Source organism: Tasmannia lanceolata, unplaced genomic scaffold (genome assembly GCF_043159265.1).
Source record: "Tasmannia lanceolata isolate RefF3 unplaced genomic scaffold, GAP_Taslan_0.1 ptg000015l, whole genome shotgun sequence".
NCBI classification, from domain to species: Eukaryota; Viridiplantae; Streptophyta; class Magnoliopsida; order Canellales; family Winteraceae; genus Tasmannia; species Tasmannia lanceolata.
Window position 1 is genome coordinate 23218916 of NW_027518692.1, and position 62065 is coordinate 23280980.

General features: G+C 38.2%; 3 protein-coding genes across 11 annotated transcripts; 1 reads left to right on the top strand and 2 right to left on the bottom strand.

Annotated features, from left to right (window-relative positions):
• The first annotated feature begins 862 nt into the window (after positions 1-862).
• LOC143845495 (uncharacterized) lies at positions 863-20861 on the top strand. 7 transcript variants are annotated; one of them, XM_077353864.1, is made up of 14 exons: positions 869-1118; positions 5998-6445; positions 6689-6780; positions 6987-7145; positions 8719-9058; positions 12494-12612; positions 12713-12785; positions 13077-13300; positions 13697-13753; positions 13904-14009; positions 18964-19086; positions 19180-19350; positions 20396-20455; positions 20555-20861. In XM_077353864.1, the coding sequence occupies exons 1-14, from the start codon at positions 1066-1068 to the stop codon at positions 20666-20668; spliced, it is 2139 nt and encodes a 712-aa protein (XP_077209979.1). In that variant the 5' UTR covers positions 869-1065; the 3' UTR covers positions 20669-20861. The 7 variants fall into 7 exon arrangements, 4 of the variants coding, with proteins under 4 accessions (XP_077209983.1, XP_077209982.1, XP_077209981.1 ...); XR_013234443.1 differs by lacking the exons at positions 20396-20455; positions 20555-20861 and adding an exon at positions 17742-17941 and having other exon boundaries at positions 864-1118; positions 19180-19195; XM_077353866.1 differs by lacking the exon at positions 13697-13753 and having other exon boundaries at positions 868-1118.
• A 1924-nt stretch (positions 20862-22785) lies between these two features.
• LOC143845477 (protein MODIFIED TRANSPORT TO THE VACUOLE 1-like) lies at positions 22786-38684 on the bottom strand. The gene is made up of 5 exons (XM_077353841.1): positions 38106-38684; positions 36390-37139; positions 26853-27008; positions 24081-25046; positions 22786-23234 (listed from the first exon to the last, which is right to left on the bottom strand). Exons 1-5 carry the CDS (start codon positions 38310-38312, stop codon positions 23193-23195), a joined length of 2121 nt encoding a protein of 706 aa, XP_077209956.1. The 5' UTR covers positions 38313-38684; the 3' UTR covers positions 22786-23192.
• Positions 38685-41625: 2941 nt separating this feature from the next.
• Positions 41626-58539, bottom strand: LOC143845482 (tRNase Z TRZ3, mitochondrial-like). 3 transcript variants are annotated; one of them, XM_077353848.1, is made up of 12 exons: positions 58121-58538; positions 57834-57923; positions 47951-47995; positions 47798-47852; positions 47515-47558; positions 46854-47372; positions 46094-46365; positions 44947-45094; positions 44784-44834; positions 44143-44651; positions 43247-43940; positions 41626-42064 (listed from the first exon to the last, which is right to left on the bottom strand). In XM_077353848.1, exons 1-12 carry the CDS (start codon positions 58448-58450, stop codon positions 41750-41752), a joined length of 3072 nt encoding a protein of 1023 aa, XP_077209963.1. In that variant the 5' UTR covers positions 58451-58538; the 3' UTR covers positions 41626-41749. The 3 variants fall into 3 exon arrangements, with proteins under 3 accessions (XP_077209963.1, XP_077209962.1, XP_077209964.1); XM_077353847.1 differs by having other exon boundaries at positions 44784-44852; XM_077353849.1 differs by lacking the exon at positions 57834-57923 and having other exon boundaries at positions 44784-44852; positions 58121-58539.
• Positions 58540-62065: the final 3526 nt, after the last annotated feature.

A 62065-nucleotide genomic window follows, 5' to 3' on the forward strand; every position in this document is an offset into this window, starting at 1 on the left:
GTGATCAGTTTTGAACTAATAATCAATTCTCAAAATCCAAAGGCCATGTTTGGTTCAGATTATAACAGCCGATTGTAAACTCCCATGCGATTATTGGCTTCAAATTATGTTTAGGCTCTGTTAGTTTGAGATTGTGACCACCGGCTGTAAGCCAACTACAGATTATTGGAGTCAAAATTAGAATAATGCTGAGTCCGATAATCGGTTGCTTACAATCGGTTGTCACAATTTGAAAGGATCAAAGCCTTAATTTTGAGCCAATAATTGGATATGGGGCTCTCAACTGGTTGTTATAATCTGAAACAAACAGGCCAAAACAAACTGAGAGTCATATTGGAGGGGAAATGTTGTCAGCACAACCCTATTTTAATATGAGTAAACAGTTCTTGCGCTCGAGCTCAGGTAGCTTATCTGGGCTCGAGTGCAGGAAACAAGGGTGGACCCACATTTTTTAGCTGATCCTAATCATTCATTTGAAAGGCCCCATCATGGATGGGGTGTGTACCAAAACTATAGACAGATAATGTTTGTCCACAAATCTGCCCATTTTTTCACCCCACAAATGGAAGGGTTAGGTTGATCTAATGGAGTTGATTTTTTGTACACATATACATGATGAGGCCTTCCAAATGAATGCTTAGATCACCCAAAAATGCGCTAGAGTGCGAGAACTGTTTCCTCTTTTAATATTTGCACAACCCCACCTGTCTTTTCTTCTTTAATCGGCTCATGAGAGTTTTTGTGGAAATATAATAATCTTTCGACAGCTCTTTAAATACTAAAAGACAAGATGGTTTGTGAAAATATCAAAATATGGTTGTGCCCATATCATTGACCAATTGTAAATATCGGTTCTCAAAAATCAAAATGCTCTAAATCGGCCGAGTTAAAAAGCATGAGAGACATACAGACAGTCCAGATGTTGAAACAAAATCAATAGGCGGGAGAGAAATCCGAGAGAGAAAAAAAAACACCCTAATTCTCGATGGATTCACTCCCTTTCTTCCTCTTTTCTTCCTCCCTCTCTTCACCCCCATTTCTCTTCCTCTCGATATCTTTCCTCCAATGTCTTCTCATCTTCTCTCCATCTCCACCACCACATCTCTGCAACTGCCAAGGTCCATCCTTTTCTTATTTGATTTACTCTTTTTTTTTTTTTTTCATACTCTTTTCAATGAATTTCATTTCTCATAGATAAATTCTCTACTTTTCATGTCGATCAGTCGTGTTCAATATGTTTTAATTTTATTCTCAGTTGCGTTTCCTGTTAAATTTGCTTAATTTTTTCTGTGCTTTCTAATGTAATTGTTATGTTCTCTTTGAATATGGATGAGATTTAATTGTTTTCTTTTTTAGTCTTTATTTCCTTTCGATTTTTATTTACTATGCTGTGAATTTATCTTTAATATTTTAACCTTATTGTTTTTCTATGCTTTTAATGAAATTGTTGTATTTTATATGCATATCTGTTGGTGCTCAAAACCGGCCAAGCGAACAGGCCGATCTGGTCTTTCACAATAAAGTGATAGATCGAACTGCCATGAAACGACTTATTAGTAGATTAATAGATCACTTCGGAATGGCATATACATCAGACATACTGGATCAAGTAAAGACTATATTCATTTTTTTTTATACGTTAGGTTTTATTTGTATATAATTCTTTTACTATATGAAATCATAAAGAAGAAATGGCTAGAGAAATTATCTCTAGAGATAGGAAATAACGATGTGGAACACAAGACGAGGATTCCCTAACGGCCATGATGGTGATGATCCCGCCCGTTGTCCGAAGCTCGACGTATGACCTACACTCACGTACAATTGGTTAGGGACTAATCGGAGTTGGAACTCCAGGGGAAGGCTCCGACGCTCAACTCAGTTTGGAGATCTACAGAATGAGAGATTAGCGCAAGAATGTAGTGTGTTACCTCTGGGGATTCGGTCCCATGGGGAGCCGATCCCCGGCGTGGAGGGGAGGGTTCCCCTTTGTAGAAGGTGGTTCCGCGCTGGTTAGAATATTGCGGGTCAATGGTGGTGTGGTGAAGTATGGCGCCGATACAATCCTTGATGGTGACAATGCAGGAGTTGGTGATTGACGAGATCTGTTACAGGCATGTATTTAAATTTCAATTTCGGTTTCGGCTGAAATCCGGTAATAAAAAGAATTACTTAATTATTTTGGTAACTTCGGCCGAAAATTTGGAAAATACTTCATTTTTGAAAAAAAAATTGATTTTCTCGAAATTTCGGATTTCAGACGAAATTTAAAACCATGGTTGTAGGTGGTGACAGGGGGTGGCAGTAGATATGGTACGGTCTCCGAGTGGTGCTGTTTCGGCTTTAGGGGCTCTTTATCTTGCCTGGATGCCCCTTGGCCCTCTACCATGCGTCATCATTTTGGTGAAGTGTTCATATTTACCCCCATCATGTAAGCCCCCCGCCACCACCCCCACTTCTTCGAGCCGGTAGGGGTCGTCGGAGTAGTATCAGCTTCTCGATTACCCGCGTATTGAATTTGCGGTGGAGATTTGCCATGGATCGATGAGGCTGAGTGTGATAGCCTAGAATGGAGGGGAGTCCACTGGATATTTCAGTCTTTCCTAATACTAAGGATAGAGTCTTGAATTGAAGTGGCGCAATAACTGCGCACCTCTTCGAGGCAGGGTGAAACGATCAAGGGGTTTAATGCACTAGAAACGATGCTTTGAATTCTTTGGTGGTGGCCAACTGATTAGATGTCTACGTATCGTGAGATGGGGAGGACGCAACCCCTACTATAAATGCGAACTGACATTTCCCAAGCAGTGGAGGAGTCTATAAAGGGGCCGTTTCAGTTTCATGGCTGAGTATTCTTCTTTCTCCTTTGCTTTATCCTTTTCCTCTTACTGGAGTGCTTGTTAGTCGCGGCGAATGATGGAGACGCAACATGAGGTGGGCATGTCAATGGAAGACGGTGATTCGACCCCGCTGGGTGGTGTTTTTAAGCAAAAGGTTGTCTCTGAATTGTGAAGAAGGTCTCGATTGTGGCGTCGAGACAGGGGTAGACTCACAGTATTCTCTGCGTGGGCTTTTGGCAGAACTTGGTGATTCGATGGGGAGAGAGGGCCCATGTTGGGAGGCGCCGGCGGGGTGGCAACCGACAGAGAGCGGCGCTCTCCCTAGAGCTCGCGAGGGCGGTGCGTGTCCTCAAGTGATCAGACTGCTTGGTGACCCTGTGCTAGGCATGGTTTTAAATTTCGACCGAAATTTGAAATTTCAACCGAAATTTGAAATGAAACGACCGAAATTCGAAATTACCGAAACTTACCAAATTTTGGAAATTCCGGTAATTTTGGCTAAATTTTAAAATTTTTTGTTTTATTCCTTTACAAAATTTCAGTCGAAATTACCAAAATTTCGGCCCAAAAAACCAACATTTCGCGCGTTTTTACCGGATTTCGGCTGAAATTTCGGTTTAGGCTAGGTCCGAAATATACTCCGAAACCGAAATTTCAAACCATGGTGCTAGGCACCTCCTTGGCGACCAGATCCGGCTCGGTTATTGATTGAGTGAATAGATCTGCCATTTCTTGAAATCTCTCTTCTGATTCAAAATCGTGGTGGAACGTGTATCCCCCTTTGTTCCGGTCATGGAATAGATGAAATAAATCAAAAAATGGATTTTTGTTCAAGAATTAAATCTTATTGGAACTGTCCATATCCGGTTCATCCTTTGGAACCATAGCACATCCCAGATCTAATGAAATAGGATGAATTGAGACGGTATTTTGTAAATATGTAATTATCTTGAATATATCAACCATTTGTTTATTTTCCGACGAGGCCGCGAAGCTATTCTACTGGCGAAATCCACGAACCCTTTCTTCTAGCGTATGCACTCGGGCCACCTCGCCAGGGCTATGAGTGCCCCGAGGGGGTAGAGTTTTGGATCGTTGGTTGGCAAGAGTTGCGTCTAGACTAGGGAAGGGGCTTTGGGCGCACAGAACGTGGTAAGCAACACGCTTGTCGCACCCCTCAATGCTGCTTCGCCCCATGGCATCGACGAGACCGGTGGGAACATTCCATCGCTGGTACTTGCCGGGCAAGCGCTTCAATATTAGGACCCTGGGGGTAAGATATTGGGGTTGGTCTTCAGGGCTCTTGAATGTCCAACGCTTGGTGCGGCTCAGGTGTATTCTGTCTAGCTCAATTGCGCCTTCTAGAATCAGAAGGCATGGCGCCAAGCTCTCTTTTACCGAAGAGGCTCTGATGGGCCCCATGGTGGGCGCCAATCTGTTGGTGCTCAAATTCGACCAAGCGAATGAACGGCTATGATGGTGATGATCCTGCCTGTCGTTCAAAGCTCAATCTATGACCTGCACTCACAAACAACAGGTTAGGGACCACTCGGAGTTGGTACTCCGGGGGAACCCTCCGATGCTTAAGTCAATTTTGAGATCAACAGAATGAGAGCTTAGCACAAGAATGTAGTGCGCTACCTTTGGAGAAGAGATTTGGTCCCATGGGGAGCCGATCCCCCGGTGTAGAGGGGAGGGTCCCTCTTTGTAGGAGGAGGTTCTGTGTTCCAGGAGCAATGTGACGGCATCCTAGTGCCGTGATTATCACTGGTGAGAATATCGAGACCGTGCAAAGTACTGTGGTTCAATGGTGGTGTGATTGGCGCTGGTATGGTCCTTGATGGAGACAATGTGAGGGTTGGTGATTGACGAGATCTGTTGCATGTGGTGACAAGTGGTGGCAGTAGATATGGTACGGTCTCCAAGCGGCACTGTTTCGTCTTTAGGGGCTCTTTAGCAGCCTGGGTGTCCCTTGGCCCTCTGCCACACGCCATCATCTGCTGAAGTGTTCAGATTTACCCCCATCAATATCGATGAGATTAAATTGTTTTCTTTTTCATCTCTATTTCCTTTCGATTTTTATTTACTATGCTGTGAATTTGTCTTTAATGTTATAATGTCTCTGTTGAATGTATTGATCTAATAAATTAGTGCCCATTCTTTTGCTTTTAGTCTCATTTTGATTTCTTATGAAGTTCAGTTTTACTATGCTGTGAAGTTCTGCTTGACAAGTTTATCTTCAGTTATGAGAACTATATGGTGTAAGCTCTTTTATTTCTACATTGAGTTGGAATCCTTTTTAGGGCCTGTTTGAATTGCAGGAATTTTGTGGGAAAGTTTGGAAAGGAAAAATATTCCCTAAAGTTTCTACGTATTTTACAGAGGAAAAATGATAACTTGAACACACTATTCAATTTTTACTTAGAGGGACCTTCAATTTATGATACTATCCCTCTAAATTAACAATTGTTAAAGTATAAAAGATAACTTTTGGAGAAGTTGGTAAGTTAACATGGTATTAGAGCCAAAGGTCGCGAGTTCAAACCTCCAGGATAGCAAAAATCCACATGCAATGGTTGGCCCAAAGTGGGACCACATTTGCCACGTGTTTGCCAAGTGGGCCACATGTGCGGGGGAGTGTGAAAGTATAAAAGATAAATAACGCCTTTCTCCAACAGCTTAAGCTTTTGGAGAAGTTGGCAAGTTAACAACAATAATCATATGGTTTCCCTCTAAATTATGGAAGCACTAAAATTTTTCCGTCGGGTGTTTTTTCTTGCAATCCAAACAAGGCCTTAGTTCTGTTACCTGTCCATCAATAAGCTAAAGAACTTGGAACTGCAATATGCTGTATTACTGTAGGGCAGTGATATTTTCCCCCCTCTGATGGCTATTCCCCCCCCCCCCCCCCCCCCCCCCCCCCAACAGTTTTCGTTAACTTTTATGAAGGGGTGGAGAAGCAACCGTTAACTCCAAAAGCATAAAAGTTAACAATTTCTGTTAAAGGGGGGAAAATATCCATCAAGGCAGGGGGGGGTGTGTGGAATATCACTGCCCTTACTGTATTTCTTAGTTTTTGACCATTTGACAGAGGAGAATTCATTATTTTTCACCATTAAAAATAATAATAATTCATTATTTTTCTTTTGCATTTCAGAAGCTATTCTGGGACACGGAAGAGAGGATATATTAGGCCCAATTCGATATCCCTTGTGTTAGGGCCTGAATCATATGATTTGAATCTGATGGGAGAATGGAATTATGGGATATCAAGAAGTAACATTTTGTTCAGATTTCTGTTCACTTGTTTTACATCAGTTTCACCAATTTACTCTCGTAGGCAATTATCTTTCAGTGGGTTTTCAACTGCTTCTTTCATAACTTCTGGTCATGCTAAAGATGAGAGAGAGCTTATAGTTGGTAAAGATGATAATTATGAGGCAGGTTTTAATCAGATAGATTATCTAGTTCACATTCTGCATCAATCTGCAAAGACCTTTACTATTGCCATAGAAGGTCAGATATTGGATCAAAATGGACCACAGCTTGCAAAGGCATGGGTTGGTGTGGATGTTCATGCTTGGCACAAGCATATCGCTTATCAGGTACACAGTTTGTAACAGTTTAAGCGAATTATTACTTCTATCTTGCTGTCACTGACAGCTTAGGTTGGTGAACTTATTTTTTCTACTAAATTTACTGGTTTTGTTTAGTTCTTTTAACTATTCTTTTAGTATTCTCTGCCTCTAAAATTTCTGAACAGTTTAAGATAGGCCATCCTTGAAGGGTCCTTAAGAATTTGTCCAAAAAAACTGAGAAGGCAACTGATTTTCAATCTGATTGAGCAGGCAGCCGTCTATGCTTTGTTACAAACAGCTTTAGACCCGATAATTGTGCCCTATGGTGAATGTGGTAATGATCCCGCACCAGTGTACAAAATGTGAGTATACTAGAATACGTTTCTTGAAAATGTTTGGTTTATTAAAGTAACTCTTGTGGCATACTTGAATTGGCAATTTTCCTGCTTTTTCAAGCTGTCACTCTCTCTCTTCAGGATTAAGGGCACTTTCAGGTTTTTCTATTTAAGATGCAAGATTACTATTATATTTTAGTTCGCCATTGACTGATAAGTTCCTTTCGCTTCAGCCTTTCCCCAAAATTAAGCATGCTCTGGGAATATATGGAAAGTCAGATGAGCATGAGGGATGCAAAATTGGTGGAATGGTTTAAAATGGAGCAACTCCCAGTTTTAGTGGGTCTTTTTTCTCCCTTATTGCGAAGGTGGTCTGCAGACTACGCGACCAGGTTTGCAAATATTTCCATCTAGTTCACAGAGCATTGATTTCTACTTTCTAGAGCTGTGTCTATGTTTATAAGCTATATCTATAGTCTTTTTGCCCTGGTGGATCTCTCTCTCATTTAATAAAAGTCCGGAACCTTGGGTTACTCATTGGTGGAATACCTTCACTCTATGTCTCTATGAAGCATGGGTACGGGTACGACACGACATGGGTACGTGGGTACGTGATTTGCCAAAAAAACCGGGTGCGGGTACGCCGAATATAATAATATATATTAATATTTTATTATATATTTATAAAAATTAAAAATAATAATTGTAGAGCAATCAAATAACAATAGCATCACCAAAATGGAAAATTCTACTATTACTCTTCATTTAATAAGTGATTAAGTTCCATATTTCATAACATGAGGCATCAATACATCATTCATTAGAAAAAAAAGTCTGTTGCCAGTGTGTTGATCAATGTATTGACCAGTGCCTCTGACAAAATGAATAATTTTTAGAGACCAAATTATGAGATTTTTTTTACCGGACTTTTGGGATTTAATAATGTTTGGACACGATAGATTTTATGAATTTTTAAAATTTGAAAAATACCCCACCGTTTGGAAGTTAAGAAAGTTAAATTTTTGACCCGACCATTTTTCTTGGAATTTTGTACTAGAATAGGAGAGTTGACTTTTTTTCCTTTTAGATTTGGGTCTTGAAACTATTTTTAATAAATCCAAATGGGCGGTATTCCGTTATTTACATGTAAATCTTAAGTAAATGGACAATAAAATAGTAAAGACATTTAGAGGAAAGAGAAGCAGCAGGAAGAAGCAGGATGTGTCGGGTACGCGTGGGTGCGCACCCGACACGCACCCAACAACCAAAATTGATTTTTTTTTCTTTTTAAAATGGGGTACGTACCCAGGGCGTACCCGGATGTACCCGCACCCCATACGTGTCGGGTACGGGTGCGGGAGCCCCGGGAGAGTATCCGTGCTTCCTTAGCCTTCACTTAATTTTATTTTATTTTTATTTTTTGGATTTTATATCAGGAAAAAATGATAACATAAAATTATTTAAAAATATATAAATTAAGAAAAAAACATAAAATACCATAAAAATATCGTGATATTATCACGATAAATGAAAATATCGCTCTATTTTTTAAATTCTCATGATTATTTTGGGATTTTGTCGTTTTATCAAAATATCATGATAAAATCGCTATATTTTGAAAATATCGGAGATATTTGTGACAGTTCATAAGGTTGCTCCATTGTGAGCCTTGGCATAATGGTAAGGTTGCTCCATTGAGACCCGGTGGTCACAGATTCGAGTCACGGAAACAGCCTCTCTGCAAAGCAGGGGTAAGACTGTGTACATCTAGCCCTCCCCAGACCTCGCAATGGCGGGAGCCTCGTGCACTGGGCTGCCCTTTTTTATTTGTGACAGTTTATAAGGATACGTCATAGTCACGGATATACTCTTCTATGCATATGTGTGCTTCTCTTTTGCATGTTTAGTTCAACTGTGCCAATTATTCTGATATTTGGAAAATAGTCTAAGTAAAACAAAATCCAGTGATATTGCAGGGGTTGTTGTGGCTATCACGTGCTATGTTGCAGCTGGGAAGTTGGGTACCGGGCGTATCTCTTGTCCCTCATTCACGTCATCTGTTCCAGATGTAATAGGGGAGCTTATGAACTTATTACATGGTCTTGTTTCCATGGATAAATCACATAACTTCGCTTCTGAGGCAGGATTTGAACATGAGTTCCTAGCTCATTTTGGTTCAAAAGCACTACATCATAATACAAGCCGAGAGGTAATATTTTGGATTGGTTTCATTCAGAGAAAGCTCATTGTTGCGTTCCACAGAGAGGGTGTAGTTGCAAGCCTGCAGAATTCTCGCAACACCAAGGTCAGTCATACAAATTTCGAAATAATAGTTCTATTTCTGCGTTGAATTTTTAAATTCCGACACTCATTACTATTTTTTTTTTCTTTGCGTGCATCCATAGGGATTAGTCCCGCTCTAAAATGGGGTGGGGATACCCTAAGTCATCAGGGAAAAAAATTACTATGTTTTCTTTGTGACCATTCACTATGTGAAACTTATTTAACAGGAACACAATTAAGACTCCCATTCACGATGTGGAATTATTTAACAGGAACACAATTAAGACTTAATCAGCACCTAAAATACTTTTTAATCAGACCATCTCTATCTAATCCTGTCTTTCTCCTACATCTGAATTTCTTCGCCTTTTCAGTTCTTTGGGAACAGTTTTCTACTACTGAACCTGCTACCGTGGAGGTAGATTGGAAATCCCCAACTGCAGCGATGGAGGTTTTAGACTTATGAGCATTCCCCTTTGCACCCTTGATTTCTCATAGAAATGCCTCCAATACCTTAATTAAAAATTAGCTTATCAATCCGCCTTCTCATTCAAAGGGTCCACACAAGGAAATAACAATGTGGGAAAATATACGATAGATGCAAATGAGAGGATCTTAGTGTTGGGTATGTGTCTTGCTTCCATAGTCACTAATATCTCCAAAATTTTCAAATATTGTGATTTTGTCTCGATTTTTTGATAAAACTACAAAATTCTGAAACAATCCCTATATTTTAAAATCTATCCTTATATTTTCATTTTTATTATTTACCATGAAACTGTCATGATGAAAACATATCCATTGCCTATATCATTTGCTTATGGGACAAGTTGAGATTTTTTGCTAAAGGACACACAGACTCACACAGACTCACAATGTTGATTCCCAAGAGACATTTGCCCTAGTTACCAAAATGAATTCCATCTAAATGCTATTCTTTATTGGAGCAAACCCGGATTGATTTCTTCATAGAGACCTAGAGGAGGAGGTATCTATGAAGATTCCACCAGGTTTTCAGTTTTCATGTGCATAGTGAAAGGTATGCAGGCTAAAGAAAGCACTTTGTAGTCCCAAACAATCCTCAATCCCCGAGAGCTTTGTTGGAGAGATTTAGTAATGCTATAAATAATGTGGGATATTCACAATGCCAAGATGGTCATACCCTGTTTGTTAAAAGAACAATTCGAGGCACAATTGCTCTAATCGTCTATGTTGATGATATTGTGGTAGCTGGTGATGACACGAGGATATTCACAACTTGAAAGGGCATTTAAGGTCTGGATTTGAGACTAAAGATCTAAGAAAATTGTAGTACTTTCTTGGATTCGAAGTGGCCCGTTCAAAAAGGGGTGTCCTTCATATCCAAAGAAAATACATCATAGATCTTTTGAAGGAAACATGCAATCTTGGGGCAAATCCAGGAGCGACACCTATTAAGAAGAATCACAAGCTGGGTGATGAGGATGGCGAGAGGTTGATTGATGCTGCTCAATTCCGACGATCAGTAGGCGGATTGATTTATTATCTCTTGTCCAACCTGTTATTGCATGTCGTGGGTGGCATCAATTAGTTCATGCACGCTCTGAGGACCCCACACATGGATGTTGATCGCATCTTGAGGTATCTAAAGTCTTCACCTAGCAAGGGAATTATGTTTGAAAAGCATGTCCATTTGAAAATTGAGGCATACACAGATGCCGACTGGACTGGATCCATTATAGACGAGCAGTCAATATCGAGTTACTGTTCATTTGTGGGGGGTAATCTTGTTACTTGGCGCAGTAAGAAACAGTCACCAGTTCCCAGATCTAGTGCAGAAGCTGAATACAAATAAATGACTAATGGAGTGTGTGATCAGATGTTACTTCATGACTATTATATGAGTTAGAACTTTCTACATCTGGTCCTATAAACTTTCTGGTTCTATAAACTTGTATTGTTATAATAATGCTACCATTAGTAATGTGCATATTCCCATTTATTGTGATCGATCGAAACATATTGAGGTTGATTGGAACTTCATTCAGGAGAAACACTAGGAACGACTGACTTGTACTCATTATATTCCTACCCAAGCACAAGTTTTTAACATCCTTACGAAGTAACAAGATATCTTCGCAGCAAGGGAGAGATGGAGTGGTTGATTGTTGAACACATCTCTCTAATTCTCTCCCACGTTTCGCCCAACTCTTCCCTCTCATCCTCCACCTTCATTCTCTCTCCATTCATCAATCTCACAATTTCTATTTAATGCCTGGGGTTGGCTGTGGACAAACAAATCTTATGTACATTTCATTCACATGGTTTACAGTTTAAGTAAAAATGCCTCAAATCTTTCCTCACTTCCTTCGAAACAGATCTTCGCACATCTGAAGACAATAGTAAATGTCCATCACATTCCTAATTCTTGCAAAAGATTCCATTTATGTCCCAAAATTTAAAATGGTTGATTATCCCTAGAAGGTTGACAAATACTTCTTATGCATGTTTTTGTTTTGAAATGCATGTGAAGTCATTGATTAATTTTTGAAATAGAAATGCCAACTATTGCTCAAATACATATTATGTCCTGTGCTTTCCCAATAAGTTATTGATTTCATCATTTTTGTTTAACTGGTTGTTTCACATGGTATCAGAGCAAAAGGTCCTGCATTCAAACCTCCTCGATAGTAAAAATCCACATGCAATGGCCAAACCCAAAAGAGGGGCCACATGTGCCACGTGTAGGCCAACCCTAAATAGAGGGGACACACGTGAGGGAGAGTGTTAAAGTGTAAATGATTAAATAACACCATCTCCACCAGCTTAAGCTTTTGGAGGAACTGGTTGTTTCACAGACATTCCTAAAGCATGGGAGATTACCATTTATATCCTTGTTGATTTTCCAACTCTAGTCATCTATGGTGGCCTTTTCAGAAAGGTAAATGATATTAGCACTCCTTTGTTTTGATTGTAGCACCCCTCACTCCTTTAAACACTTTCTAATTGGCTATTGATTGGGAATTATTACTGGTTTTAATAGCTGATTAGAAAAGTATAAAATAAGGAGAGTGCCATTGTTAAGTCATAGAAGTGCGGATATCATTTTGCTTTCAGAAATACCATTTCTGTCCCTGTTAGTTTTAGCATATATGATATTTCCTTGCCTGAACTCTAAATTACAATAATTTAATTCGATAAATTACCAAACTTAAACAATCTTAGATTTTTTGTTTAATTCCACCGTACGGTGTGCTAGTTCATTGACCCATGTTAAAGCTTTTTTGGCCATGACCATTGCATCAATCACGACTCATAGTAGTAAGTCCAAAGTGCTCATTGTTTTGGCATCTCTTGTTCTCATGTTTCTGTGGCATTTTCATCTTGCATTTATCTTGCTTTGCTTCCTAGTTACCGTGGATTTTTGTTATATTTAGAATCTTACAATGGTTTTGTCTATCAATGTCAATGTTGACAGTTTGTTGAGAGCAATCTGGCTACTCTCGGGCTTTTTGCATTTTTAGGGCAAAAGACGAGGTTATTCTTATCATGCATGGGCATAAAGGATCTTGATGAGCCTGTGAAGGATTTCCTTAGGTACCCTTTCTCTTTTAATTGCCTTTTTAGACCATGCAGAAAATTTCAGTAATGTCTGTGATAGCTAGATGCTATATCTGGCTTACCATTTTCATTGCAGCTATTTGGAGTGTGGCAGCCTCTTCGTTTACCCTGAGTTGTCTTCCATATCTGTATATCAACTCTTCATGGAGGTTAGTGTTAGGGTCTTACTTGTGCTATTGTTTGAGGTATGAAATGTGGGTTAGGTTGCTTGGCATAATACCATTCATCTTTAACCTGTTTCTCATGAAGAAATATGTTGAAAAATTATGATAAATCCATGCAATCTGAATCTTATTTTTTCCAATAATGTTTTGTGTGTTACGGGCAATGAGGTGACATCATATTAACTTTTGCAATTTTTTGCATGTTTATTGGAGGCATAGCTATAAAATATCTTTGTAATAACTATGAACTGCTGAAATACAATGCTTGTTTCACAGGTAATAACTGAAGAAATTGGATGGCTTGAATTTTACGCCACAGTTCCTTGTGTAAGTCAAAGGGATAGGAGACGGTCAAAACAGCATGCCATTCAAGCAGAGAAAGAGATTATCCTCTCAACTGTTTTCAGTGTTTGTTCTGACTTATTTGTACGCTTTGGTCACTTTACCAAGTCAACTCGACAATCTCTAGATGCAAATGTGGTATCATTTTTGCTTCGAAGGTAGTGTTAAAGTATAGTAGGTTAAATAATGCCAACTCCAACAGCTTAAGCTTTTGGAGTAACTAGTTGTTTCACATGGTATCAGAGCCAAGGTCCAAGGTTCAAAACTCCTTGATATTGAAGCTCCACATGTAATGGCCAACCCAAAAGTGGGGCCATATGTGCCACGTGCAGGTCAACCCTAAAAAAGAGGGGCCACACGTGAGGGAGAGTGTTAAAGTATAGGAGGTTAAATAATGCCAACTCCAACAGCTTAAGCTTTTGGAGTAATTGGTTGTTTCACCGGTAGCTGCAATAATATGCATGTATTCAGTTTCACATGAACAGAAGTGTATCTATGCAAATTCAAATTCTCACTTGTAATGTACAACTTTTTATGCTGCTTTTATTTTGCAGCCAAAATCTGCTAAATATTTGTGTAGAGGATTACTTGGCTGCTTATGACATATCCTGGTAAATTGGTTACGGTGGATAATAATTTTTATCAGCAATGACAGATTTCTAGCACTAGCTTATTGAAAACGAAAATGATTGTTTTGTTGACTTCACCTAACAGAACCGCAGCGTATAAGTTCGTGTCCCTGAACCAGTATTGTCTTTCAGGAATCCAGACACAGTGAATCCATTTCTGACTTTTGAAAATGTACACCAGAAACCCGGTGATTTAATGGTGACTGGGATTGCAGAATGCATGTCTCTAATGAGTAAGGTAATTGCTACTATATGAATTGGTGCTTTTAAATTAATCTTATTTCTGCTGACTTCTTATTTTGAACTTTGGAGTTTGTTCATGTTTTATTAGATGCGTGTACATTAAGTTATAGTTACATCATTTATCCATTTATTAGATGTGTCCATTTAAGTTATAGTAAAGGCTTTAAATTTTGGTTTTAGTTGCCACGAAAATGGAAACATTTCAATTTCGGTTTGAAATCCTGTAAAATCACGGAAACGTACGGAAACATATGCAAATTGTTAGAAATGGGGATTAGGTGGAGAGGAAGAAGAAGAGGAATGAAGGGATGGAGAGTAACCATTAAGGGAGCTCCTCATGTAAATATAGGCCCAAGATATGGCAACATGATATAATGACTGTAATACCCTCTACACTACAAGTAATGCCTAAACTACCCTTACACATTATTAAACACTCCCCTTCAAGCTGGAGTGTATATAATATGGAACTCCAGTTTGCAGCTTGCTACAAAGAAAACTACAACGAACAACTAAAAAATAACCATACAACAAAAAGGACAATGATCTCATACACACAACTAGCTTGGTACAACACTCCTCTAGCTGGTGTGGTGATTACCATGGTTTTAAATTTCGGCCGAAAAAATATTTTGGTTTCGGCAGAAAATGAAACGAAATGCACATGGTTTCGGAAAAGTACAAAATTTCGGCCGAAACGTTTCGGAGATTTCAGTGAAACGTTTCGGTGAAGTACAAAATTTCGGTGAAATTTTTACTAGATTTCGTTTGAAATTTCATACCGAAACCGAAACGTTTCGGTTTCGCTGATAACCGAAATTGAAACTGAAACCGAGATTTAAAACCTTGGTGATTACATAATGAAAAGCATAACAAAAAGATAGCAACGGCCACAAGAGTACATCAGCGAGATCAATGGCCATCAGAAAAGAATAGCTCCCCTTGAAGTAGCACTATGGCGAGAGCGATCACAACAGTGCCTCCTTCTGAATGAGAACCCAGCTAATAAATCTGCAGACCATGAACAATCGAATGGAGACACCTTGGCAGGGAAATAGTAGCGATCCAACAAGCAAAATAGGCACACCAAAGGCGCGCACACGAGCAACGACGAAGTACCACGAGCAGAGACATCAACTGAGCAGCACAATGCCAATAGAAGAAGAGCAACCACTAGAAAGGTGATCGAAACCAACCAACGATAGGGGACGCCGTCGTCTGGGGATGCAAGGTCGATGCCAGCACATCGCCTGAGGAGATAACCCACCAACAACGGGGAACACCGTCGTCTGGAGCAATGCTACCTGGAACGTAGTTCGTTCTGGGACGCTGTACGGGAACGGGTACGGGGTACGATGTAGCCCGGTACGCGGTACGATGAGGGTATGCTATGTTGGTTCACTATTCGGGGTCGCAGGTTAGTTTGGATCGCTAATTCGGACTCACACACATACACACATATACTTTCATATATTTTTACAAGAATATTATTCCATATTACACACTACATACATTTAATGCACAATATACAAACCTCATGTATGTCATACATATTTTTTCATAAAGAAAGTTCCCGTTGGAATATATGAATATCCTTTCATAGTCCATACTACATCCATCTAATAAACAAAATTAAAAAAAGTCTCATGTATGCCCTACATATTTTTTTCAAAAAGAAAGCTCTAGTTCTAATCCAACCCAAAATATATAAAATTTGTTGCTCTCTCTCCATCTCTCCCTTAGTCTATATGCATCTCTCAATTTCTCTCCCGCGGGTTGCCACGGGTTGTCATTTTTGGCGATCCGGGTCGCTAGCGAACCACGTTTGGGATCGTGCGACTCCGGATCGTGGTCGGAGGGCAGATGACGAATCCGGTAACTATGGTCTGGAGAGACATGGTCGACGGGGACACCGTCACCTGGATTTATAATCGACCAACGACAGGGGACACCGTCGTCCAGAGAGATAAGGTCGACGGGGGACACCGTCACTTGGAGATAACCAACGAACGATGGAGGACACCATTGTCTGGAGACAAGGTTGACGGGGGACACCGTCGTACGGAGATAACCAACCAACGATGGGGACACCATCGTCTAGAGACAAGTTCAACGGGGGACATCGTTGCCTGAAGAGATAAGGCCGAAAGCCACGCTAATGAACAAGCATATAGTCAAACAATGAGTAGTGGATGGCAATGCAAACCACGATAAACGTGTAACACTACGCAAAGGAACTACACATTCGTATAGAAGGAATCAACAAAGAACACGAAGAAGGAACCAACGAACAATGCGGAGAACTGACAATGCAAAGAAGCAATCAAACAACTAGAATGATGAACTACATCAACCAGAGAAGACAACACGACAGACGAGTAAGAACAATGACCAACCAACCACAACAAGAAGGATGAAGAACATAAAGGAATCACCAATGACACTCTCCCTCTTTGGATCTACATGACAACACTCCCCCTCAAGTTGAAGGCCGAAACTTCACCAAACACTTGGTGTGCACCGTTGAGGCCATAGAAGCCAATATATATATAGAAAAGAGAAAATAAAGGGATGGGTGGAGTTTTGGGAATGGAAAAGGGTTTTGGGGAGTAGATCTAAACAAAGATAAAGGCCATAGAAGCCAAAAAAATATAGAAAAAAGAAAACAAGGGATTTGGGATGGGTGGAATTTTGGGAATGGATTCTTTTGGTGATTTACGGCATTTGTGCATTTACGGCAAAGAGCGAGATATTGAGAGATATTACCGAGATTGGGTGAGAGATTTGAGGGATAGGACAAAGATTTTCGAAAAAAGAGGAAATAAATGTGGTTTGAGAGAGAGAGATAAGGAGGGCTTGCGCACAACCACAAATGAAAGGGAGAGATTTGAGGGATCTGACTATTTGAGAGAGAGAGAGAGAGAGAGAGAGAGAGAGAGAGAGAGAGAGAGAGAGAGAAAGAGAGAGAATCTAGGGAGAGATTTTTGGGAAAGAGAGAGATATCAGCGAGAGTGGGAGAGGGATTTGTGAAAAATGAAAAAAAACAAACGTGGATGGGATAGAAAAATGGCATGAAACTCTTCTTTCCTTCTCCCTTGAACCTGACTATCAGACCTGAAGCTCTGATACCATGTTAGAAATGGGGATTAGGTGGAGAGGAAGAAGAAGAGGAATGGAGGGATTGAGTCTTCACTAAGGGAGCTTCTCATGTAAATGATGTATATATAGGTCCAAGATAGCGCAACATGATACAATGACTGTAATACCCACTACAATACAAGTAATGCCTAAACTACCCTTACACATTATTCAACACAAATGATAGAATTTAATATGAAACTTCAGGAAATACAAGAATAAGCACAAAGACACACTTAGAAACTGTGTTGTATGGATTCGGAATTGCATTTCACGATCTGACACAGATTTGAGGTGTTGGATTCAGCAAACCCCAAGAAATAAGATTCGTGGATTCAACAATTTTTATTAAATAAAATAAAAAATTAATATTTAAAATTTAAAAAATTATTTATGTGATGAAGAAATTTAGCAACAATATTTGTCCATGAAATTTCAGCAACAATAATTGTCCACGAATTTGAGGAGCAACATACCTCACAAATCGTAATTAAGTACTTGCTCCGAGCAACATTTAGAGGATGTTAATAACGAAAATTCAAGCCTAAGAAGTCCAACCCATTCGTAATCCATGTAGTATATTCTGTAGGACATGACGTCTCTATCTCACACAGTGTTTAAAAATTCGGATATGACACGCGCGGCTAAGAAAAATCTTTGTCGAGTTGGCGCGGATGCGGCTAAGAATGCGGTTGATGCGGTCATAGCTTGGGAGAGTCAAAGGAGTTTATTGACTCTGTAGGGCAAAACGCGGAATGCGGATGTGGTGCAACGCGGAACACGGCCAAGGTAAAAAGGAGTCGACTTGGGTGAGTTCCCTGTCAAGTCAAAGAGTTTTTAAACACTGATCTCACATATGAATTAGATTATAGCTAAGTTTTACATTGTCCATATTTTGAAGTGCACATTAAGTAAAATGTGGTTTATGGATGGTTGATCCAGAAAAAAGAGGCTTCATTTGAAGTGTTTCTTCCGGTTCTATGATTTGAAATTCTATCATTTAGCCTTTTATGCGAGCATCTGGTTTGCAGAGTTGCGAAAATAAAATGTTTTCTCAGTGTAGAATTTCTTGCTATGGTGGACAATTCACTCAAATAATCGACCTTAAAGTTTGATCAAGACATCCTTTCGCATCAATTTCACTAGCCAAGAGTTTTTGTTCATATTCTTCATTAATTTATAAAGCTCAAGATCCTTTTCATCAATTTCACTAGCCAATGAATTTGATTTTGTTTACTGGATGGCCTTTATTTATTTATTTACATGTACAGATCCCTGCAAATACCCTTCAAATGGCCACTCTATTTATGAATACCTAAGTTTGCATCTTTTTATTGTACATCTTGTGTGTTGCACAATTGCTGCCACTATCGACATAGTTGAAGGGTATTGTGGAGATTAAACTTCTGATGCACAACAGCCAATTGTTCGGTGTAGTTCTGCATGTAAACGTTCATCATGTGAACATTCACTATCTTACTCTTTGGATGATGGATTTGATGTAGTCTATATCACTCCTATATTTTCTCTGCTCTGAAATTCACGGCATACTCCTAAGTAGAACAGCTTCATCAATTGAAATATTCTTGGTTGGAAAAATGTCCAAAATGTTCATCCAGAATCTTAGCTTTGAATTGAGCTTAAAAATCAAAGATCAATTTGGTTTGTCTCTCTTTTCACATCCCCGCATGTTTTAATATACCTCTGTTTTTTTTTTTTTTTTGGAATAATAATATACCTCTGTTATTTGTATAATTGATTATGAAAGATCCCTTCTAAAACAACATTACTGATTTCTCATAATGGCACAGCTTACCAGCTCAGATAGGATGGATGCCATAAATGTAGAGAACCTTCCATATGACCTGGAAACAAGAACTGTGCACCAGGGCTTGTTCAGGAAATCTAGCAACAAGCTGATATCTACAAGCTCTGTAAGGTTAACCATCCCCTTCATTTGATCTAGATGAGCATCTGCTACTGATAAAACACGAGATCTTAATATCTTCATTGAATTATGATTTAAGGACATTTGGATGGGAACTCGTTTGCTCTTCATAGACATTTCAGTTGCTCTGGGTATTTTCCAGAAGCAAATTTGCGGCCACACTCTCACAAAGAGGCAAAGTAATAAGTTGAGGAAAACTATAGTTGATGTTGCTTATGTTATTCCGGTTGCGATCCTTATGCTACTTCCAGTGAGTACACACTTCGATGCCTTTTACTTTGCTTATCTTCTTTATGTTTGCATCATGAAAGGCTTCATTTTTTTTATTTTACCATCTTTGTTAACACATAATGCGTACTCATACTGGTTATCTGCAAATTGATTAACCATATTTTTCTTATTACTATTTATTTCCATTCTCTATGATCATATCTACGTCCTGTTAGTCTTATCCCACAAAATGTTGTACGTATCGGAACATCCATAGCAGTCATTTAAGTATAGAAATTGATCGGAAACTGTGATTTTCAATCTGTGTTGACTTGGTCTTTCCTTAATTCAAACTGTAATATAGTCAATGTGTATTGCTAATTTTAATATGATGAAACAGATATGAAGCGTATTCACTCTGGATTTTTCTTAGCATTTTATCGCTTTTTTCTTTTATTAATTCCATTAATTCAACCCCTTTTCAATTTTCTATTGTTTTGAAGACACCAATGTAATCACTTTTTCTTTTATTAATTACATTAATTCAACCCCTTTTCATTTTTCTATTGTTTTGAAGACAACAATGTAAAGCCCTGCACTTCTCATTGCCATCTCGAGAATATACTCATACATGAGTGAAGTAGTGTATGTACTAAGTACTGTGAAAAAAAAATCAATTATGGATATATGATGAGTATATGTATGTGTGTCATTTTGTGCTATTACCCATTTATCGTAATCTACATTTAGCTCATGTTTGACATCCAAGAAAAATTATTCCATGGAATAATCGTGGGTCCAAGTGCGTGAGTGGGCAGAGGAGGAGGGAGAGGGAGAGACTTTAGTTGGTCGGAGTGAGAGAAAGTATCAGTACGGTGAAAAAAATAATTCCTAATTAAAATTGCCCTTTTTGTTTTCCTGTTTTTATGAGCTTTTCATGCTCTCCATTTTCTCCCTCTTCTGCCCACCTCTCACAACTGGCCCTGCAGATATTTCATGGGATATTTTTTCAAGGTTTCAAACATGGCCTTAATAGTAAAAGTTTTTGAAGAATTTGTTTAGACATTCTTTCACTCCTGTTACAGGTATCTGCTGTAGGCCATGCTGCAATATTGGCGGCGATAAAGAAGTACATCCCTTTCCTGGTAATTCATATCAGCTTCCCTGTTGAATTATACTTTGGATATCTCAGACTGTTTCCATGTTATGCTAACACACCAATGTCACCAATGTCATGGAAACAGATCCCTTCTTTTTTTTCTTCCCAAAGGCTGGATGTTGTAAAGCAACTAAACAGAACTAAGAAGATGGAAGTTCAGTCATGGAGCAACCCAGACTCCACCTCTTCCTTCTTATGAATATTGTATACACAAATGTGCTTGATAAATAAACAATTATAACCTCCTTTTATTTCGAACAATCATACTTTAGGTGATAATATTGTGTACATTGTATGCTAATGTCATTGATAAATAAATAATTATATCCTTTCTTTTATTTGGACAAACATGGTTTAAGACTTTTACATAATAAGATTGTGCTCTTTCTACATTTTTGTATCCCACTTTTTTATGTTGAATGCAGTCCCTCACCCAGAAAATGGTTGGACGGTGGTTGCTTATAAATGTTGATTCTGTTAGATGGAATGCGTTTCTTTTCCTCATAAGGCCATGTTGGGCAACCATGAGAAATTATTCCATGGAATATTCATGAGCCCAATTGTGTGAAGGAGGGTAGGGCTGGCAACGGGGCGGGGCCGGATGTTGCATTCCCCGTCCCCGCTTCATGGATGGCGGGAATCCCCATCCCCGCCCCACACAAAAGTCCTCACCTCAAAAAAGCTTTTTAACACCCCAAAAAAGAAAAAGACAAGCCGTGTTTGTGTAGTTATCAAAATATGGTAGTGCTAATATTACTAGCATAAAAAATATTTACTGGTAACTTAAAAAACACTAAAACAATAATAGAAATAAGAGGATATTGATAATGGCATATTAAAACGGGGCGGGGCGGGTCCATCTCCATCCCCGCCCTGTCCCCGCTTCGGGGAATTTTTTAGACCCCGTCCCCGCTCCAAGTTGGGGAATTCCGGATCCCGGTTTTAACGAGTGAAATTGCCAGCCCTAAAGGAGGGTCTAAGCAATCCCTAAAAACTAGTGAAAACAAAATACCTATTTAGAATTGGTCTTCTGTTTTCCTAGTTTTAGGAGCTTTTAATGCGTCCTTTGTTTTTCTATTCAAGATGGTTGAATTTTAGATTTCTGGGTTTACCACAATTATAATAATTCTTCTGAAAATTTTTCTTGTTATTTCTTGATTTCAAATTATCCTTCCCTTTTCCTGTTCAGAGGTTGTTTTCCAAGGGTTTGGCGTTCGAAGAGGAAGATGGGATGACTGACATAGCTTTTGATCGTTTTCTCTTAATTTCTATTCAACTCATGGCTTTTGATCGTTTTCTCTTACTTTTTATTCAACTTCTACACTAATATCGAGTGTAGGATTTCTCATTTGATTTCTTGATCTGAGAAGTTTGCGAAATTACAACTGAGTATGTGAAATAGGAGTTGGAAAAATATTTTAAGCATGAATTTTGAAGGGGGGAGATGTTTTTTGTGGAAAAAACTCAATTAGTAGAAGCAAAACTCTAATGTAGCCTCCAAATTTTCATATCAGTACTAAATGAAAGTTTACTAACGGGGACTCTACCAATGTCATCACATGGGCACAAAGAAAGAATCAATTGCATGAAAACTTTTAGCCAAATTTGTGAAAACGCTTGGATAATCAAACTTCAGTAAACTGAGCATTCAAGATCCAGAGCAAAAATAACATCAGCAAAGGCCCCACCACAGCAAAGCTTTAGCATAAAAACACTTGGATTCGAGGAGGGCTCTCAAAATGGACAGTTAACAGACTATAGTAAGCCAGATTAAACTGAAAAACTCTTGTGATCATACTTTCAGTATTGTCCAATTGGGGCGGTTTCCAGTTATGAAATCTCCAATGTTCTCAGACAATGCAAAGCCATATATATACCCAGTTTCAAAACTCCCCCATGTCATCATCAACTCACCGAGTCGACTCCACCGAGTTCTTAGCAGTCTATGTTTTGCACTACAATGTCAATCAGAACTCCTTTTACTCAACAGAGTACCTGAGTACTCGACTGCATTGTGCCAAGTAAAGTAGGATTTGCTCTGAGTTACGACATTCCCAATTTTCTCAGTCATCACACGGTATGAGTTACAACAAACCCATGAAATTCCAACTCCCCCATGTCATCGTTGACTTGCCGAGTCAACTAAGCCGAATTCTTATCCGAGTCCTTGTTTTGCCATACAAAGTCAATCAAAACTTCTTTTGACTCTCCCGAGTAGTTGGCCGGGTCAACCAAATACTCGATTGCATTGTGCTGAGTCGACTAGGATTTGCTTTGACTGCACTGTTTCAGTTTCAACACTACAGATACCATATGGCATTTCAAAGGAGTTTATTTATAACCATTTACAACTCGGGAGACTATTTCAATGTCACAAATCTCTCCATAGGAAAAAGTAGATTCAGTCAAGACAGAAAACTCAAATCTTCAAAGAAAATCAGAAAAAAAAAATGGAAAAATATGCTCTGAACACATTGATTTTCTTTCATCTTATGATACAACACCACCATATTCTCTTTCTTTCTGTTATTTTCGTGATCGTGTTTTCTGCCTCTTGCCTAAATGACAAAGGAGTATTTGACAACCATAAAAAGGATTATAAGCTCCCATTTATGGTCTAATTGGAGGTATAGTCTAAAAGAATATTTCAGCGCTTTAGTATGCTCGGCTCAATAACTAAGCAAAATGATTGCCATCACCAGACAGCCAACAGAATAAACCTTTCAAACCACTCTTTTTGTATCACGAGCCGCTGATAAATGATCCTGCAAGACAGAGATGTGGTGTTGGATATTAGTGTGGGAAGTACGTGACATGGATTCATTTTGTAAGAATGTTGTTCGTGTGTCCATGGTCCTGTTTGGTCCGATTTGATACAATTGGTTGGTTGTAACCATAGTCACAAATATTTGTCTCCGGAATTTCTTGGAAAGGGGGTGTATCATGGGATATTTTAATTTTTCTTGTTATTTTAAGATTTATATCGGGAAAAATTGTAAAAAAATTAAAATACATAAAAATATAAATTTAACAAGTCCAACAGAAGTTACATTCCCCACTTTCAAAAAAATAAAAATAAAAAAATTAAGAAAAAAATTATGAAGCCATTCAAAAAAGAAAATGAACAAAACTTGGAATACAAACAATAACGTGAATTTATCTTGATATTATCATGATATTTTTGCTGTAAAAAATATATGAAGATAACTTGATGATTTTTTCAGAATCTTGGGTAATTTGCAGGATTTTGTCCTTTGATAAAAAAAAATCGTGATATTTTCAAAGAGGAAAATGATATGGAAACCAAGAGTAAGACTGATGGGAAAGACCAACAATGAGAATGTGCCATGTGTGGAAAAAAAAAATCTACTTGTTGTTGGTTTTCATAAAGGGCCGGCTTATGTCACTTGTGATGTTGTGGCAAGAACCCATTAGTTTGGTTCCCGGCTCAGTCTTACTCTCGGTTTCACTAGCATTACTCTTTCGAAAACATTGGAGATATTTGTGACTATGATTGGAACTTATTTCTCTGATACCCATCTACATGTTTTGACATTTGCATGACAGGTAAACATGGCAAAGTTCAGCAGTTTATGTGATATTAATCATACCGAGATAAAATCGAATGCCTTTGTCTCCTCTTTCTTTGTGCTGTTTGTTGTACCGAGACTTTGAACGTGATTATTTGTAAGGTGGTAAACGTCCGGAAAGGCAGAAGCATATCCTCCTCCCATATCATTACCTGCAGTGTGCCCGAGTCCACCATTTCCTGGAGCACTAAAATTTCCAAACTGCTGAAAGTTAGACATGGTGGCAAGCAGCTGCTGCTGAGCAGTCAAACTCCCCACTGCACCATAATTGATTGGCTGAGAAGATAAAGCTGAATTAAACATGAGATTGGGAGGTATGTTGTACTGCATAGGCCCCAAAGGAAACAAAGGGTTTGGGTATGAGGGGTTCGGGCTGTGATTTTGCGAACCTAGAACACCATTGAAAGCTTCACTTGAAGCATGATGGCTCGATTGATTGCTTAGATCTAAAAAGGAGGCATCAGAAAAAGCCCCACCTATGGCTCCTTGCTTCTTGTACTCCGGGGCCGTTAAACCAGCCATCAAATCATTCATATCCTTCTTCTCCGGTAAGGGTTCCGGTGGAGGTTGGTCAGAGTTGGAATTGAAAACATCGAACAATTCAGCCCTGTAATTGTTTGTTGGCATATTATACTCATTACTGGGAATCTTATCATCTATGGTTAATCCTGAAAAAAGGTCATCAACACGTTCTCTATCATCGGCAGTGTGAAATGATACATTGGCAAATGGGTCATCTTCCTTTCTATTTTCACTAGTGCTTACACCAGTGACCAAGTTATCTCCAAACAGATCATCAACTACATGAGTGGATGATGTCAAATTGGTAATGCTTGGATCAATTTGCTTTTCGGTAGAATCTTCCCTTCCATAATCATCTGGATCACCAGTGTCTATCAAGTCGGGCATCTGAACAATCGTAGTTGTCTCGGTTTTGGTAATGCTTTTTGCCTTTGTAGCCTGCTCTCCATCCAAAAGGCCTAGGACCTATCAATTAAATGCCAGAAAATAATCATGTTACTCAAATTTGACCAATGAAAGTCAGATAGATATAGGTTCCTTCTGTTGAAAGCTTTCCAACCTAAGCAAAACATAACCATGAGGTGCAATAGAAAACATCTGATTGACCTACGATAGAAAAGGTGCAACAGAAAAACAGAAAAAATGCTAAAAAAATGTTCGATAGAATAGTATGACAATCTGAATAAAATAATGCAGACCTGCAAGTAATTTAATAAAGAAGGATCGCACATGCTTGCCTACAGTGCCATTAGGTGCTGAAGTTATAGCTCAACATTCCAAAAAGAGGGTTACATATGCAGCACAGTAATTCTATAAAACAAATAATGGTTTCAAGAAACCCTGTTGGGAATCGAAGAGAACATCGTATTCACATTAAAATAAAATAAGGACAGGTCAAGAAGTATTAAGATGGAGGAATAAAATCTATTCATATTAAAATAACTTAGATACATCTCAGTATATATCCAGTTGTAACAGGGTACCATATTGGAACGTGCATGCATACATGTACACGCAAATGAGCTTGAGTGCAAACCCGTTTATCACAATGACAAAACCTTGGATCCCTGAAACATCTCAGCTTAAGTTTTTAATGAGAAATCTTGTATGGAGTTTTTATACGATGTCTGCACGTTGATGCACGTAATCAGGGTGCCACCCTTGATATTTGATCCAATGACAGCCTCTGAAAAAGTCGCCTGTCATTGGATCAAATATCAAGGTGGCACCTACTTAGTACCCCCAACCCACCCCAAATAATAATAATAATAATAAATTATGGACAGCAATAGGCGAACACCATATAATTTCACATCTTGTACATAACATATTCTTTTCAGAAGGAAAAAATCCAACTGATTCATTTTGATTACCTTTTATTGACGAGCATAATAGCAGACAAAAAGTAAATAACAGCTTACCAACCTATAAGACAAGTAAATTTACATCCGTAGGAAGTCATCATAATTGAGTAGATAATTATTTATTAAAACTATTTCTAGCCACTGAAGTGAATTGTCTTAAAAATAAGGCATAAGAACAATAACAAGGGGCAAATTTCGGAAACAAATAGGCGAGCCAAAAACAGCAGAAAGATTTGTTAAAATGCATTCACATTGGGATGGAAAGTTTCACAGAAGATATCAAGCATGCCAAGCCTTTTTTTAATCAACTAATACCCTTGTAGGGATTAATATTGAAAGATATGATAATATGAACAGTTCCGCTAAACGAACGTTCATCACCCAATCAAAGTGAACCAAAAACATACAAGCTCAAAATGACTGCTTCTAATACTTATCAAGGAAAATTGATGAAACTGGTCCTTCTTAGACTCTAATAGAATTTTTTTCACTGTTTTTTGTCAACCCTTCATAAACCAAGACGTTGTTTAAAGATTCATATGAATGATTTGGAAATTCTGTAAATTGCCCTCCCACAGCAATTGGTTAACTGTGAAACTAACTGCCCTCAGGCAGGCAGAGGTATAAACAGGATACATCATTATTATTGTTTACGCCCACGTGGCAGCTGAAATTAACTGAGGTTGGGCACATGCACAAGAGCATGTTTATAGGTTGTAAACCAAACATAAGTATTATAAATGTTTACCTACTTGTTTTATTGACTTAATTAACATCCTAGATACAAAATGTGTATAATAATGGCAATTCAGATGTACTATGATTGCTGAAACCAAAGAAATCAGACATAGGCATCCAAAACATCAAGTTTAATGTATCTAGCAAAGTGACTAACAAAGATTCATACCTTGTTTGCCTTTTCCCTCAAAGAAGCTTGGGGTGACTCAGAACATTTGACTACAGCATCTCTGTTCTCACTAAAATAAGATCCTATAGTAGCAAAATGTGCATGATCTTTTTTTCTCAAAATTGACTCAAGTACACACACAGCCTTCATGCGGACCTGAAAAGAGAAATTAAACCCAAAACAAGCCTTATTAGATCATTGTGTGAAATGAGCTGGTTGATATGCAGGCATAAAGATGGGCTGTCCATAGTTGAATAGACCATCAAGTAGACAGTTACCAGTGATTGTGCCAACAGAACTCGAGAGCGAAAACGGACCCAAGGGATAATGCAAAATTCCTCCCAAAATGGGTACTATCGGGTCGGGTGAATTAGATAATAGACTTTTGGCATCCAGCCTTGCTTAAACTGTTGTACGTAGTAGAAAAAATGTTCAATAAATATATAATTAGACTAGCAGCTCCAATCTAATCATAACAAACTAGGATCTCCATTCTCAAGCTGCACAGCACGAAATCAAGCCACAAGAAGAGGCAAAGCCGAATGAGAGCCATTTTATATGCCCATCACCGTCATCTAATCATGAACGGACAGTGGTCAAGTGTATGTGTAATCACCTACTTGAGTAGGCCTCAATTTTCTCCCATTTTTTCTTTTCTTTTTGCTTTGAGATGGGAAGGAGTGTCTGTGGATAGCCATGTTATTAAGAAAACCATCAAATATATATTTCAAATTCCTCGTTTGGATAATATGTTGGATCTTTTTAGGCTACTGATATTGGCACTACCATGTTTTAATAATTGCACAAACACAACTTGTCTTTTCTTCTTTAATTGGCTTTTGTGAGCCTTTTGGGACCTGTAATAACCCTTTACAGTTGTTTAAAAATTAAAAGACAGTATGAGTTGTTGCAATTAGCAAAACATGGTAGTGCCAACAGCAGTAGCCTCTTTTTATAGTAAATTTGTTTAGTCTATTTTGTTTATATTCTTGTTCATAGCCAAAGTTCGTAACATATTCATAATCTCCATCAAGTGATGGAGATTCTTCAAAAGGAAAAAGTTTAAATAGACTTGAAAAGTCTAAATTCATGTGACCAAAATTATCTTCCTTGGCGATGTAGTGTCTTCCGATGGGGTGAAGGTTGATCAAGAAAAGGTGAGCAATTCTAGAGTAGCCTACGCCTACAAAAGTGTCTGATGTACATAGTTTCCATAGGAAGCCAACATTCTATCAATGCTCATAAGAAATTTCTTTGAATTTTTTTTTTTTTTGCTCATAAGAAATTTCAGCATCACATTGACTGAATGCATGAAGAAGGGACCAATTATTTGGTCTAAGACAACAGATAGGAGTTTTCAACCACTGAAGAAGCAGATCACCGAGGCACCTATACTTGCACTTCCCAACTTTGAAAAGATATTCGAACTGGACTATGATGCATCACAAGTAAGAATCAGAGCTGCTTTTAGCCTAAGGGGCGCCCAATAGCTTTCTATAGTGAAAGATTAAACGATGCACAAGAGCAATATTCAACACATGAAGTTGAGTTCTATGCTATCGAACAAGCTTTGAAGCATTGTAGAAAAGAACTTACTAATTGTGAGTTCGTTTTTATTTTAACCATAAATAACTAAGGTACTTGAATTCTCAAAAATAAAAATCGATAGTTGGCATACCAAGTGGAGTGTTTTCCTTCAAGAATACAATTTTTGGCTCAAACACAAATCGAGAGCACAAAACATGGTGGCCGATTCTTTGTAGGGGTGCGACTTGGGTCAGGCAAAACCCAAACCTGATAGATTCATCCCGGTTTCGGCTCGAGTTGGGTTGGCATTTCCTCACATTGGATTGGGTTAGGGTTGGGAAATCCCAGCCCAAATTAATTTCAGGTTGGATTAGGTTTGAAACCTTGGGCAACCTGACCCAACACCCTCCCCTAATTTTTTTTGTATTTTGTTTCTTTTTTTGCCCCCGAGCCATCATGAACCCAACCCAACTCAATTTGGGAAATCGAGTTTCATGAGTTGGATTAGGGTTGAGAGATTTAGAGGTAGGTTGGGTTAGGTTAGGATTGACCCTTCTCAACCCGAGGCTTGGGTTGGGGTGGATTAGGATTAAGGTAACACTGCCATAGGTTGGACTAGGGTTGGCCTCAACCCGACCCACCCAAGCCTGAGTTGCATCCCTAATTCTTTGTGATGCAGAAGCGAAGGTAGGAAACTAGAGAAGAAAAATCATCTACGAAAATTAAGATCTCCCTATGACTAGATTTAAGAATAAACTGTTTTATGCAATAGAATAGACGAACATGATCCAGACTTTATAGATTCAAGATAACAGGCTAGAACAACAGGTTGTAATAAGGTTGTTTATATGACTTGAATGCAACAAGAATAGATGAAACAATGCATATTAAAAATAAGGCTCTAAACATTCACATCTAGATGAAATACTGGTGCAGAAATTTTGCCATTGGAGATGAAGTTCAAATAGGATATAGAGGAAAGAAGGTTTGGAGGATGAGAAGATAGAATGACTGGAAGATGACAAGAAAATGAATAGAGAAAAAACATGTGATCTATAATGGAGAACAAGCAAAAATTCAAAGAGAACTTGCATGCATATAAGTACCTGCAACCAGATAAGTAGAAAAGATAATTATGCCAGAGTCGCACTAGCAGAACCCTAGGCATCACACCATGGTTCAAGGCCTCAGACCATGGAGAAGAAGCCTTCATCCTATGTTTGCATGCTATGTGCAAAAAAAGTACCAGGTCTTACACACAAAGGCTCTCTTCCACAACTTCTTGACTTAGACTCCTAATTAAATTAGAACACTTCAACTCTAGCATTAGTCCAACTACTTAAACAAATAAAACCTACCCTAAAGGATTTCATAACGTATCCTCTAGAAACTTCTAGGAATTCTCAATTCAATAATAAACTCATGAAAAAGAGAAGTAGCCAGCAAAATAGGTCGTAGACCTGTACTGCTAACAGTAGTCATGACCTAGTGTCCATGTGGGCCCAATCTCATCATTGAACCTCCAAACAAATGTTTGGGCTTTGACTACTTTGCCCTTTCTAATTGCACCACAAGAAAAGGCAAGTCAAGAACAAGAAAAGAGATCTTGGAGACAAGATTCAAACAGCCACCTCCAGCTTTGTGATTTCAACTGCGGCCTTCTTTGCTGACTGGGACAATCTTGGCTGATATGGTAGGGGATCATCTTGAATGGAAAAATAGCCCTTTCTGTTGTACTTTTAAATTTGATCCCTGTCATCTCTACCCGACTTTAAGAGACTTGACTCTGCTGAGTAAATAGAATGGTAGTGGCCACAGAGATCTGGTTTAATATGCTAGAATTTTTTGACAGTAATCCTAGTACAATAAGAGAATGGTCAAACTCTCAATCAAACAAGATACTTTTGAAAATCACCGCTTCTAGTGAACGCAAATTAATCAGCAAGCACATGTTCTACTCATTCTTTAACCTTAAGAACTTGTGGTAGATGAACAGCCCGCTCATCATTCATTGCAGTACAACCAGGACCATGATAAAGAATTAAGTCCTTCCCATTGAATAAGGACAAATAGCCCTGTCACTAGACTGCTCTAGGGGACTCTGCCAAGGTGATCCCATATCTCCTTTCGTCTTTGTTATTGTGGTAGAAACTTTGAGTAGGCTTACGGATGCAGGAAGAAAGATAAGAATTCTGAACGAGATACAGGTGGGTCAAAACAGGGTCGAGGTGTCTCACTCGCAGTTTGCAGATGACACCTTGTTATTTTGCTCTCCGAACCCGCTGCAGGTGCTCAATCTTAAGGCCATTCTCCAATGGTATGAATTAATCACTGGTCAAAGATCTAATTTCCACAATTCCCGCTTTTGTGCTCTAAATATTGAGGAGAGGTTGGCTGAGAGTCTAGCTTCTATTATGGGCTGTCATCTGGATCAGCTTCCCTGCTCGTATTTGGGATTTACCACTTGGCAAAAGTAGATCTAAAAAGCTATTTTGGGATTTTATTTTTTATTTTTTTTGAAAATTGAATTTCATTAATTTCAATAGGTTTAGCTAGGGACAAGATGTCCCACATGTCCCACAGCTTACATTTCATAAAAACGATCCGAAGACCTATTACAAGGTACTTTTAAATGGGGGGATTAGACAATGATACTATTATTGTAGATTCTCGCAGGATCCCTTCCTTAGCCAAAGCATCTGCCGTCGCATTTGCTGATCTCTTATGCGCTCTATCTTCGGCTTCAGTAAAACCAACAGGTCTAATATTTCCGCGATCAGCCCTTGAATCCTCCAAGGACCCTTATATTTGTTTGATGCCCAGCTTACTACATTGGCTGAGTCACCTTCCACTATCAGGTGGCTTAGGGCGTGTCCTTGGGCCCATCGAAGACCAAAAAGGACAGCTTTAACTTCGGCTTCATTCGCGTCACATTCCCAGCCGGTCCGGAGTAAGACATGATTGTTGTTCCTTTATCTTACCTGATGAGGCCCCCAATCCCAGCCTTCCCTGGATTGCCTATCGAGCTCCCATCGAAATTCAGTTTAAACTTTAAACCATCCCGGCGGTGGTGGTTTCCGTTTGGGCTGGGGCTTAGTCCTGATAGTTCTTTCCCATATTACTATCCACCAATTTTGCAAGATGTCGCCAATGCCAAAAGGAATTCTCCTCTTTGTTTTTGCCCAAGAGATGATTTCCACTTTGACGTCCGATGCCACCCGACTCATGCTTCTATTTTGCTCCTCAAAAATGCGTCTATTCCTTTCTTTCCAGATATTCCAGACAATACTATAGGGGATTGCTTTCCATAACAATCTGCCAAAGTCTCCAAAGGGACCATTGCTCCAATGTAGTAATACACTTCTGATAGAGCGTGGCTTGCATAGCCTTGATCCATAATTGCGAGGAGAATGGGAAGTGCAACATTAAGTGGTTTAAAGTTTCTTCTGGACACATCTACTAGCCAATTGGATCTTTCCTTTTTGAAGTCGGTCACAGGTGTTGATTCGCTTGTGGGCTACCGTCCATGAAAAGGCCACCACTCTTGGAGGAGGCAAGGAGTTCCATACTTTACTTGTTGAGAAGCCTCTACCTTTATTAATTGCAGCAAAAAACGACTTCGCTGAGAATTCTCCATCTGACTCTAAGGTCCATACTCTCTCGTCTTCCTTGAAATTTGAGCAATAAATGGTCTATAACTGAGGATGTGCTTTTTAGCGACATTGTGGGTTTTGTGGAAAGAAAGAAATGCAAGGGTATTCGAAGGAGTGGCTAAAACCCCTTACTTTTTGTTTATCAAAGTCATTGCACTTGTTATTGCTTCAATGAAAACACTTCCTCTATTTAGATTTACCTCGGCTTGGGAAGGGTGGAAGGAAGCATGCAATAATTCGGAGAGGAGGGAACAATTTGTGCAAAATTGGGAAGAGCCCCCCCCCCCCCCCCCCCCCCCACGGCGGTCTGTTTGTTCAAACTCAACGTTGATGGGTCAAGTTTGGGAAATCCCAGGCCGACAGGAATTGGAGGAGTTTTAAGAGGGGCCAATAAAGAGGTCACTTGGGCTTTTTCTAACCCGATTGGTGTAACTGATGCTAGTGAAGCGGAAGTCAGAGTTGCCTATCAAGGCATCAAACACTTAAGTAGGGAGCTTTTGGATAAAACAATAGTGGAAGGCGATTCTTCAAATATCATTAGATGGTTAAAAGGGTCCACTGTTCCTCCTTGGCGGTTTGCGCAATATTTTGATGAAATCCAAGACAAGATAGGGGAATCTTCATTGGTATTCAAGCATGTCAAGAGATCGGTGAACAATGATGCTGATTGTATTGCTCGCCAAGGCGTAGGGAGGGAGAGATTGGAGATGTTCGATTTCCTTCCCCCTTGAGTGTTGTATTATTTTTTCTATTTCCTTTGTTTTCATATCATTATGTATGTTGGTTGTACGACCCTCTCAGTCTTCTTCCACTTTATTAATGAAAGCAGTTACTATTAAAAACAACAACAAAGCAATATTATGCTTCATGACATTTTTCTTTGGTGGTAGCCAATAATATCAATCTTCAACTATTGCTATCATCTTATCCCTCTCAAAGTGCTCAGAAGACCCTCCTACATGCAACTCCCAAATTAGTTGTTCTTTAAATTAAGTATTAGGCAAACATAGACAAGTATTCTTAAAAAGATACACATCATGTGCGAAAAGGTGGGATAATCATTTTTCTGCCCTGTTGTCAAAGCGCTACAAATGACCCAAAAATCATGGTCACGTCGTATTCTCGCTTCAACCGCACAAGCCCAACAATCTTCACTAACATCTAAAGAAGAATATATACTTTTTGGCCCAATGCATCACCTGCCCAATTCTCTACCCCAGCCGTGTGTTGAGAACAAAATTTAAATCCTGAAGATATGCACTCCATTTGGCAGGTTTACGGTCCAACTTGTTCTATGAGTGCTGAATAGAGCACAAATTCTTTATGGACTACATAACAATGTCAATAATGAAGTGCCTTCATTATTGCATAGAACTCCTTGTAGTGGGTAGAATACATCTAATTCGCTTCATTGAGTTTCTCAATAAAATAGAAAACTAGGTGACACACCAGGCAGCTCCTCCTATACCCACATTAGATACATGGCAAGCAACTTCAAAGACCTTATAGAAGCCTGAAGTTGTACGACTGTTGTTTCTGTTATTAATTTCTTTCTCTCTTCACAAGCTTTGGTTGATGCCCGGGACCAAGCGAATTTACCCTTCTTCATGTAGTTCGTGATTGAAGCCATAATTGTGCTGGAAATTCTGAACAAACATATGGTAGAAAGTCGTTACTCCATGAAAACTTTGAACCTCATGGATATTAGTGGGAACAAACCAATCAATTATGGCTTTCTCTTTATCTAGATTGGATCTGCTTATATGCCACAAGACAAAACAACAAAGCCAAGGAATGCAATACTTGGACTCGTGAGAGAACAATTTTTTAGGTTGACGCAAAGCTTCTCTTGGTGGAGAACCCTCATTACTTGTTGTATATGTAGAAGGAATTCTTCCTTGGTCTTACTATAAACATGGATATCATCAACGTAAACCACAAGAAAGTAACCAATTAAAGGACGAAATACATGTGTCATGGCCCGCATAAAAGTACTGCATTGGTGACACCAAAAGGCATCACCAACCACTCCGAAAGTCCATCCTTTGTCAAGAAACAGTCTTCCATTCATAACCTAGCTTGAACGATTTCTGATGATAACCACCGATTTTGGTGAAGATGGATGATCCATATATCATATCCAGCACATGATCTAGCCATGGGAAAGGAAAAACAATACTTGACCGTGATCTTATTGATGACAATGGCTACCCACACACATCCTCCACAACCCATCTTTCTTAGGTATCAATAAGGCAATAACTGCACATGAGCTGAAGATCTCACAAATAAAACCCTCAAGTCGAACCAGACTAGATTTAAGAATAAATTGGCTTATACAATAGAATAGACAAGAACAATGTTCGTGCTTATTCGATTTAAGATAACAAACTGGAATGACAGGTGGTAACAAGGTTGTTTAAGGGACGTGGAGATATGTTTGCTAGAAGCACTAGCAAAATCCTGAGCATCACACCATGGGTCAAGGCCTCACACGTTGGAGAAAAAGGTTTCAAACCATGTTTCAAGCTATGTGCAGAAAAGCCTTCCATTCAATCATAATATCTGAATTTTGATGGCCCTAGGCCTTAGATATATAGACACTCTTGCACGATTTCTTGACTTAGACTCCTAACCAATTAAAACACTTCAATTCTAGGAATAGTCCTACTTGATTTGAACAAAGAAAATCTACCCTAAATGACTTCATGACTAATCCTCCAGCAACTTCTCAACTAAATAAAAAAACTCACGAAAAAAAGAAATAGCCAACAAAATATGTCTTAGACTTGTATTCCCAACATGACCTAATGTCCATCTGGGCCCATTTCATCATCAAACCTCCAAACAGGTGTTTGGGCTTTACTAGTTTGTCCTTTCATACCTATTGTAGGTTTAATATAATCCCTATCGCGTTGCGTATGTAATGTCACTACTAAGTACCTTGTGTGAACTTGCATGATTTGAAATCGTTAAGGAGTGCTTTGAGTCTGCCAATGTCAATACAAAGTACCTTGTTGTTTGAACTTGTGGGATTTGAAATGGTTACAAAGAGCTTGAACTAAACCTTGAGTGTGCGAATGTCACTACTAAGTACCTTGTTGGTTGAACTTGTGGGATTTGAAATAGTTAAGGAGAGTTACAAATTAACCCCTATTTTATAAGACCTTGGAGACAGCGAGAGTGGGCAGCATTCTAAGTTTCATGGCAGCCAGTTATGTATTCTTCAAAGATCTTTGTATTATGATAAGCACAAAATACAACATTGTATACACCACTTCCTATTGACTCTTTACCTTAGAAACATCTATCTATGGATGATTTATTACTTGTTGGCTTTGGATATTATATGGGTGATTTATCTTTCAACTAAGTGGTTCGTTTGAATGCAATTTTAAGTTACTACGTTATTGGTGTAGGACAAATCACACTTACATGGGGTTATCTAGAAAATGGAACGAGGGTGAAAAACTATCAGTTTTGGGCGCCCAAGAATATGAAAAGAATAATAACGAAAGTGGCGTAAATCTGGACAGCATGCAACTCTTATGATTCGGCCACAAAAATATGACTAGACAGAAGAGATTTTAAGATTATCCAAGAGTAAATTTAATCATATAATCAATCTACATATTTGTGAGCAATTAGCAAGAATATCAAGAAGTCACAATTCTCACAATTAGAAAATTCCAGCACCCCCACAGAATGTATACCAATCCCTTGTACAAAATATCACAAGGTCTCAAAACATTAGCAACATGCCTATGAGGAAGATTCTGGACCTCAAAAAGGGCTTTTCAGTAGGTTTAGAGGTGTGCAGACACAAGCAGGGAAGTTATAGATTTATGTCGGAATGGTGTAGACAGTTGTGGTGGGGAATATGAGTGAAAGAATAGGTAAAAATAAAGAGTTTGGGTCCTAAAATAGGTGATTATATTAGAAAAGTATTTCTATCATGTTTATAATAGGTTTGGAGGGGTGCAGACGTATCCTGAGAAGCGTAGACATATGCCGAAAAGGTGTAAAATTAGTTTTGGGACAAAACGATCGCGTGCAGGGTATAGATGGATTCGAATGGTGTTTCTAATGTAGGAAATTTTTTAATAATGAGTAATTTAGGGGTTTTGGGTAGAGGATGGGTGAAAAGTAATGCAAGAGCAGAAGGAGTAGTAGAGTGAAACTAATATCAAATATTTGGCATATTTACTTATTGATTTCATTCCCAGTTCATTTCGTGGACAGAGGTAAATTTGCCAATCAAATTGAGACCGGTTGGCTGAAAACCTATTTTGCACAATAAACCTCATCCAAGATATTTGAGAATGGTTAAACTAGAAATAGGAGTATAAGAGCATGCCTGCCACAAATGTGACTGGAGTTTTGACTCCAGTGCCTGACTCAAAGCCATTGCATCCAGTTTTGAGGCCTCCACAAGGAAAACCTGAATGGCGTCACGAGTGGGTTGCAAACGCACACCGCCAGATGTAACAATAGTCTCCAACAGCCTCTCCTCACGACTCTTTGCGCCTGTATGAGTTGAGCCAGAATCCCCATTCACTATTTCTGCAGTGCTTGGTCTTGAATCCTGACTCCAAGTTCCAGCAGTCACATTCTTAGAGGCCCCAGAAGAGACCAAGTTTCCCCCAGAATGTTCATCCCTCTCGTATCGATCTGAGCTATCAATTTCTGTAGTAAGTGACCTTCTTAGATTTGGGCTCTTGTAGCTCCCATTGTCATTTTTCCTCAGTGAATGAGCTGCAGTAATTGTACTCAATCCCTGTCTAATTGAAGCGCTTCCAAGACCGACTACCTCACTAAGAAATGACTTCTTATCTTCCATTGGCATCTCAAAATTTGTATTCCCAAAACCTTGAATCCGCCTATTGATATCTTCAGTCGGTGCCGGCTTGTTGTCCTCGGAAGCAAAAATTGCAGTGATTGCCTCATGAGCAGTGTCCCGAACCGCCTTATTAAGAGCATCTGCCTTCAAAGGATCCAATTGGCCCTTATAATGAAATAACTGGCGTATCGCAGCTGAATGACGTTGCATTTCTCTCTTGAATTCCACACCGGATTTTCCCACTGAATATTTGATCAGCCTCAGAGCCTACATGAATACAAGTGAAAAAGGTCCCAAGGTTTCTTAGATACATAAAGTGACAGATGCAAATGACATTCTAAGAAATGCTTGAGTTCCTAGCAATAGTTTCTCATGGTGAGATGACTTTTTGCCTGCCTTATATTTTTTCCTTCATAATTTTTTGCTCAATGTTGCAAAGCAAAATGCAGTTTGCATCAGAAAACGAGAACTTAAGGCCCTGTTTAGATCCCAAGAAAAAACAAATCTTCTGATGGAATTTTTTTTTCCTTGGTAAAATTTTTGTTTCCACAATTTAGAGGGAAATGATATGATTATGGTTAATGTAGAGGGATATCATTATAAATTGAATTTTCCTCTAAATAAAATTAAGCATGGTCGGTTGTGTGAAATTAGTAAGCAATTTTAGAGTTTTTCTTTCATTTTCAAACTTTTCCAGAAAATTCCCACAATCCAAACAGTGCCTAAAGGTTTTCAATGAAAAAAAAAGAAAAGAATCATGCACATGGAGATGACATAAGTTACATTCAAATCATAGAGATCCTTGTGACGAGTAAGTATATTAGAACCTGAATGTTATAAGCTAAAAACTGGATGCTATAAGCTAAAACCTGGATTTTATAATCCATGTATCGTAAAATCTAGGTTTCAGCTTATAAAATCCAGATTTTAGCTTGTAAAATCCAGGATTTTACAATCCTGGATAATAAAATACGTGTATGATCATGGATTTTACAAGCTAAAACCTAGATTTTAAAATGATGGTTTTATTTTACCAATATTGATTTATAATCTTAGATTGTAAAATCCAGGTTTTAGCTTATAAAATCAAGGTTTTAGTTTGTACTATCCATGATTTTACAATCCTGGATTATAAAATCCATCTATCCAACTAATAGAGATCCTCGTAATAATTACTACATTAGAAGAACGGAAAAGAGCAATTAAAGAAAAAGAATGAAAGAAATTCTATACCTTTTGCTTGACGATAGGGCTGTTATGATCAACACGTTTCAATATAAATTCCGAAACTTCTTTCACAATACTGATGTGAGAATTACGAAGCAGCTCGCAAATTTCCTCTAATTTATAAACAGGAGCGACCTTATCTTCATCCGATGTAACACCATCGATCATTCGAGATCTCCAGTAAGATTCAACAGCTCTTCTACTCGAATCCATGGCGCCAAATCACAAAACCTAATTTTTATTACCTTTGAAATCTAATTATACTAGTGATCCAAATCAATGAGAACAAAACTTTCGAAAGGTGAAATTAGGGTTTCGGAATTGGATTTGAGTAGAAATATTAAGTCTTCTGAAATTAGGGATCGAAGATTTCTAGGGCACAAATTGAACAGAAATAGGATTTTTTTTAGGAATTTGAGGGTAATTGGGTGCAAAAAAACGGTACAGATAGGAAAAAAGTAGATCTGGTCAGAGAAAATGAAGGGCAAATTCGTAATTAGGGCTTTGGGTTGGAGCAAATTTGAAGGAAATTTTGTGAGAGAGAGAGAGAGAGAGAGAGAGAGAGAGAGAGAGAGATTTAGATGGTGTTGAGGAGGCAAAAAGCTTTACGCAGGACTAGCGAGACTGCGCCGTGCACCGACCAGAGGTGCACACGGTAAGAGGGTAATTAACGGAGGTTGTTAGGATTCGCGTAATTTAGCTACACATAGTTGATGGAGCTAAAATGTTCCACCGAGTCCTGATACTTTGTCACTTTGGCGCGTCCGCTAGGAGGCAATGATAAATTCGCGCCCCCACTAGGATAATTCGCGCCCCTTGAACGTGAATTGACATCAGAAAAGCGTTCAAGTCTGCCACAGTGCGAGATTATCATGACCCTAAAAACAATTAAAGAATAACTTTGGTGTTGTTTCTTTATTTGATTGATTGCAAGTTTGTTTTTGTTAAACATTCCAAGTTTCTGGCAGAATGTTATTAAATTTTATTTTGATTCATGTTTGTTTTGACTCCTCAAAATATAATGCAATGTCAAAGTAGCTGGTAATATTTTAAAGGGATTGCAATAAAAATAATGTATTCCTCATGTGTTTTTCAAAAGAAATAAAAAATTAAAATAAATATAAAAGAGGAATGATAAACTGAAGGGCGCCCTTGGTAAATGGCATGGAAAAGGGCACCCCATTAGATCCACATAATTAACACCCCCACCCCGCGCGCGTACACACAAATTGTTCGAGAAAGACTACTTTGGGAAGATATCTGGTGTCTGCTTTTCCTTTTAAATAGAGAGCACGGTTTTAAATTTCGACCAAAATCTGAAATTTTGGATTTCGGTGAAGCCCGAAACGAAATGGTACCAAAACCAAATTTCTGAAAATTCGGAATTTAGTCGAAATTTATAATTAAATAATAATTTTTTATTCTGTTAACTAATTTCGATCAAAATTTCATCCCAAAAATCTCAGATTTCGTGGGGCAATACCAAATTTTCTCCCGAAATTTCAGTTTCAGATAACTCCGAAATTTTAGCCGAAACCGAAATTTTAAACCATGATAGAGAGAGAAAGGTAATATTGCATCGTAGAACCTTCTCTCTGATGAAGTGGTAATCCATTTCAATATGCTTTGAACGAGCTTAAAATATTTCTAATAGATAGAATAGAACTAACTCCGCCTGTTCTTTTCGCAGCCTATCCCAAGCCAGGATAAAGGAGGAGTGGCGTCAGGCTGGCAGCCAGCTGAAAAACTTTGCCACTCTTCTATAAAATAAATCCTATAGAAAATTCGTTGGGGCGTAACTCTTAGCGATATTTTACCTTCTTCATGAATTTTTTGCAGAGGATTCATTTAGCTGACCCCAACTAGTTTGGGACAAAAGCTTTGTTGAGTTGAGATAGCATAGAATTCTCATTATCGCAGTATAGCCCAATAGAATAGTCTCCTTGCTTTTTGATGTCCAAAATGAGTTGCATTAGCCACGGAAATGTGTTTCTTTTCATGCACCACGATATCACTTCTAAACCTTAGTTGTATATGTAACCGGTAGTGGATCTTTGAATTAGATAATTCTCCTGTATAATTTGTGTCATTAAACCCAACTATCTCACTTTAGACATCATTTTCACAAGTCCAAAATCAATTGTACCTTTTACATTAGACAAAGATTCACAGAATTGCTTCCACATGCAGCATCCTCGGACTCCGCATAAACTCCCAACTAGCTGTTGATACATGGTTGAGTCCTTCAATGGTTCCCCACATCTTTTATCAACTGAAGCCCTGTTCGTTTGAGATTGTGAAAACCGATTATGAGCCCCAAACCTATTATCAGACTCAAATTTAAATGTAATTTTTAGTACAGTAATAGGTTTTGAGCTCACAAGAGGTTGTCACAATCTCAAACGAACAGGCCCTGAACTAGTTTGCTTTTCTTGAGATAAAAGTAGCCTTAGAAAATGAGATGTACAAGCAAAAATAAAGAGGAAGATGGAGTCAAACTGCTGTTTGTAAATCTGTTTATCCGAACAGCAACCTTGATCAGATGACCCTAAGCCCTTGACCCATCAACCGTCGATCAAGTCTTGTTTAGGGTTTAGCGGAGAAAAACAAAACCGTTGATTTTTGTAGTCCTTCATCTTACGCATGATCTTTGTTCGGATTGCCATAATTTTCGACAAGATCAACGGTCTCGATCTTAAATATATGTTCCCATATGCCCTCTTGTAGGACCCAAAACAGAAAACCCTGTAACGGTTAACATTGATCATATGGGTTATTCTATAACAACAGTCCCTCTCAACCTATCACTTCCCTTCAACTAGAGATTCAAGAAAACCCCTTGACCTAGATTTCTCAGCCCCTGTTTGTTTTGGATTTTGCAAAACTGATTTTTGGACTGAAAATTAAACGTAAAAATATGAGTCCAATAATCAGTTTTGGATTCACAATCCGTTCTCAAAATCCAAAAAAAGTTAAGGCCTCGGCATCAGTACTTTGTTGTGAAGATTAAGACAACACCATGAGCTAAGGCTATTCAAAGATGGGAACTCTTTGCTAGCAAAAAATTGCTCACAAAGTTTGGGGCCATCCTATTCAAATAGAAGTGCATAAACTCTATTGTAATATAATGAGGCACCCCACTGTGGCATGCTGGATCTCACCTAGATTGATCCAAACCATCCATTTGATAAGCCTTGCTGTAGATCAATAGCAGCCCAAAACATACGCCATATCATCCAATAATTTGTACAATATGTCATTGAACATGGATTGTCAAAAAGTAAATGTGAGCATCTCATCTTGAACAACAAAAAATTCACACTAATAGATACTAGGATTGCACAATCGGCATGATTTTGGGCCGAACAAAACCAAAATAAGACGTTTCAAATGAATGGTTTGGATCAATCAAACGAGCTAATACATGTGCACTTCTACATATTGCAACTTTTTACTACTGAAAACAGCTAAAACAGACATCAGTATTATCAAAGGGAAAATGTTTTCAAAGATTTCCATGCTCATCTCCTTGAGAACCAATAATTTGATAAATGGTCTGCTCTGCAGTCAAAATTGCCCTCATATTCAATCCAAAACTAAACAAGAAAATTATTTGAAAAATAAATAACAGAATACAATCATTCCTCAATTTAAGACTCCACTGTTGACAAAGAAACAGCTTCAGATTCGTCAACCAACATTTCATTTCTAAAGAGGAGTTTGAGGTAAGGAAGAACTTTTGGAAGCACAGGTAAGTCAGCTAGGTTAACACTCATCATGTCAAAAGCAATACATGTTTTGTGCATGTGGGTCTCATCAAAAACAGGGATTTTTGGGTACCTCTGGCTGAAATGCGTAAGGATGATACGATATGCACCAGCTGCTGCACCCACTTCTACAGCTTCCTTGGTCGTGCTGTGGTTCCTTGCAATGGCTTCTTCCACCATTCCATCCTCAAAGGTTGCCTGCAAAAACACCCAAAAAGCATTTTTTTAGCATTCAATCGTCACTAAATCAGTTTTTTCATAATCTACACAGGAAAACAGTGTAGCTAAGTCACACATATCGTTCTCGGGAATTTCTCGGCAAGGGAAAATCTCGGGGTATATATATATTTTTTTCAAGTTTAAATTGGGAAAACCATAAAAATAAGATTATTTAAAAAATTTATAAAAATATATAAATTAAGAAAAAATAAAAAATATAGTGATTTTTTCGTGATAGTATCATGGTAAATGAAAATATGGCTATATTTTTTTAAACTCTCACGATAATCAGGATTTCGTCATTTCATCAAAATATCGAGATAAAATCTCTATATTTTGAAAATATCGGAGATATGTGTGACATAGCTGTGAAGCCTCAGTAAAGATCTGGTGGGGCCAATCCAGTTTTAATGAGAATCAAAATGCTACCATGTAACTGAATCTTTTTTTCAATATCGAAAAGAACTTTTCCAATGGTTTCAATAAAATTAAAGTGATTTTAACATTCCCAAGTATACAAAGCATCCGGGTCACTGTATTGGCCCCAATAATCATTGACAATAGCCAATATTTAAAAAGCGGGGAATGATATATTCACCCCCTTTTCTTCCCCGGGCCACCCCCTTGCAGTGTAAAAAGAGTGGTCATAAACATAGCTAGCAAAATGCCATTCGGCAAAAAAAGGGACAGGAAAAATTCGAGTTTAATACAGCATTGGTTAAAAAAAACGTAGTAAAAATGGAAACACAAAAAAATGCGTTTGAAAATTTTGTCATTTAAAAAGTATAGTGGAGGTAAAGTTTGAAAGTTGGCCAAAAATTTGTTTATACGTATAAAACTTACTGTAAAAGTTTTAAACGGAGTATTAAACGGCAAACAAATAAAACATGTTTTTTTTTTTTCAAAAAAAAAAAACGCCGTTTAAAACCAAGCTTTGCTAACTATGGTCATAAATACACTACAGCGGGGTAGCCCGGGGGAGAGAAAAGGGGGAGAATATATCACTTCCCTAAAGTGCTTGAGTTTCTTCCATTAACTTAAATTATTTAGTTTTACCGCCATGTTTACGTCTAATCACTAATAACGAGATTCACAAGCATAATAAGATCTATATTGTAAACAAGATAAACAAAACAACATAGGATCCATTAGATTACTTGCCTCGTGTATAAGGACTGTTGCTCCATGAGACGCATCTATCAGTGCTTGGCAAGGCCTTGTATCACCAGAATAAACAAGCTTCCACCCCGGTATAACCTTTCCTACACTATTTATTCTCTCCGTAGCCTTCAATACAATACCAAATGCCTGTGGACAGTGTACGACCGGAACACTGATCAAGGCCTCCAGACCCGCTTCACATAGAACTTCCTTTAATTTCTTCAAAACTGGAAAATCCACAAGAGAGTTTGGACTCCCTGGTCTCCTCCAATAGCTTTGCATTCTACTACCTTTAGCGAATAATGTTGTTTCCAAATTTTGAGGCATAACTATCCCTTGCCCTCCAATTCCCCCATTGCTAATATTTACATTTTTGACATTAATAGGACTTGTTGAGGAGTAGTGATCACCAATTGATTCAAGAGAGCCTGCAAAAGCATCCATTGCAGCCTCTGTTGTATCCCTACAATCCAAGAATTGCATATCTAGATCTTCAAGTCTTGAATATGCATCCAAAAACCTCTTCAGTGGCCTTGGTCCAATAACAAGCAAGGGTTCATGAGGTACCCCCCTTAATAACTCACAGCGCAAAGAAAGTATCCTTGCTAGACCTGTGTGATGATCGGCGTGAATGTGGGAAATCCATATACACCTTAAACTTTTCACAGCATCATCAGCACCCTTTACACCGTATCTGAAAGCAGAAATTACAATCAAGGTGTGAAATTTCAGTTTTGGTTTCGGCCTCAGACGAAAATGAAATTTCAGTGGAAATCTTATAATTAATTTCAGCCGAAATTTTTAAATTTCGGTTTCGGTTTTCATGTATCTCCACAATAGGAAAACGGAAAGAATTTAATAGCGCCATGGGAAACCTTTTGTCAACAAGAAATTACCTTCTTTTGAGCTGCCCCAAAGTTCCTTCCCCGCAATCTAGAAGTAAGCTTCCTTTGGAGAAAAGATTAAGATATATAGAACTAACATTACGATATTTGGATGGCTGCGATGAGCCTGTGCCCAAAAGAACAATTTCCATGTCTTCCCTTGAAATATTCTCCAAACAATCAGGACGATCAGAGCAGTCTTCTACCTCATCTGCCCCACTGCCATTTAGACACCATGTGTTTTCTTCTGATGCATCTGTCCCTTGCTTTCCAAAATTTGTATCAGATATATGTGTCTCACCATTCATCCATGGTTCTTCAACCATAATGGCAGTGCCCTGTGTAGGAGGTATAATCTCTTTAGTGTTTTCAGAACCGTGCCAAAATTCGCTGACATGTTTGGAAGCATCTTCAATTTCAGGAATCTCTGAAAGCAGGTCATCAACAATCTCTGAGGGAGTTGAGATGCTGGGAATCCCAGACCTATCTAACCCCAGCTGTGCATAAGGACGCAAATGGAACTGGAGAGAGAGAGAGAGAGAGAGAGAGAGAGAGAGAGAGAGAGAGAGAGAGAGAGAGATGTCAGTTAGAGAAAAAATAGAAAATAAACCAACTCAAACAATTACGCATCTAGAATGAAGCCTGTTTCATACCTTAAGGAGATTTTTGGCAGAAATGCTTTCACAAAGCATAGGAGAAGAATCCTGGGAAGAAGATACCAGCTGCTCAATTGCCCAGAACATGTTAAACAAAAAGATAATAAAATTCAAAAATCGGTAAATTGTTACTCATCGGAAAGAGGTAAAGCAAACAAACCTCACTTGCAGAAGTGGAATCTAAAGGCAAGTTGTTGAGGTGGTGAATCGACCAACACCCAGGAACAGGGAAAAACCGAGGGCACAGATAGTTAAGCCTCGATGAAATTCTCGCACTGGATTTGAGAATTGGAATTTCCATGTTTTTCCTGCAAATGAAGGATGTGTAGCATCCACAATATGAGATTTGAAGAAGGTAAATCTGCTGATTATGATAATCAGAGTTTTTATATGGTGCCCAACTGTCATGTACTGTGCTAGCGGTACCACCCCTGATATTTGATCCAACAGCAGCCCATTTTTCAGAGGCTGCTGTTGGATCAGATATCAAGGGTGGTACCTCCATCGTACCACCTACAAGGGACTTGACGGTCGGCCACCATACAATTTCTCTGACAATCATACCAAATACAAAAGTAGCTATCCATGAATTTAACATACATTCCACATTATGTCCTAAGTTCTAGCATACATTTGAAAAAGGGTCCGTTTGGATGCACGGCATGGACTTGGAGAGTGGTGGAATAAGTAGTCAACATGGAGGAGAGAAGCATTGGATTTGCCTAGAATTACCTCGAGGAATAGTAGTTAGTGTTTGGTTGCAGGGAGTGCAATGCAAACTTGGCAACCATTCCCAAGATTTTTCAAGCAAAATTCCACTTTTCTGTGGAATCTGGTTTGAAAGTTATAAAGAGGGGACAGGAATGCCACCTCAGCAAACATGAAATAATTACCCAGGAAACAACCCAGGGAGTCTCGGGGTGTTCAATGCAATTGGCAACCAAATGAGGAATGGCATCCCAAATCCAAACAAAATCCCGACGGCTGCCAGGATTTTGTGCAACCAAACACAGCCCAAACGATTTGTACTAGGAGCACTGCCCAACAGAGCAGAGTCAGCCAAGTTCAAATTCAATCAGCAAGTTTTTATTATAGATTCCAACCAAATCACAAAAAAAGACAAACTATAGCTGAATAGCAGAGATTACGAAGCATATTTAAAACTTGCATTTATGAGAAATCTGCTAGCAATCAAGTTAGAAATCCTAACATTTCATAGCAAAAGAATTATAAATAGTCGTATGAACCGGATTTAAAATGGACACGAGGAAATCAATACATCAAGATTCATAAGAATCAAACCTCACATTTCATGTCCAGCCATGATATGCTGCACCCCACCAAATCTTTTCATCCATTTCTGGTAATCAGCATTCATTGTGACAGATGCTGGACCCAAGTGAATTATGCAATTCACGGATTTAACACCGTCTCGATGGGTGTCAACACTATCTGCATAATAATAATCATTAAGAGATTGCAAAGACAACATTTCCTTCAGATGAGATATTGTGGGGCAGTCAACGAGGAGCACAATAGGACCAGGTGATGAGGGACCCAGTACATCATGAGGATGAACCTGCATAGCAAGCCAAATGAGCAATAGTTAGAACCAAAGAAACATCTTAGAGTCTTAAAGCTTTTTTATCAACAGTAGAAGATGACAGGGGGGAATGCAAAGATAGATAGATCCACATACAGGCTGCATGTTTGGGCCCCATAGACTAATCGCAAGTGGGGTCCATATGTCACACTAGATTTGACTGGACACAATGTTAGAAAGACCTATATCTGATGTAAACTGGTAATAATATATGTAAACTAGTAATAATATATTTATACTCCAGAAATCTGCACTCTATGTGAAGCACCAGAATGCCTACCAGCGTCGGATTTGTGCATACATGTATAGTGTCCAGTGCAGGAGGATATAATTATTTATTTATCTTTATTAATTTTTTTGGGGTGGGGACGGAGGAAGGAGGGAGTGATAATGTCATAAAATTACAACAAAGTCTACGATAAACAGAAATGCAAGAAATTTTGGGAAATTTGAAGCAAACCCACCATTATTTTCTGACGATCTGACATAACTGAGTTTCCAAGTTGAAGTTCACGATATTTTGGTCCAGCTTTCAATCCAAGGGCAACAGCTTTTGCTGGATCAAATTTTCCCTTGATTTCAGGCAGCTCACAGACATAAATCACAGAAATGTCACCAGGCTTTAGTACTGGCCCTTCTTTCCAATCTAAACTTTGCGAAGAAGGTGCAAGGGGTTCTGAAAACCGGTCCATGTTGTCATCTAATCCGGCAGGACTCGTATTTGATATGTTAGGGTCTTCCTCCATAATTTCCCACCCTTCAGAAAAACTTGGCCGCAGAAGAATTGCTGAAATCTTGACAACCTCATCATCTATTAGAACTATTGGGTCCATAAATATGCACGGCTTAGACTCTAAAAGGGAAGCGCCACCAGTATTTGGTGCAGATCCAAAGCTATGAGTGTGAACCATGGCAGCATTTGTGACAAATGACCTCATTGCATCAATTAAATACTTGATATCAGAGGGCCCCCATATGTTCACCTTAAAACATAAAAGTTACACGTTTTGATAATGAGCACAGAACAAACTCTTGGCATGGAACAATCACAGGAGTGTAAATATGGAAATAGCAATGACATTTTTTCAACACAAAAAAAAATAGCAAACACATTAAGTTACTTACAGACATCCCTTCATCTCCCATGCCAGCCAACGTCAATAGAAGACCTGTGAAGTATAGACAACAGCGGAGCTGCTCATGGACTCTCCAAATCTTTGTGATTTGCAATACCATATCAAAGTATAAACTATTTTTAAGTTATTTAAAACTTATATTTCTTGGTCTACGTTCAAGGTCTTTCGTTGAACTATTAATCCCAATGAAACTTAATTTTATTTTTTGAAAATACAACTTAAGTGATCCAATAAAATGCTATAGTGTAACTGCCAGCGGTAAACACACTAACCTGGAAGTCCACCTGCAGTCTCTGAACAAACACGAGTTAGAAACATGTGATCAATCTGAAAAAAGAAAAACCACGAAACATGATCAAAACATGTCTCCATGTTATAAGAAACAATTGCCTTGCAATTTGCAAAGAAAAAACTGTATCTGATACCTTTGATAACTTAATCTTGTGCTCGGTGCAGAAACGTTGCAGCCCCTGCACGTGAAGAATTCAATCAGTAGTAGAACAGTTTAAGGGGCATACACCATATGCTCCAGAATAGAAACAAGATTGATCAATATACTCCGAAGGAATTTGCAGCTTTTAATATGCCCAAGTAAATAAATCATACAGCGCAGTTTTTAAAAACCTTTAAGAATTTTTTAATATCTAAACTGTGGGAACCCAACAATAAATAAAGAAATCTAGGAAATGCAGGTGAGTCTTTTGAGAATTGACTTTGTGCTTAGACGGGGCATCTTGCTTTGGTCGAAATCAAAGATTAACCATTGATCATGAAGGGAGATTCAAGGAACGTCGATAAATGGATGCGATTTAAGGAGGCCTGGCCTGTCCTTGGAGATTTTGATAAGCCTTTTTGGGTCTTCTTCGTGCTTATCTCCTTTGAGACCATTTTGGTCTTTTTGTTCTTCGTTTTCTTTCTCAATAAATATTACCATTCAATGAAAAAAAAATCTTTTGAGAATTGTTAGAGACCAAGTCAATGCCTACTGATGATTTACTGCAATTACCAAATCCATCAGCTGAAGTTTCAGTCTCCCACCATTTCTTTATTTTTCTGATGGAGATTGAATTCGATCTAGAGATAAACAGTTGTATGGAAGTATAAAAAGGAGGACACATGCCTTTCTTATGAAAATTTCAGCTACTGTATCACACTTAGCACATCACTACTGTGGCAGGGGCAGAGACAAATGCCAGCATAGAAAGTTTTCAAAAATCAACCCAGAAAATTCACACACGATAGATAATTTGTGAAATTGCCCATTATGTTTCAACTATAATAGGTTCTCTATTTACAGAAGAATAAAACCTTGCAATTCTTCGAACTGTAATTTCCCCGTGAATGAGGAATTGAGGGAATAAAATTTGGAAGAATATAGGGTTAGCAGCTATTGTGGAAGTAAAAATGGTAAAATAACACCAACTCTAACAACTTAAGCTTTTGGAGTAATTAGTCGTTTCACATGGTATCAGAGAGAGATTGGCTCACGGCAGATCTTGGGTTCAAAACCCAACAACTCCTTGATATTAAAAATCCACTAACAACCCAAGAGAGGGGCCACATGTGCCACTTGTACGGCCAACCCAAAAAAGAGGGCTCCACACGTGAAGGGGAGAGTTGAAGTATAAATGATTAAATAACACCAACTCTAACAGCTTAAGCTTTAGGAGTAATTGGCTGTTTCACAGCTATAAATTCTATGTTCATTTTGTTGTGCTAAGGTTCATCCAGTTGTGAAGAAGACAGGGAAAGATTGTCGGTTAAAGAGGGAAAGGATGTTGTTGTCATCTCATGTGAAATGTCGAGAACTGAGAAGAATTGGGTGGCTCAAAACTTCTACAACCCCCAGCAAATGAGTTCATTAGGGATTCTGGAGCTTCAATAACTGTTTCCGCAGAGAAGGCTAAAAATGATGAAAGAAATATATCCATTCTCCAATGTGAATTATTCAAGGAGAGGGTTTCTAAAGGCTTTACCAATGCACTTCCAAAGCTCCTTGTCGCAGGCTTGCAAACTCAATTCCTTGAACTCACGAGAAACTTGCTTGCGGCTACAATGATGCCCTAAGTCAGCCTCTGCGAAGTGATCTTTACTATGTACACCAAAACCACAACACGTAAGGGTACTTGTCAAATGCGAAAGAAACACAAAAAAGGCGAATGGGAGCACGCTTGTGTCATAAGTTGAGAAAGCTTGCAACTTTGAGAAGTTCTTCCCAAATGAGAGGAGGCTGCTCAATTTATAGGCCTTTGACCATTACATGAATGGCCTACATTGTGCCCTGTTCCACTTATCCAACGACCTAAGAATTCCGACTCTAACAACATGTCTACAATGGGTATCCACTACCACTCTTCCACATTCAAGAATGCCAAGACTCTTCAAGAATTCAACAACCTCTACTCCAGAAGGCTCAAACTATTCTTCTATGTAAAATCAAGTGCAAGAAAACTATACCACAAAGACAATCCTCACTAGGGGTGTCTACCATTCCGAATGATCGGATGCACCTATGTCTAAGTCACAATCTGCTTGGATCCATTATCAGTCGGATTCTATTGGAGTTTTCTAAAATCCAGCTTTTAGTGTCTAGGTCAAGATCCATGTCAAATATGACCATGCATTGGAGTATCCTAGGTCCTACCTATGTTGTACACAATTATAATTTTAAAAAGGTTAGGAATGTTCTGTCCACTATTAGTAGGTACCTATGCTTTTTTTTGGGTTGAATCAGTCCCTTATCTGTGACTAATCCAAACATCTGAATAAGCAAAAATATTGCTTCTAAAGAAAGGACTTATTATGAACTGCATACAAGGATCTAACCTCCAGGTAGGTGAATGCCTATCTGGGTAATGCTTAGGGTTACAGGGAGAGAGAGAGAGAGAGAGAGAGAGAGAGAGAGAGAGAGAGAGAGAGAGAGAGAGATTATGTTCGTTCAAAAGGAGGGAAATGGTTTTGATTAGGGATTTTATTTGAAAAAAAAAATCATTTACAAGTATTCTTTCATTTTCAATAAGAACGGAATTTTCAAACATTAGCAGTGTGTAATCGGAACTAGGACGCTCCTACGGATTCTGTGGCTATGTATGGGTCTGATCCGACACAATTTCAAACTTAGGATATGGATCTGAATCGTGTCCAATGGATCTAGCAGTTGTGTCCAAGAGATGTCCAATTTAGTTCGAACCGTCATTGTGCCCTCATTGTATAATCACTTCTTTTGATTCTTGAATGTCGACTCTGTGTTTGACCTCTTCTTCAAACTTTTGGAACCCTGATATGCACCCAAAATATCATTTCTAGTGTAACTTGACATTGATAAATGGGATGTGAGAGATTGTTCCCTTGTTGTCTTTCTCCATTAGGCTTCATTTGGTTGCACAAAAGCTCCGCAGCCGTCTGAATTTGGCTTGGATTTGGTATGTCATTCCATGTTTGGTTGCCAAAATAGCATTGGCTTCTCTTGGATGTCTCCAATGTAATAATTACTTATCTGATGACGTGGATTCCTTGTCCCCTCTTAAAGAAAATCCTTCCAAAAGCAAAGAATTTTGGTTGAATTTTCTAGGGAATGATGCTCTCTCTTTCTCTCTCTTCCCTCTCTCTTCCCTCTCTCCCTATATTGGTAATGACATCCCTACTTATTCACCTACTCTCCGAGGATATACTGTGCAACCAAACACTACTTACACTATCTCCGAGGTAATTCCAGACAAATCAAAATGGTTGTCTCCTCCCTTTTGACTCCTTTTGACTCCGAATTCCAAACTCTGCAACCAAACATAGCCTTATGAATCGTAGGAACCTATGTCGGGTAGGGTAAGGCACCTGACCCTCCTGTCGAATCCAAAACACTTTGCACACCCCAAGTTCCTAAACCTTTTGGCTAAAAGAGATGGGTTGCTTGAAGAGTGCTTTTATGCATGTTAGCAAATGTCATCCTTCGTTTAAGCCCTCTAATGATGATCCAATTTCAGCTCCCATTAGGGCACCTTCTCCTTTCCTCCTTTTTCGATAAGGAATTTACCGAGAAAAGCTACCACCTTAATGAGATAAGAGGTCACACACCCTCCACCTCTAATGAGCTCTTAAATCATACGCATTCACTTAGAAGCAGGAATCTTCCCTCATGGGTGCCGCTCCCGCCATAAAACTGCGATTCGGCGCTCCTTAGGAAGGAGCTTCCAAGTAACGCGATCCCGAAGAGATGGAAACCGCTCCCATGGCACTCCCAACCCGCTCCTATTATTACATTAGTCCCACCATAACCAACTTCCTTGCATAAAACTCCTTCAGCTCTTCAAAGTACTTCATTGGAGCAAGCACAAAGGCATCTTTAAATGGCACGAGGAAAGAGGACACGAAAATGAAGATGGTTAGTAATTACTTCTTTTAAGGTACTTAAATTTCAAAAGTTATATATATATATATATATATATATATATATATATATATATATATATATGGTTAGAAATTACTATTTTTTGGTGTACTTGAATTTTGAAAGATATATAAAGAAAATATTACATAAACGCTCCCATGGCACTTCCAAACTTAAAATCTTCGAGATCCCACGCTTCCCCGGCCCCGCTTCCGCTCCAGCCCCGAACCCGCACTCATTCCGTGCTTCTAAGGGCATTCATCATGTTGAAATGTAATTAAGGATGCCTTCGATGTCTTGAAGAAGCATTTCAAATTTATCAATGAAGAACCGATATACCCCTTCGAGAAATACATGGATATAGTCTTAGCTTGTTGTTGTGTACACAACCATAGTAGTGGGTACATGCCAAATGATTCTATCGTAGATGATGTCGATTAGCAGTTATTATCAGAAGGCACACAAGATGAGGACGTTACTACTTTGGCAATTCTTACAAGGGATGAAGATTGAAGAGAAGGCAACAGAATTAGAAACACAATCACGACAGCTATGTGGAACGATTTCCAAAAAAACTGTCAATGTTAGGATATGTTTATGTTTACTATTCTTGTTTAATGATGTTTGTCTTAATACATTTGGTATGTGATTTATGGAGGATATGCTCCGAACTTATTTTTGGTATTTATGTTTTGGATCAGCAGGTACTTTTTGGTTTTTACTGTTTAATTCTAAGGTTCTTGATTTTCTTTTGTATGTATTATACCTCATATTGTATGTTAGTAATATATTTATGTATATATACAGGTGACTACATTAGGTAGAAAAAAATTATGTCTTAAATGGCCCACTTCCTTTTAAATATATGGTGGACCCGCTTTTTTTTTTTAAGTAATTGGGGTGTTTGTAATATATAAGCCCCATATTAGATGCGTAAATGCCACATGTGGGCTCTACATGCTCTTTCTTTTCTTTTTTTTGTTTGAATGAGGCTCTATATGTTCTTTACAGTGGATTTAGTAGTAAACTTTCCGTCACCTTTCTAGCCAACAAAACGCTCATTTTTGTATTTTCTAAGTATTTTCTTTACAGTTTTCTGTCAACTAAATGCTCATATCACATGCTTTCCTTTCCATTTCTTTTCCAATTCCTTTCCATTTGTCACATCATTTTCTTTTCCTTTCCCACTGGAGTAAAACAACTGAACACACCCAAAGGGATTTCTAGAAGTCATCTTGGCTCTGAGACCATTTATGTAGATCAAATCTATGACTGACATTCTTATACCAAATTATGATAAAACTTATAACTGAAATAAAATCCATGGGTCAATGGGTAGCTTTTGATTACAATTGTCAACCCCATACCTCAAATATGGAATCCAATAAAAGATATATTACTGTAGAAAATCGCAACTAACCTTTCAATGGATAACTCAACTCAACTCAACTGAACAAAGCCTTTGTCCCAAACTAGTTGAGGTCGGCTAAATGAATCAAGAATAAGGTGAAAGGAATCTATCTGGCTCTAATCCCGGCTCTAGTTGGGTTCTTCTACGTGGATCAGTTTCTTCCATTATATCCTATCCAAGGTCATGTTCTCTGTTATGTTCCTAGCTATCAAGTCTTTCCTCATTGTTTCTACCCAAGTTGTTTTCAGTCTGCCCTTACCTTTTTTTACTCCATCAATGTGGCACGAGTCGCCTCTTCTCACCGAAGCATCCAAAGGCCTACGTTGGATATGTCCAAACCATCTTAAGCGGTGCTCTCTCATCTTCTCCTCAATTGGTGCCACCCCCACCTTTGTACAAATGTCTTCATTTTTAATTCTATCTAACCTTGTGTGACCGCACATCCATCTAACCATTCGCATCTCCGCTACACTCGTCTTATGCACATGCTGCTTCTTGGTGGCCCTACCTTTCAATGGATAGCATATTAAAAATCTACGGCATAAATAGATTTAATCTAGGTTAACTGCAACCATAGATAAAACTCCACAAAAATCCTGTAGAAAAGTACTACAGAAATCTTCAAAAAAATAGTGTTCCTTTCCAACAAAAACGCATGAATAGGAATAGGTAGCAGAAAAAGTGATTACGATTGATTTAGCTTTGCATCCCAATACCTCAATAAATGATGACATCCGATCCTCTTCAATATTTATCTTCACTATTGGACTCTTACTCAAGTACATTCTAAGTTCAAATACTGCCTCAAACCATCATAATATGGATCTGAGATTTTGAATTTCTTCCTCCCTATCGTTGCAAAAACTTAATATTTCATTTACAAATTATACATATGAGGAACCTTTTAATTAGTCATCTTTCCGTTCCCCGCCAAAGGATAAGACTTAAGACTTGCCCAACAAAATAAATAGGAATGAAGAAGGATTGTTCCCTTGTGCCTCATTCATAGTTCGAAACATCGGTCAACTTGTATCAAAAACTAAGAGGTCATATATGACTCCAATCCCATGTATTAGCAGTGCAGAAAAATTGTATATGTATGAAGGTAGTATCAGGAGTACTAGTCCATACATTTTCATAACACTATCAGTGAAGCATCATATCAGTGCCCTGAACACATGATTGATTCTCAATTATGGGTTTGAGTAAAATGCAACATAACCCATGTTTTCACATATTTAACCATTTTCACTATTTACTCTAGGATTAAGCATCATATAACCAACTCCCACTAAGATATGCTATCTTTTAATGTGTGTTTGGTTATCTTATGTTCATTATTTGATGCATTTACATGTTTTGATGCTAGATCCATGAATTTATGCATCCATTTGCTTATTTTATTCCTCATATTTACATTTTTCAATTTTTGTTTTCATCTTTATTTGCATTCTCATTAAATCTATGTTGGTTTTTAAATCTTACTAAGCTAGATCTACATATCCTTGAGCTCAATCAGCATATCTTCATTTTCTCATATATATTTTTCATTTATTTTGTCTATGTGTGCATTTGTTATTTTGTCAAAAACAAATATATTTGATGTTGATTGCTTGACGTTCTTTTGAACATCCATCTTACACTACATTCTATATACTAAATTACTAATCTACAAAACTACCATCTGTAGTACTTTAGTATTTTTGCAAGCGTACCAACTACCTAGTGTTACTTCATTTATGTAGTTGTGCTAGTGCATTGCATATCATTCATTTCTTTAGTTCTTCAATTTTTTCTACACTTTAAGTTCATGTACTGTAAAAAATTTGACAGCCAAGCAGATATAATAAGTCTGATAGGTTCGTAGCACGCTAGAGACACAATAAGTCACATTAAGAATTACCAAAACATATAAGAATCGTTGGTGGAAAGTGTATCAAACTATCAATGCAGTTTTGGTGCTTTGAAACAGAAAATAGCGGGAGTATTGATCAATACATATTGGTTTTGGCCTCTGGCCGATAAAACTGATGATACAAAATTCCAAACCTGGTCTACTTCTAATCCCCCTCGAACTCAGAAAGGAACATGAATTGGGGAGACTATTGACAAGCATAGAAACCTTTTTGTTCAACTTCATGGGAGAAACCATTTTCCCCATAGAGCACCAAACCCCATGATCCTTGTACCATAATCAAGAAAGTTCCATTCAACAAGACCATGAGTCTCTATACCCACTCTGCAAGTAGTCTAGATTTACCTTCCAGATTCTAGTTAATAGATTCATTCGATATAAGCACTCCATCTAAGATTTAATTTCTTTCAACAAATGCACCTTGGAAGGGTAAAATTACCTCACGTCACACCTTAATTCTAAAGATGGTATTTTTGACAAAATTCTGTTAAGGCTACATACCAAACTAATTGGCTGATTGTCTTTACATCAACCTCCGTTCCTTTTTAGGGATGAGGGTTATGAATGTAGAATTTGCTTCCTTGTTGATTTAAATCTTCTTGTAGAATTCACTAAAAATCTTCTTGTAGAATTCACTAAGTACCAAAGTAGGTCCTCTTTAAGGTCTCAAAGGTCTTGATAGAATGTAATTGGAAAGCCATCAGGCTGGCGTGTTTTATCTCTTTCGATACTAATGATAGTTTTTATTCTCCTCAAGTATTCTATCCAACCATTTTCCCTATCACTTGTTATCACATTAAATTCCATCCTATCTAAGTTTGATCTCCTTGTTATAGTTTGTTCACATAGTTGTCAACCTATGACTCGACTCATGACTTGATTTTAAATTTTATGACTCGTGACTCAATTCGACTCATGACTCGTAAGAGTTTTTGACAAGAACAGAAATTTAATTGAAAAAATATAATTATATATAAAAAGATGAAGTGTGTAAAAAATATAACCCAATAGCACATAGATAAAGCACTAAGCCAAAAATATAAATAACTATTTGCTTGTAACTTGCATGCACAAAAGTAATTAAGTTCTGGTTGGAACTTAATAATGGGTGAAAACTCTTCATTGCTTTAGATTTGTATCCACACATGATTTATGGTATGGTTGGAAAGAGATTTGTGTTGGTTCAGGCCAAGAACCAAGACTGTCCAAGACTGGGAGCCTACCGCACATGGTTTTTTGAAGCTAAACTTTGACGGGTCTAGCATAGGGAAACCTGGTCCTGCCAAATTGGGGGAGTCTTGAGGGATGAATTTGGAGCTATGAAATGGGCTTTTGCGGGTCCCATTGGAGTCGCGGACACTAATGAAACTGAAGTGTCAGCTATCTACTAAGGAATAAGGTAGCTTGAGAATGAAAATTTGAATAAGGTAGTGGTAGAAGCAGACTCGCTCATCGTGATAACGTGACTTAGAGGCTCTCATTCCTTCCCTTGGAGATTTGCCTCTTTCTTCGATGAGATCCAAGACTAGGTGGGAGATGCATCAATTTCTTTCCATGATGTTAGGTGGTCAACTGATGATGTGGCTGATAGTTTAGCTAGAGATAGTGTCTCTATGGAGAGAGTTGAGCTACTTAACTTCGTTCCTCCTTGACCCTTGCAGTGGGGCTTGTTCTTGTCTTTCTTTCTTTTTTTCTGTCTCTTTATTTGTATAGATCTCCTCGGTCTTTTTTTCGCATTTGATGCAATTGCCTTTTATTAAAAAAAAAAAGTTTTAAGTTCCAACTTCCAAGTTTTCAACCATCAAAACAAGAAAGGGCAGGCCCAGCGACTCGACTAGACTCGTAAGAGTCTCAGTTTTTTTACTCGACTCGCAGCGACTAGTAAGAGTCACCAGACGACTCATAAAAGTTTTCAACATAGGCGACTCAAGCATGCGACTCGACTCAAAAGCACAGCGACTCAACTCGAGAGTTGACTCATACGACTGGTAAGAGTTTGACAACTATGGTTGTTCATTCCATCTCTTGTTTATCTTCAATTAAAATATATATCATATCATAATGGGCGGCCTAGTGCACGAGGCTCCAACCATTGCGGGTCTGGGGAGGGATAAATATATACTATATCATAATGAATTTATGTAATTCCTTTTTGTTGGAATACGTAATATGCCTAAGGGCATAATAGACTTTGTACCCTTTTTTGCTTTAGTATAAACACATGAGTAAGGGGGAGATCTCTCCTACTTATTTATTTTCTCTCCAACTCTCTCTCTCTCTCTCAACACTTCTCATTCAACATTATGCTATACCCCGAATATGGATACCCCAATACGACTATAACCACCACAAGGTTAGCAATAGAGGACTACAGTGCAGATGATCACTACAACATTTCTCTCAAAAAAAAAAAAAAGAATAATCACTACAATAGGTTCCATTCTGCAGAGGAGGGAGAGCAAATAAATAAAGTAAGTACAATAATGGAAATTCAAAGAATGTAAGAAAGAAATTATCATTTACAACTTTCTTATGTAGAAATAGATAGATCATTTGTTCTAAAACAGGTTTTTCCTGCAAATATTTCTTTGTACCTACCTCTCCTGCATTGAATATAAATCTTTGCTTGTCAAAAAACAGTAAAACTGATGGCGATGTATCTTGTGTATCCATTCCAGTCCCCAAAATCTATGGAAAAAAGATGAAAAATAAGACAAAATACACTTACTCCAAATACAAAAAAGTTGTATTCCACAAAACCCAGACTGTTTTAGGGAAATTCCTAGAAACAATTTCCAGAAATGCACAGTCCAAAACCAAAGTGGTTAGAGTAATTGAAATACTAGCAAGCAAAGAGAAACCCTAATTTAGATGAAAAAATTTACCTGAACGTAACAAATAGTATTCACGGGATTCAATTTTCGGGTTTTCAATTGAAGGGTTTTTGGTTTGCCCTTATCTTTTCCTTCAAGCCTTCTCTTATTGAATCCTTGAAGCTCTGATTCCTCCATTTCTATAGGTTTCTCTTTCTTTATGGGGTTTGTGAGAGTGGTTTTGGTTCTAAGGGGAAAAACCCTTTTGTCTCTTTGAGAGGAAGATAAAGTGAATATGGAGTGACGTCTATAAGAGGTTATGGGCTTGAAGAGAAAAGAGGGAAGGAGGAGAGAAGATGGTTTGGCAGAGAAAAAGAGTTTCAAGTTGGAGATTTGTGGCATTTTGGGGTTTATGGGGATAAAACCCCGGTAAGAAAACAGAACAACGAAACCTCCATTTCTAAAGATTGAATGAATAAAGAAATAGGACCAATTGTGTGGCTCGTGACCGTACAAAAGAGGGGTTGTGTTAGTCACGGACATAGGAGAACTCTGGGGGACTTGGGGAGTAACATGTTTGTCGAGTTTTTGTAAGGGGTAAGCCCGTATGATCCAGTATTTTTCAAAAAGTACTATACGGCACCATAGGATGATCTAAACAATCCATTTTTGGGCACAACCTCTTTATTAGGACCAATTGGGTACAAGGGTAAGTCCGTACATGCCAGTATTTTTCAAAAAGTATTGTACGGAACCATAAGATGATCCAAACCGTCCATTTTTTGGGCACAACCTCTTTATTAGGACCAATGGGGTGGCTCGCGAGATCTTTCACCGTACAAAAAGAGTGGTGGTGTTAGTCACAGACATATGAGAGCTCTGGAGGACTTGAAGAGTTACATGTTAGTCAAGTTTCTATAGCGGTACGCCCGTATAGGTTGTGCCAAAAAATGGACGGTTTCGATCATCCCAATCCTCCGATCTAATGAGGTTTCCATAATATGTTGTTACACTATAGATCGGAGGGCTAGGATCATCCTATGGTATGATTTTATGGGTACAGCCTATTTACCTTGTGGCCCTTTAATGGATGGTTTGGATCATCCTATGGTGTAAGCCGTACAATACTTTTTGAAAATGGGCAATGATAAATCGACCCCAGATATCTTAAATCGACCCCTATAGGGCAGTGCTTAGAGATATATAGATATGGACATGGGGGTCTATTATCACTGCCCTTTGAAAATACTTGGCTTACACAGTATTAGCTCTCCATGTAAGTCTAGCTTTTGTCTTTTGATAGGCAAGTTCAGGTTTGGCAGACCCCTACCAGATTTATTAGACGGAAAAAATAAGAGTTACACTCTTACATACTCCCATTTCTAAGAGTGCAGAAGTAGAGAAAGAGGACCAATTGGGTGGCTCAGTTGACCAAGTTTTGGTACGGTGTACATACTCCAATATTTTTCAAAAAAGTACCATACGGCATACTCCCTAGGATGATCCCAACAGTCCATTTGATGGGCCACAACGTCTATATATATATATATATATATATATATATATATATATATATATATATGTTGTGCCCCAATTATCATTTCCATGAGATGATCTCAACCCTCGATCTATATTGGTCTCCATGATATGCAGTTTCTCTATAGATAGTAGGGCTACGATTATCCTATGGAAATGATTTTTTGGGGACAACATACAGTTAGGGTACTCATAGTTAATGCTCCGTAAATTTATAATATCCTGTGTCCAATTGCTAGACCATGAAGTGACATTGTTCATACGTTGGTAATTTATAATTATAATCTCTTATTTTTAATACTTACTAAAGAAAAAGTAGAAAAAAAAATCTAGTGATATAAGATATAAGAGAGTACTTTCTTAGATTCGTTTTCATCTGTGTGACATTTTTCTTTCTCTTATAACTAAACATCCCACCGGACGTGTCAAAAAGAGGGTGTTGGTGCAAAAATCCTAAACCCTACTTTTATATAAGAGAAAAATCCTACAATTGAAGGTTATCAAATGCCTTTCCAATTAGTAAAAATGTACCTCAAATTCGAGTAATGTACAAAACACAATCAAATTATTGTTGGTTTGAATGCCTTGTGAACAAGGACTTAGTGCGTGTTTGGCATACCGTTTAAAACACCGTTTGGCGTTTGAAACACCGTTTTGGAGCCAAACGGCCGTTTGGGAGTGTTTGGGTGCGCAACCATCGTTTGAAACGCCGTTTGAAACACCGTTTTGAACCCTCAAAACGGCATTATGTAAACGGAGGGAGAGGTCAGTTTGCAAAACGCTGTTTTGAATGGAGTTTTGAGCTGTGGGTTTTTACATGTTTGCCCTTACCAAAAACCCATTTTTACGTATATGCGTGAGATTTTATATGTTACGTCAAATACCAAAAAAGTGGGGGTGTTAATATCATTCTTGAGGACACAAATTTGTTAAATTGTTAATATTTAATTCAAAACAAGGGGATGCTGATATCATTATATGATCTCTTAATTTTGATTTTTTAAAGACAAAAGAATTAAAAGAAACCCTAGTTTCTTACTTTTTTCATCTACTTTGCAAAGTTGTAAACCCTTTCACGCCTCACTGCCTCAGTACCTCCACTCGTCTGTCAAATCCTTCAAATCCGGCCGTTGAGAAGAAGAAGGAGAAGAACCCCAAAGGTATAGCCTTTTTTTTTTTTTGAGCAATAATGTTTGATTTTAATAGTGCTTGAATGAGATCCTAATGACCTTTTAATAATAGGCCTAATAAGAGAGTAGTTGAGTTACATTCAGGCCAACCAAACAATGCCCTTTTTGGTTATTTTACCACTAAAACTCCGTTTTGGGGCATTTGCATCCAAACACACAATACCTCTGTTTGCCGTTTAAAACACCGTTTTGATCTGGCCAACCAAACATGAAAACGCTGTTTCGCAAACGCCGTTTTGAATCAAAACGCCATTTTGTAAAATGGCATTTTAAACGCTATTTCAAACGGCATGCCAAACACACCCTTAATAATTCGTTTTGTGTAAAGAGAAAAGAAATTCACCAAGGAACATTAACAGAGAATATCTTCTTCTAGGCAATGTCCATTGATGTCTTCACCGTACACAATTAAATTACAGGAAGAAAATGTAGAATTAAGAAAGGATCTACGTTACAAACTACTCCTAGATAAAAGGAAAAGATAAAAGTTGTATGTTGATTTGGCGAGAGCTTGATAACATTCTGTTCTTCCTATATTTATATCCTTTGGTTCTGGTAGTTACTGACCAACTAATTTGCAATCGATTTGTCTTTTCAACATGTGGACGAATTAGTTGAACTGTTGTTGAACTACTGTCTGAGCGTGTGAAATAATGCACATGTTAGAAATCTTACGTGCCCCCTTTCATGATTTGAATTTAAATTTCTGGCAGCTTTGGAGTTCGAGCGGCAAACGTGTTCCGATTTCTACTGCGAATTGTCACATGTGTAAGGTGTTAATCACTGGAATGTCATTTAAATCACCTCACAATTGTGTGTCGCTTTATATCTGTGCCATTTATTCTCTTACTTTCAACATTTAAATCTTTGGTATAAACAGTTTATTCAAAATACTCTTCATAACCGCTGTTACCAATTGTATTTGATCAGGATTTTGTCTCATGATTTTAGGCAATGGATCATGCCAAACACCTGAATCAAACTCTCAATCATAACAAAAAGTCTTGATGTTGTGTGTGCCATTAACTATTCTTTTAACATGTGATATTGAGTGTAAACAGATGCATAATTTTAGGACTTGCTTGCATTTGGGTCCAATAATCGGATTGGAGGTGGCAATCGGTTGCCACAATCTCAAACGAACAGGGGTGTCATGCTTAGCATATTTGAACATTTGTATTAGCAGTTACTTGCATAAATTTATAAGTTAATTATAATTTATAGGAAGCATGCATGAAATTATCAATTAATTTCACGTAGAAAGAGGTTAAAGGCTGCTCTGTATGTGCAT

Coding starts and splice junctions, on each gene's coding strand:
- LOC143845482 (XM_077353847.1), bottom strand. CDS start 58,450: ATGCCACAAATCTCCAACTTGAAACTCTTTTTCTCTGCCAAACCATCT. Junction 47,853..47,950: donor ACAAGATTAAGTTATCAAAG/GTATCAGATACA, acceptor TTCTTTTTTCAG/ATTGATCACATGTTTCTAAC. Junction 44,652..44,783: donor CTGCCAAAAATCTCCTTAAG/GTATGAAACAGG, acceptor CTCTCTCTCCAG/TTCCATTTGCGTCCTTATGC.
- LOC143845477 (XM_077353841.1), bottom strand. CDS start 38,312: ATGGATTCGAGTAGAAGAGCTGTTGAATCTTACTGGAGATCTCGAATG. Junction 25,047..26,852: donor TGAGGGAAAAGGCAAACAAG/GTATGAATCTTT, acceptor TTTAATTGATAG/GTCCTAGGCCTTTTGGATGG. Junction 23,235..24,080: donor AGGCATTCGATTTTATCTCG/GTATGATTAATA, acceptor TCTGTCTTGCAG/GATCATTTATCAGCGGCTCG.
- LOC143845495 (XM_077353864.1), top strand. CDS start 1,066: ATGTCTTCTCATCTTCTCTCCATCTCCACCACCACATCTCTGCAACTG. Junction 6,781..6,986: donor CCCGCACCAGTGTACAAAAT/GTGAGTATACTA, acceptor CTTTCGCTTCAG/CCTTTCCCCAAAATTAAGCA. Junction 12,613..12,712: donor CCTGTGAAGGATTTCCTTAG/GTACCCTTTCTC, acceptor TTTTCATTGCAG/CTATTTGGAGTGTGGCAGCC.